General features: G+C 36.0%; 1 long non-coding RNA gene across 1 annotated transcript; it reads left to right on the forward strand.

Moving 5' to 3' along the window:
- The first annotated feature begins 39287 nt into the window (after window positions 1-39287).
- LOC134484579 (uncharacterized) lies at window positions 39288-56382 on the forward strand. Its single transcript, XR_010062054.1, has 5 exons — window positions 39288-39420; window positions 50184-50310; window positions 53350-53451; window positions 55786-55959; window positions 56134-56382. It is a non-coding gene; the product is annotated as an uncharacterized LOC134484579 (long non-coding RNA).
- Window positions 56383-72089: the final 15707 nt, after the last annotated feature.

Genomic DNA, 72089 nt, shown 5'->3' on the forward strand with positions numbered 1-72089 from the left:
AGTCTTTCTTATCTTACTCGGTATATTTTCTATTTACATCAATTTTCCTGAAATCATCATAGTTTAGTTTTCCTAGGGCTGAATGAAATACCATTGTGTATATTTTCACATTCTTATGTATCTACGTATCAATAAACATTCCTTACTCTTCTCAATAAAAAAGCAATAGATTTCTTTGTGAATAATGATGTGAAAGCTCAGATAGGGCTTGGGGATTTAGCTCAGCAGTAGGCCCTGGGTTCTATCCCCAGTTCAAAAAAAAAAAAAAAAGCTCAGATAAAAAAGCCAAAATTAATTACTGACAAATTTTCAAAGAGAAAAATAACTAACATATTTTTGGTTCTATGAACTAGAGCAGTGTATGTTAAAGTTAAAAAGGATGTGGTATTCATACTATTTTTATACTAATTAAAAATGTAGAATATTCAATACTTTAGAGAATGCTTATAAAATTGGACATCACTAAGTGATATTTCCACTAAAAATTTAATCTTTTTATAAAATATTTTAGTTACATATATATATATATATATATATATATATATATATATATATATATATTTTACCTTCAAAATAAAGAACATTAAGAAGTTACTGTCATAAAATTCAATAACAACACCAATGACTGGTTATATGAATAAACAACAGACTAGGAGTTATTGAAAACATCTCCAGTTAAATAAAGAGACTTATAAAAGAGATAGAATTTTAACAGAAATGCACATGTCAATCAAAATACAATAAAATCCTGAAACTCTACTAAGATGATTACTATGCATTCCTATGTCCTAAGTTTCATCAACTAGCATGGTACAGGAAGAGAAGTTATATGTCTGAAAAATGAATTCATATTTAACATAGTAACTTTCTTCATAAAAGCCAAGCAGACACTTCTCTATTTTGTTGCTTAAAAAGTATGTACAAAGCACGGACTTTGAATATAACACTAATATTTCAAAACTATGATTAAATATGCAAAGATCTTAACACAAAACCCAGGGTTTTCAGAGCAACCATACAAACTTAAGAAGGAAAAGAAAACATTTTTAAGTACATAGATATGCGTAACGAAGTCCCCAGCTAACCAGTAACAGACGGGTCAAATTTATCGTTCTATATATTGCATAGAATACTCTCTCCCAGTTCTTTATTCCTTAGCATATGTTATTGCGTATGTTTCTCTGTTTCTTATGTTCTGAGAGCAAGTGGTATTTCTCAAAAAATTAGTTCAAATCATCTGATCTTCACTCCAACAAAAAGAAGCTGTTTACATTAGAGAAAAACAATTAAAGGTTCTCGTTCTTTATTGTGCAAAATTTATATTTGATTTTGTATGCTTAATATGCTTCTACACCTTAGTGATGACCATTCAAGATTGGCCTGAAATCCACCATTTTTAAATCACAATGTAATAGCCCTCTAGCTAATCACAGAAAAGCCTTCAAAGTGTATTTACATAGGTTTATTTAATACAAATTCAGCTTATAGTTTAAGGGGAATAGTGATGGAAAACAACTTTTCATACATTTTCGGTACCTTCACATTATTTTATAGCTAACACACTGCAATAGAATCAAGATCAAATTATTAACATCTTACTAAGTTAAAATGAGAATTTTTTCTTTGTATAGTACAGAACGTATCATTGAACATTTTTGAGACAGTATTTCTTTTATATCCCTGGAGGTACCAGAAACTCTCTCTCCCTCCTCTCTCTCTCTCTCTCTCTCTCTCTCTCTCTCTCTCTCTCTCTCTCTCTCTCTCTCTCTCTCTCTCTGTAGACAAAGCTTGCCTCGAACTTAGAGTTCTGCCTGCTTCTGCTCTCCAGTGCTAAGTTTAAAGGCCTGTGCCACCACACCCCGTGATTTTCTACATCTTTAACAAGCTCTTGTCTGATTTTATTCCAAATCTTATGAAGTTAGTTCCCTAAAGAACCTAGGAGAAATCCAATAACAAAAATGTATTTTACAAATATAAGTCCCTCTTCCCGAGTTCCTGATTGATCTAGTAACCTAGCAAGCTCTCTGAGGGAACTGAAAACAACAAAATTTACTTTCATTAGAGGAATAAAGAAAAGGCCTTCTGACTGCACAATCTCATGATATCACAGAACAATTCTTCCAATACTACAAAGTGAAATCTTATAATGACTCCTCTACCTGAAGCCAAAGTTTCTTACCTTCTATTTGTTTGTGCACACTGTGACCACCATTTCATTTTAACCAGGTTTAACACAAAGGTATTCTCTGCCCCAAGAATCCATTTCTACTATATTGACATATTCGGCCATGTTCAGTTAAATTTAAGCAACAACCACACCAAAGTCAGGATTTATAAAATATCCAAAAGATACATGGGAATAAATGCTACAAAAATAAATTTATACCAAATAAATAAACAAAATGTCTTTTACTTTTGTAACACAACATCTATCCATTTTCATTTTATTGATTGGTTCTGTGTATATTCATAAGCCAAGAAAATTGTATTTAAGCCAGGAAACAACTTGTGAGATTTAATTCTCTCTATTATATAGACTATGAAGACTGAACTTAGATATCAATGCTTAATGGAAAGCAATTTTACATGTTGTGTCATTTCACTGTTTCTCAGATTTTTTTTGTATACTTGAAAAAGTATAGCTAAATCTTGTTATTTAATATTTTTCCCATGCCTTTTTATTTTCTACTTAAATTATGAGTGATAAGTCCAAATGGGATCTGATTATATATATTGACCCCATACGTATTGTTGTAAAAATTATAAGGCAAAGTTTTATATGCTAGATAGTATACATTTGGGAGAACATTATACTTGAAATTAGGTCATTCATTTTCATTAGTTTTCTCTGAATGACTATTATTTACTAATTTGTATTAAATTTTTAGAAATATCGTGTGTTTGTTTGTGTGTGTGTGTGTGTGAGTGTGCCTGTGTGTGTATACATACATATATATATATATATGTATATTTGATAATTCAAATCTAATAAGACCAGAGAAAGATGCTTGAGTGGTATTGATAATTTATGGATGCAGTGAATTTTTGTATATGCTGTATAAATAACCTTGAAAATATATTCTGTGTATTTTTTAAAAGCAATTTTTATATATGTATACTAGATCAAACCTGCTAATTGCAGTTTTAGCTTTTTCCACACTAATATTATCTCATTAGATGTCTAGAAAGAAATTCATGGATGCATGAATCATATCTTAACACCAACTGTAGGTAGACTCAATGATATATCATTCTTTTGCTCAGCTTTAATTTATAAATTATATATTTAATTTGGTCTATTTATATTAAAAACGTGTGCCACATTTTATATATATATATATATGCATAAATATATATGTATATATATGTATATGTATTCATTGATAACTTCTGTCAACAAACATTAAGAATTAATGATTTATATACATTATTACAAAATCTAAGAACATTCAGTTTCTTCCATAAACAACTACCATAATGCATAAATAATAGAACCATTTCCTGATTGACACGATTAACAAAAATCATTTGATGTACCATTCCTATAAACATATTTTGATATTATCCATCAGTTTCTTCAAGGAGTTTTTTAACTTTTAGTAAAGGGAAATATAGTAAAATTGAATCAAAAATGAAGTCAGTATTTTTTCAATTCATATTCCTTCAAATAGTAAAATATAGTTTTGTTTAAATAGGTCATAATAAAAAGGGACATATTGGCCCTAGACAGCAAAAGAGACCAAAGGAAATTAATGCCAAACTCTAATATTTGTGCCAATATCAGAAATGGGAAATGATATTTTACTATTAATTTAATGAGACAAAATGTCATTTTTATTTAATAATTTTTCGTGAGTATTTTTTGTATTTTCAGTTCAAATGTTATCCCCTTTTCTCCCTCTCCCATAAATCCCCCTCCAGTTTCTTTGAGGATGTTCCCATTCCCACCAACCCACTTCAACCTCATTGCCCTAGCATTAAACTAAACTGGGGAAACAAGTCTTCTCAGGATTAAGGGCTTTTCCTTCCAATCATGCTGGACAGTGCATTTCACACATGTGGCTGGTATCATGGGTTCCTCAATCTGTACTCACTAGTGGGTTGTTTAATCCCCCGAATTTCTGGTGGGATCTTGTTGGTTGATATTTTTGTTCTTCCTGGGGTTTTGCAAATCCCTTCAGCTGATTAAGTATATTCTCTAAAACCTCCATTGAAACCCCCTTGTTTAATCCAATGTTTAGCTGCAACCATCCCCTTTTATATCAGTAGGGATCTGTCAGAGCCTCTCAGGAGACATTCACATCTGACTTCTATCAGCAAGGGTTTGTGGGGATCAGCAATAAAGTCTGGATTGGGTGGCTGCATATTGGATGGATCCCCACGTGGGGCAGTCTCTGGCTGACCCTTTCTTCAATCCATGCTTAACTCTTTATCATTGTATTTCCTCCCATGAATATTTTGTTCTCCCTTCTTAGAAACAATGTAGCATCCACATTTTGGACTTCTTTCTGCTTGGGCTTCATATGACCTGTGACTTCTTTCTTATGCATTCCACACTTTTGGGTTGATACACACTTCCAATTAATTTATACTATTTGGGTTTTTACATCACACAAAATAATAATTTCAAGTTCCATCCTAAGAATTTTCTGCAAACATTGATTTTGATAGCTTAGAAGTACAGGTGTGTAAATGTACCACATTTCCTTTATCCATTATTCTGTTGAGGGACATCTGGGTTCTTTTCAGCTTCTGGAATATATATATGTATATATGTATATATATATATATGTGTATATATTATGTGTATATATATAATATGTATATATATTATATGTATATATATTATATGTATATATATTATATATATATGTATATATGTGTGTGTGTATATTATGTGCATATATATTATATGTATATATATGTGTGTGTTTATATATATATATATATATATATATATATATATATATATATATATATATTGTTGTTATCAACATATAGCATCATGTGTCCTTGTTATATGTTGGAGCATCTTTTGGGTATATACCCAAGAAGTGGTATTGCAGGAACCCCATGTAGTACTAATTTTGTGAGAAAATTCCAGACTGATTTCCAGAGTGGTTACACCAGCCTGCAATCCCTCCCACATTGAAGTAATGTTCCTCTTTCTCCACATCCTTTTAGGCATCGTTTTGTCAACTGAATTTTCTATTTTTTATCTTAGCCATTCTGATTTGTATGCTGTGGCAGCTCAGGACTTTTCTTGATTTCCATTTACCTGATGGCTAAGGATGTTGATACTACTCAGTTAAGAATGCATTGTTTAGCTCTATACACCATTTTGAAAGGACTATTTGATTCCCTCTAACATAATTCTTTGAGTCTTTGTATATATTGAATTTAGCCCTCTATCATATATAGGATTGGTAAAGATCTTTTCTTAATGTGTTCGTTGCTCCTTTTTCCTAATGACAGTGCCCTTTGCCTTACAAAATCTTTACAATTTTATGAAATTCCATTTGTCAAATCTTGATCTTAGAGCATAAGCCATTGGTTTTATGTTCAGGAAATTTCCCCATTGCCCAAGTGTTCGATATTCTTTCGCATTTTTCTTTTATTAGTGTTAGGTTATTTGGTTTTATGTGGAGATCCTTGATACACTTTGACTTGAGCTTTGTACAGGGTGAAAAGTGTTGATTGATTTCCCTTCTTCTACATGCTAATCTCCAGTCTAAACAGCACTGTTTGTTTAAAATGCTATCTTTTTTCCATTGGATGGTTTTGGCTCCTTTGTCAAATATCAAGTGCCTGGTGTGTGCCTTCATTTCTGGGTCTTCAAATCTATTCCATTGATCTGGGTATCTGCCTCTGTTCCATAACCATTAAATTGTTATCATTACTTTTCTTTTTCTTTTTTTTTTTTTTTTTTTTTTTTTTTTTTTTTTTTGGAGCTGGGGACCGAACCCAGGGCCTTGAAATTGCAAGGCAAGCGCTCTAACACTGAGCTAAATCCCCGACCCCACTATATTTCTGTCATACATTTTGAAGTAAGGGATAGTGATTCCCAAAGCGTTCTTTTATTGTTGAGGATAGTTTTCCCTATCATGGGGTTTTTGTTTTTCCAAATGAGTTTTCAAATTTCTCTTTCTACCTCTATGAAGAATTGAGTTGGAATTTTGATGGCGATTGCCTTGAATATGTTGATTGCTTTTGGCAAGTTTGCCATTTTTGCAATATTAACGCTACCAACCCTTGAGCATGTCAAATCTTTCCATCGGAGATTTTCTTCATTTTTTTTTTCTTCACAGACTTGAAGTTCTTGTCATACAGACCTTTTACTTGCTTGGTTAGAGTGGCACTGTAGTATTTTTTATTATTTGTGACTAATGTGAAGTTGTCATATCCCTAATTTCTTCTCAACCTGTTTATGCTTGAAGTAGAGGAAGGGTATTGATTTGTTTGAGTTAATTTTATATCCAGCCACTTTACTGAAGTTTTTTATTGGGTGAATGAATTCTCTGGTTGAATTTTTGGGGTCACTAATATATACTATCATATCATGTACAAACCATGATATTTTGACCTCTTGCATTCTCTTTGATCTCCTTTTGTTTTCTACTTTCTGTGAATAAGATTTCCAGTACTATATTAAAGAAGTAAGTGGAGATTGGGCCACCTTTTCTATTCACTGATTTTTGTTGTATTTCTTCAAGGTTCCCTCCATTTAAGTGGATGTTGGCTACTGATTTTTTGTAATATTGCTTTTACTATGTTTATGTATGGACATTGAATTTATGATTTGTACAAAATCTTTAACATGAAAAGGTATTGATTGTTTTCATTTTTTGTCAGCATCTAACAAGATGATCACTTGTTCCCCTACCCTGTGAGTTTGTTTATACAATTGATTTTTTTATATGCTGACCTCCAGTTGAACCATCACAATTTCTTGAAAGTTCTGTCATTTTTCCATTAAATGATTTTAGCACCTTTATCAAAGATAAAGTGACCATAGGTGTTTGCATTCATTTCTGGTTCTCCAGGCTATAATATCTGGTAAAACTTCATGGATGGAGAAAACAAGATATTCCATGACAAAGCCAAATTTACAAAACATCTTTCGACAAATCCATCCCCACATATGATAGTAGATGGAAACTTGCAACACAAGGAAGGAAACTACACCCTAGGAAAGAGTAGGGAATTAATCTTTCAACAAACCCAAAAGATGATAGCCACAAACGTAATTTCATTTCTAACAATAAAAATAACAGGAAAAAACAATACATTTTATTTATTATCTCTTACCATCAATGGACTTAATTCTCCAATAAAAAGATATAAAATAAGGGATTGGATACATAACGAGGACCGCATATTTTGCTGCATACAGGAAAAACACCTTAGTTATACAGACAGTCACTATCTCAACGTAAAAGGCTGGAGAGAAATTCCAGGCAAATGGTCCCAAGAAACAAAGTGGAATAGCCTTTCTAACATTGAATAAAATTGACTTTCAACCAAAGATATCAAAAATGATAAGGAAGGACAAAATAATTGTAAAAAAAATAATACTAAGATGAACTATCAATTCCAAACAACTATGTTTCAAATGCTAGGGCACATAAATTCACAAAAGAAACATCACTAAAGCTCAAAGCTTATATTGTCTCGGACACAATAATAGTGGGAGACTTCAATACTCCACGTAGATCAATGGATCATTTTTGGAAACTGAAACTAAACTGATACAGTAAAAATAACAGAAATTATTATCCAAATGGATTTATCAGATATTGAAAGAACATTTCATCCTAAAACAATAGAACATACCTTTTTCTCTGCACCTCAAAGTAACTTCTCCAAACTTTCCCATATACTCAATAACTAAACAGGTCTCAATAGATAACAGAATATTCAAATAATCCCATGCACCTTATCAGATTATCATGGACTAGGGCTTGTCTTCAATACTTTCTTATTTTTATATTTGTTTTTATTATCGATATTTTCTTTATGTGGTATTTTTCAAACATCATCTCTCTTGATAGTTTGGCACTACGCATTCCAGGTTGGGTTTAGCCTAGCAGTAATCGTTCCATTTTTGCCTCTATTGTAGCAAGAGTGAGAGCTAAATTCCATTCTTGGTTATATACTACATTTTGAATGAACTCTTTGGGCACACAGTGCATTTAATGTTTTCCTCTTTACTTAAATATATATTATTACTATCTCATCTTACAAATTTGTAGTTTGATAATGACATTTTTAATATCATGATTTCTGAATGAATCTTTTGATTTTATTTTGTTTATATTTTATCTCCATTTAAATGGATTTTTCTTTGTGAATACTTTCTGTCTTTAAGTGTGTTTGTGTCTTTAAGTGATTTTATTATTGTTTATCAATGACAAAATGCAATTTATTTACACCAGCAGCCATACAGGAAGGGGAACACAAGAGTTAGTTGGCTAATTGTATAGTATGGGTTACTTATTCAAACATAAAAATCTCTGAAACAAGGACAGTGATGAATTTCACACTATCCTCCCCCAAAGATCCCAGCATAAAATATTTCCCAGTAATGGCCTGAGGTCATGTGCTGTTGGGTAGTAGTTTATGGAAGAATAAACCCACTAACCACAGAAAATTTAAAAAGCACTTTCTTCCATACACACAGATACATAATAGGATTAGAGAGTGGAAAATAAAGTCAATTGAAGAAGATGTAAAGAAGTATGTTGTTACATGAAAGTGAGGACAAGGGAAGAATTTGAAACCACTTTCAACTATACAATGGTGAACATTTGTTCCCAAAAAGTAGTTTGTGTGCCAGAACAATAATAGCTGGACTGAACCACCTTTTATCTACACAGAGAGGGGAGCTAAGGCTCTAATGGGAACAATGAAGAGAGAAAACCAAAACAATAGCAAAAGGGGTATTAATATAAGCAATCCGTTAATGCAAACTACAACAGACATCTTTATGTTCTAACCAGAAATCGCAGGAAAACTGAAGTCATATTTCAGCGCCCTATCTGATAACAAGAGTGAGCAAGCCATGGTCTTTCTCGCTTTCATGTTTTTCAAGTACTTTACAGAAGTAAGAATCTCAGACTCCCTTTTCCATGATTTACTAAAGGGTTTTATATGCCTCAATTTATTAAGTAATTATTTAAAAGCATATGTAGGTCCTGACAAGGTTTTATTAAAGTTCTCAAACTTCTTGGACTAAGATTCCAAAGTGTAAGTAGGTCCAACCCTGAGCTGTAAAACTATGACAAGGCAATAATAACAGGTATTTTCAAGGCCCAAGCACTATAGCACTGTACTATTGAGTACAGTGATCCAAATTAATTCAAACAAGAGAGAAGGAAGAAAAAGGGTTAGAAATGTTGTGAAGTATCAACACCTTCCTTGTGTATGTCAGCATTCAAGGTTCTGCAATAAGTCTTAAGACGCAGTATCCAAGTAGCAATGGGAGGAAAGAACTCAGGAGAAGACAGGGAGATAAACTAGCATGGCAGGTGTATGTAAGAGAAAATGTAGACATGAACATGTCCCGTAATTTTGAAAAAAAGATTTTTTCATTATTTTCTCATTCCAATCAAAACAGACATCCCTGAATGATTCTCTTGTAAGACTTCCATAAAAGAGTTAAAACAAAAACCAACATAAAAATTGAAAGTTTGAAAAGAAAAAAAAAACAAACAAACTTGTGTATGTTTCAGAGCAGGATCACAGGGAAATGAGCTGAATCTTGTCAATATGAAACCTAGAGTGGCAAGCAGGACCTAGATTAAGAGCTGCAAGAGAAAGGCAGGGGAGCAGTGACAGGAACATGGCCAGGTCTGAGAGATAAGGCTGGTCCTTTACAGGGGCACAGAATGAGGTAAGAAAACACTTCAAGTAAAGCAGCACCTTTCATTTCTGCTCACCTCAGTAATACCATCTTCCAATAACCCCCATTTAGGGAATAATACAGAAGAGTTATGGTATGTATGTCATTCACTTCCCATTTACTTTTAACCCTGCACCAAAGTCAGGAAATTACAAACTTTCTAACTTCCAAGAAAAAAAATACAGCCGCAGGTATAAGGAGGTCCTGAGGACCAAGTGACAAACTGCAATATGTGAGAGTAGAGAATGTGGAGACATCTCATTCAACATAGCAGAAGTGTGACGGCCCAAGCCAAAAAGGGAAAAGGCAACCATATCAGGTAAACCAGGTCTGCTTCTCATAACATTAAACTCATTTGTATTATTCTTTCCTGTATAAAAGAAATAATTTATTTGGACTTACATTCCAGAATATAAGAATCAGTGATGGATGATATCAGAGCAAAGATACACAGGCAGAGGTTGCTGAAAGATTACATCTCAGAACACAAGCGGAAGGTGGAGAAAACTGGATTGAAATAGCTTCAGTCCTTTAAACCTCAAAGCCTACCCCTAACTACATACCTCCTGCAACAAGGACATACCACCTAGTAAAATTGCAATTTTTGGCATTTTCATATTCTTAACTATACTTAGTTCAAATCACTTTCCAGCTCAATCTTCATTTTGAATGAAGCTGATTTATCCTGCAATGTGGCTGTACCAACTTCACTTCCTAATATTGGCTTTCATCATGTGGATAATAGATGGTTCTGGATGCATAGGGGATGTTTTTATTCCTATATATTACTCCCTTTATGTACTATATGAGTAGTGACATTTCAATGAGTTTCATTTGGAGAAGGTATAAATGGTAGAGCTTACATATACGGTTTAAACCTCTATTGACATTTTTTAGAAAATATCAGGTATCCATTCTTTGTTAATAATTTCTTCTTTATATGATAAACAAACAATAAAATTTTAGTCAAATCAAAATAATTCTCTATATTTTAATATCCAAAGATACAGAAGAACATTAAGATAATGTGTAATATTAAATCAGCTGAACTGCATGTTCATTTAATTAAGAATAACCAGAATCATTGATAGGTTTATGGAACATATTATACGATCAAATACCAAAGCATTGAATATATAGTGGCAGAAGAAGAGGGTCATTTTATAGAATGTACCTTAACTTCAGATCCAGTATTTTCTTTCATGTAGCAAGAATTCAATTTAAATACTCTTCCTCAGTATTTTTCATCCTCTCATTGATTCTACTTTCAAAGCTCTATCCTATAACTCGCACGATTGTTAAATTTAAAACCAAGAACAGTACATGTGTCAATCATTTTCTGCCTTTCCTGATTTGTGTTTTATTCGGTTCAAAATGGTCATGATGTTTTGAAGTCATGAAGAATTTCTGGCTCATTTGATGAAAATTTTCTGAAAGCATATGTTATTCATACTTTTAAAATACTGTTGATATGCTAAATAGTAGTGGATATTATAGTTAAAAATCATCTGGATAAGGAATTTTTGCATGTATATCATATCACACTAAAATACTAAAGATAAAAAGTATAAGAGCTAGAATTTATTACTATTTTTAGTCTTCTCGGGTTTGCAAATTTACAAAATCTAAGCAAATGACTATTTTCGGTGAAATTCACATTCATGAGCTAATAAATTCTAATCAAACTGCTGTGTCAGCTCCCATAAACTTGGATTAAATTCTAATTGCAATCCAAAATGCTTGTAATAAGTAAATGGGCAAATACTTTGTCTGAATACACTAAATAAGCATGTAGTATAATCATAGGTTTCCTCTTAATTAAATATGAGGATATAACTTGAAAAAATACAGATATTATAGTAAGTTTTTGTTATATAACAGCTAGTTATGGTCTGAGTAATGACTTAAATCACCAAACCATGAACAGTAAATAGGAATGTCTAGTGAGTTAGAGGTTCTTTCAAGCATCTTCAAGTAAATCGATCTAAAATAAATTCATTGAAAATTCTCCTAAACCCACTTATCATGAAATATTTCACATCTTAGAAAATAACACCAACATCTTTTCATTTGCTCAAAAAAAAGACATTGGCTTTCTTTTCTTCCTGCCCACCCCAGCCTCATTCTACTACAAAACACATCAATTTCCAACATAGCTCTCTGATATGACTCTTTTTCATTATCATTGACACTACTTCCATATAGACTTCAAAAACTTCCTTCAAATCATTCTCTGTAACATTTCATAATACATAAGTAACCAGAGTCCCTTACTATATACATACAGAGTTAAACAAACTTATTTAAACCTACTCAATGATTTCTAATACATTTTCTGTAAATAAAAATTATATTTCTAATATTGTTTCTATATTCCCATATGTGACATTGCCTAAGCATCAGCTTTATTTGGACTGCTCTTCTATCTCTTAATCAATACAAACTTCTCTCATATGTACTTTTGGATATGTCAAGGTCTTCATCCTTTTATCGAACTTATATTTACTGTGATTTTGCCCAAAATATAGTTCAATTATGTTTCATTTTATTTAACTTAAATGTCACTTCCCTAAGAAAATCTCCATGTCCTTTTTTCTAAAATAGATTCTTCAATTACTTGCATGATATTGACTCCAACATACTGATTTATGCATTCATTTCTTTCTTTTTCCTTGTGTATAAAGCAGTATTAATAAAAGAAAGTTCATAATACTTTTTATTCATTCCTAAACTATACCACTATTATGGAGCCTGGTACATTAATGGAGATTTATTTATTTATTTATTGATTGATTGATTGATTGCACGATTTAGTAAGTTGTAAAAAATAAACTTTATACTATTCTTCGTTTTAATGAATATGCATTCCATGCATTGGTTAAACCACCATGAAGTAATAATGTGAGTTCATAAATATATTACAATTCAATGAATTAAATGACATTGCCTAAACATTTTTATTTGTCAGCGATAGTCTATTTCATATTCAACAGCAATGCTTTGTTGACTGAGCAATTATCTCAGCTAGGAATACATTTGACATGAAAGAATAAGATACCTAATTTTAATTCATAGCACCCATTTAAAAATGCCAGGTGCAATTCATTTGTGGTCCCATCTCTGAAGATACAAAGAAATGATCATTCCTAGGGGCTGACTGGTCATGGAGTCAAATTTTATTTGTGAGCTGTTTCAGTGGAAGATTAAAAACCAAGAGGACATACAGCTGTGTTTCCAGAGCTGAACCTGTACCTCATCTCTCTGTGGCCAGACACCACCAGAAAATGGCTGGACTTCCAGGAGTGATGACACACTAAAGAGCACAAGAGAGATTAACACTCTTCAGAGGGAACTTCCTGGAGCCCTCAGAACCCAGGAACAGAGGTGCAGTCTGTTACAATATACTTTTGGTTTATATCTATTCCTTGTAGCTGATCCTGATCCACAGCTCTTGGTAGACAAGATCCTTCCAGAGAGATTTAGTGTCCCTCGAGTGCTGACCCACAAGCTTACAGGAGGTTCAATCCATTGTCAGAGACAGTAAAAACAGCTAACCCCAGAGATAATGAGATGGCGAGAGGGAAGTATAAAAGCCTAAACAACATAAACCAAGGCTACATGACATCATCAGAACCCAGTTTTCACACCAACGCAAGGTTAGGATATCCTCAACACAACAGAAAAGAAAAAGAAATGTTTGTACTTCAAATCACTTAACATGATGAGGTTAAAGGATTTTAAGAAGGACATAAGTAACTCCATCAAAGAAAAACAGGACAACAGATGTAAAGAGATAGAAGCCCTTATAGAGGAAATGCAGAACTCCCTTAAAGAATTACAGGAGACAATAACCAAACTGGTGGAGGAAGTGAACAATCCATCAGGAAAAAAATATTTAAACAGAAAGAGCAATAACAACAACAACAACAACAATATTAACAACAACAACAAAAAACACACAAAGAGAGACACTCTGGATATGGAAAACCTGGGAAAGAGATTAGGAGTCAAGAATGCAAGCATCAAACAACAGAATATAAAAGATAGAAAAGATTATCACGGTCAGAAGGTACCAAAGAAAACATTGACACAACTGTCAAAAATGCAAAACACAAAAAACTCCTAACCCAAAACATCCCAGAAATCCCAGAGAAAATGAGAAGACAAAACCTAAGGTTTATAGGTATAGAAAAGAATGAAGACTCCCACCTTGAAGGGCCAGTAAATATCTTCAACAAAATTATACTAGAAATCTTCCCTAACCTAAAGATAGAGACAACCTTAACCATATGAAAAGAATAAAGTACTCCAAAAAAATTGGACAAGAAAAGAAATTTCTACCATCACATAATAGTCAAAATATAAAGTGCACAAATCAAAGAAAAAATATTAAAAGCAGTAAGGGAAAAAGTTCAAGTAACATAAAAAGGCAAACCTATCAGAATCACACCAGTCTTCATAAAAGACACTTGAAAGTTAGCAGATCTTGGGCATACATCACACAAATCCTAAAAGAACAAAAATGGCACCCCAGGCTACTATAAAATCTCTCAACTACATAGATGGAGATACCAAGAGATGCCATGTAAATAGCAAATTTGCAAAATATATTTCCATTAATCCAGTCCTTCAAAAGATAGTAGATCCAAAATTCCAGCACAAGTTGGGAAACTACACCCCACACAAAGCACGAAAATAATCTACTTTTAAAAAACACAAAAGAAGTTAAATAAGATAGCCACAGAAACATAATTTGACATCTAACAAAAAAAATAGAAAAAAGCAACAATTGTTCCCAAATACACTAAATATCAAAGGACTCAATTCTACATAAAAAGACAAACACTAACTGAATATATATATATATATGTGTGTGTATGTATGTATGTATGTGTATATATATATATATATATATATCATTTTGATGCATGAACTGAACACAATTCAATGACAAAGACAAATGCTTCCTCAGAGTGAAAGGCAGTAAAACAATTTTTCAGCAAATGTTCCCAAGAAAGAACCTGACGTAACCATTCTAGTATCAAATGAAAAAGACTTTCAAGCAAAAGTTATTAAAAAAGGTAATAAAGGACATTTCATACTCACCAAACGAAAAATATACCAAGAAAAACTCAATACTGAATAACTATGCTACAAATTGAAGGGCATACACACTTGTCAAAGAAACTTTACTAAAGCTCAAAACATATATTATATCATATACAATAATAGTTGGACATTTCAATACACCACTCTCATAAATAGACAGATCATGGAAAGAGAAACTAAGCAAAGACACAAAGAAACTAACAAGGTATGAACCAAATGTATTTAACAAATATCAATACAACATTTCATCTTAAAAAATAATATACCTCCTCATGGGCCAGCCCTAAGATTGATCTTCTTTCTCCTGTTGGTTCTTCTTGAGGCAGCTGAGGATGAAGGGTGTTAGCTGAGTGTAAGACTTTGTCTTACGATATATGTGGTAAGTTTTTGTCTTACAAGATATTTCTGGTTGCTGTATAATAATAAGTTTACTTATCTAAGTCTAAGTTTCTATGTTACTGTACCTGATTTACTTATCTATGTCTCAGTCACTATGCTTTGCTACTGTAACTGGTCTGCCGTCTGAGACCAGAAACTGCAGTCTCTGGCACTTACCACCTCATTCTAAAACAGCAGGAGATAAAGTAGAGGATTACTTGCTGGAGCCTTTTCCCTTTTGTCCTTATGCTTCTTGCTTGTCAGGCTAGGGAGAAGCTTGGAGCAATAAACTTCTACTAAACCATGAGAAGTGCATAGCAATTACAGAAGTAAAACTTTTACATAGTCAAATATGCATAAACATAATTTCACACCTGGATTCAATAAACGTGCATTGATACATTTCCTCTCAAATTCAGCTGGGCCCAACTTACATGCAATCTCACAATTACATTCTTACACACAAAAACTCATAATTACATACTTACACAGACATCCATACTTACATATGCATATTGAGCAAAAGACCAAGGACCAGTGCAGAAAGATGGACTCCAATCTTTATTTCAGAGAGAAAGAAATCGCTTCTACCCTTTTAATGCTAAGTTTATTCATCCCAAGTTTGTAAGAGAAAAGACTTCTTCCTTTTAACAAGACTAAGCCTGCATTAGTACTAAGAAATGACCTTTTCTGTCCCATGGTAAGGACAAACCTGCCTGCACCTTCTTTTCTTTCCAGCTTCTTCTTTTTTCCTCTTTTCCTCTGCATTCTGCTGATTGCTCTCTTATGTTACATAAGTTATTCCTCTCTACATTTCTTCTCAGCCCAGATCTTTTTGTATCAGCTCTACTTAGCTCAGTTCTCCTTATCTCAAACCGGACTTTTCAGCTCAGCCACTATCGAGCCCAGTCCATCTGTCTCTGTCCTTCCAGTTCAGACCTTCTGTCTCAGTCCTTCTGTGTGTCTTCTCTTTGTCCTCAGCACCTAAACATCTTTCAGAATACATGATCACGTGTTACAATGATTATCACTATTTCATATGAAAGATCAAAGCATAAATTGATATACAATTTTACAACTGAGAATGTTTACATGAATATCCATCAGGAGTAATTATCTGGCTAAACCTTCATCACCAGTGTCAGCTCTACAGGTTCACTGAATATCCAAAACCATAGTTGATAGAGAAGTTATTTACAGATAAACCCAGTCAATATCTTATCCTCTGTCCTTGCACCTGTAACAAATCGTTTGTTCTCTTGTTATGTCTCTTGATAACTGTTTTGCAACCTCTTGGAATGTGTCCTAAGTAGGGGAAAGACTGTTTACTATCTCAGAACAATTAACTGGTGATACCTGGGAGACTGGCAGAGTTGTCACTGCAATTTTGACTATTAGAAAGAGACTTATAGAAGTCCCATTATAAAAAGCTAAATGACCATTGATATAATATTAGGAATTATTGTAGGATCATTATTAAGACTAAAGATTCATCTATTTGTCTGTATAGCATCACTGCGGGACAGTACAACTTTGTGGCCTGCAGAGATCTGCTCCAAATATGTGTGATCTTACTCAAGGATTGTTATATATATATATCTAATAATAACAACAGGAATAGCACTTCAATAGCAGGAAACTTTCCCAAAATGAATCCCTTACAGCCTTGCTTAATAAGGGCAAACCAGTTGTGGATTATAAAATAATCCGAGGCTGTCCATCTGAGGATGATCACCTGCTAGTTTTTAGCTTGTCCTGTTATGGCTCCTGACACTTTATTCTCAGTCCTACATGGTACCTTCTCCAAAACTGAAATTATGATCCATCATAAAACCGGCATAAGCAGATGCAAGAAGATTGAATTAATCCCATTCATCCTATGAGATCACTACAGACTAAGAATGGTCTTCAATAACAACAAGAACAACCAAAGACCCACATATACATGGTACCTGAAGAATGATTTACTCGATGAGAACTAGTTCAAGGAAGAAATAAAGAAAAAAAAGTAAAGACTTTTTAGAATTTAATGACAATGAAGGCATAACTTGGGAACACACACACACACAAAAAAAAAAAAACAATGCTAAGAGGAAAACTCATAGCTATGAGAGATTCCACAAAGAAACAGGAGCTCTGGTACACTAGCAGTTTGACAGAACACCTGAAATCTCAGAACCAATAAAAACCAAATGTAACAAAAGGACTAGAGAGCAGGAAATAATCAAACTCCGTACTGAAATCAACCAAGTAGAAACAAAAGGAATTATGGCATTTTTTTTTTTTTTGCATATGGGGTCTTGAGCCTCTTCAGCTCTTTCAAGCCATTCTCTGATTCCTTCAGCCGGAATCCCTTTCTCAGTTCAGTGGTTTGCTGCTGGCATTTGCCTAAGTATTTGCCATACTCTGGCTTTTTCTCTCAGTAGACAAAGTTTCTGTTTCTGTTGGCCTGCACTTCTTTGCTGCTTCATCCATTTTATCTAGATTGGTTGCTGTATATGTATGGGCCACATGTGGGGCACGCTCTGAATGGGTGTTCCTTCAGCCTCTGTAAACTTTGCCTCCATATTCTCTGACAAGGGTATTCTTGTTACCGTTTTAAAGAAGGTGGGAAGGATTCACATTTTGGTCATCCTTCTTGAGATTCATTAGTTCTGTGCATCTAGGGTAATTCAAGCATTTGCGCTAATAGCCTCTTATCAATGAGGGTATGCCATGTGTGTTTTACTGTGATCGGTTTACCTCACTCAGGATGATATTTTCTGGTTCCATCCATTTACCTATGAATTTCAGAAAGGCATTGCTTTTGATAGCCGAGTAATATTCCATTTTGAAGATGTACTATATTTTCTGTATCCATTCCTCTATTGAAGGAATCTGGGTTCTTTCCAGCTTCTGGCTATTATAAATAATGCTGCTATGAACATAGTGAATCATGTGTCTTTTTTATATGTTGGAGCATCTTTTCGGTATATGCCCAAGAAAGATATAGCTGGTTCTTCAGTTATTTCAATGTCCAATTTTCTGAGGAACCTCCAGACTGATTTCCAGAATGGTTTTACCAGTCTGCAGCCCCACCAACAATGGAGGAGTGTTCCTCTTTCTCCACATCCTCGCCAGCATCTGCTGTCACCTGAGTTTTCATCTTATCCATCCTGACTGGTATGAGGTAGAATCTCAGGGTTGTTTTGTTTTGCATTTCCCTTTTGACTAAAGATGTTGAACATTTATTTAGGTGTTTCTCTGCCATTCTAAATTCTTCAGCTGTTAATTCTTTGTTTTGCTCTGAACTCCATTTTTCAATAGGGTTATTTGTTTCCCTTTAGTCTGACTTCATGAGTTCTTTGTATATTTTTGATATTAGCCCTCTATCTGCTGTAGGATTGTAAAGATCTTTTTCCAATCTGTTGGTTGCTATTTTGTCCTAACAACAGTGTCCTCTGCCATACAGAAGCTTTGTAGTTTTATGAGATCACATTTGTCGATTCTTGATCTTAGAGCATGAGCCATTGGTGTTTTGTTAAGGAAATTTTCTTCAGTGCCCATGTGTTCGAGATGATTCCCCAATGTTCTTCTATTAGTTTGAGTGTATCTGGTTTGATGTGGAGGTACTTGATGCAGTTGGAGTTATGCTTTCTACAGGGCAGTAAGAATGGATTAATTTGCATTTTTCTACATGCTGACCTCCTGTTGAACCAGCACCATTTTCTGAAAATGCTATCTTTTTTCCCATTGGATGGTTTTGGCACCTTTCTTAAAAATTAAGTGATCATGGGTGTGTGGTTTCATTTCTGGGTCTTCAGTTCTATTCCACTGGTCTATTTGGCTGCCTCTGTCTCAATGCCATACAGGTTTTATCACTATTGCTCTGTAATACTGCTTGAGTTCATGGATAATGATTCCCAAGGAAGTCCATTATTGTTGAAGGCAGTTTTAGCTATTCTGTGTGTTTTGTTATTCCAGATGAATTTATGAACTTTTCTGTCTAACTCTATGAAAAATTGGATTGGAATTTTGATGGGGATTGGAATGAATCTGTAGGTTGCTTTTGGTACAATGGCCATTTTTACTCTATTAATCCTGTCAGGACATGTACATTGGAGATCTTTCCATCTTCTGAAATCTCCTTCAATTTCTTCAGAGACTTGAGGTTCTGCTCATATGCTCATATCTTTTATTTGCTTGGATAAAGTCACCCCAAGATATTTTATATTATTTGAGGCTATTGTGAAGAGTGTCATATCCCTAGTTTCTTTCTCTGCTTGTTTAGCTTTTGTGCAGAGTTATTTTTATACACAGCCACTTTGCTGAAATAGTTTATCAGGCTTAGTAATTCTCTTGTGGAACTTTTGGGGTCACTAAGTATACTATCATATCAACTACAAACAGTGCTATTTTGACTTCTTCCTTTCCAATCTATATCCCTTTGACCTCCTTCAGTGTGTGCATGCTCTGGCTAAGATGACTAGAACTATATTGAATAAGTTGTGAGAGAGTGGGTAGCCTTGTCTAGTCCCTGATTTCAGTGTGATTGTTTTAAGTTTCTCTCCACTTAGTTTAATGTTAACTACACATTTGCTATATATGTTTAGGTATGGGCTTTAAATTCCTGTACTTTCAAGGACTTTTATCATGAAGTGATTTTGAAGTTTGTCAAAATCTTTCTCAGCATCTAATGAAGGATCATGTGGTTTTTATCTTTAAGTTTGTTATATAGTGTTTACGTTGTTTGTTTTCTGTATATTAAAGCATCCCAGCAAGCCTGGGATGAATCCTACTTAATCATAGTGGATGATTGTTTAATGTGTTGTAAGATTAGGTTTGTAAGAATTTCATTGAGTATTTTTGTGTCGATATTGATAAGAAAATTCGTCTGACGATCTCTTTCTTTTTTGGGTCTTTCTGTGTTTTAGTGATTAGAGTATTTGTGGCTTCATGAAAGCAATTTGGTAGTACTCCATCTGTTTCAATTTTATTAAAGAGTTTGAACAGTATTGTTATGTTATTTTCAATGAATTTTGGATGGATTTCTGCACTAAATCAATCTGATCATGGACTCTTTGGTTGGGAGAGTTTTGGTGATTGCTTGTATTCCTTTGGGAGTTATGGGTTATTTAAATGGTTTACTTTTCCTGATTTAGCTTTGGCCCCTTGTATTTGTCTAGAAAGTAGTCCTTTTTCTCCAGATTTTCAAGTTTCATTGAACATAGCCTTTTGTAGTACAATGATTTTTTTTTTTTAATTTCCTCTGATTCTGCTGTAATGTCTCCCTTTTTAATATTTGATTTTGTTAATTTGGACACACTCTCTGTTTCCTCCTGTTAGTCTGGTTTCCGGTTAATGTATCCTGTTGATTTTTCTTAGAGAATCAGGTATTGGTTCTGTTGATTCCTTGTATTGTCACTGTTCTTTTTTCTACTTGGTTGATTTCAGCACTGAGTTTGATTATTTCCTGCCTTCTACCACTCCTGCATGTATTTGCTTCTTTTTGTTCTAGAGGTTTTAGGTGTGCTGTCAAGCTACTGATGGATAGTCTCTCCTGTTTCTTTCTCCAGGCACTCAGAGCTATGAGTTTTCCTCTTACCACAGCTTTCATTGTATTCCAAGAGTTTGGTATATTGTACCTTCTTTTTCATTGAATTATACGAAGTCTTTAATTTCTTACTTTAATTTTTCCTTGACCAAGTTATAATTGAGTAGAGCATTATTCAACTTCCATGTATATGTGGGTGTTCTTTCCCGATTTTTATTGAAGGACAGCCTAAGCCCATGGTAGTCTGGTAGAGTGCATGGAATTATTTCTATATTTCCATATCATTTGTGGCCTGCTTTTTGACTGATTACATGATCAATGTTGGAGAAAGTGCCATGAAAGGCTGAGTAGAAGTTAAATCCTTTCGTTTTGGATAGAATATTCTCTAAATATCTCTTAAGTCCGTTTGGTTTATTCATTCTGTTAGTCTGTCTATGTCTCTGTTTAATTTCTCTTTCTGTGATCTGTCTAGTGGTGAGAATGGGGTTTTGAAATCTCTACTCTTATTATTCGTGCTGCTATATGTTCTTTTAACTTTAGTAAGTTTTCTTTCATGTATGCAGGTACCCTTTTATTTTGAGCATAGATATTTATGATTTCAAGTTCATCTTGGTGGATTTTTCCTTTGATGAATATAAAGTGTCCTTCCTTATGCTTTTTGATGACTTTTGGTTGAAAGTTAATTTTATATGATATTATAATGGCTACTCCAGCTTGCTTCTTCAGATCATTTGCTTGGAAAGATATTTTCCAGCCTTTTACTCTGAGGTAGTGTCTGTCTTTGTCTCTGAAATGTGTTTCCTCTAGTGCAAAATGCTCTGTCCTCATTACATATCCAGTGTGTCAATCTGTGTATTTTTAGTGGGGAATTGAGTCCATTGATGTTGAGAGATATTAAGGAATAGCGATGATCACTTTCTCTTATTTTCATAATTGGAGGATAGTTAATGTTTGTGTGCTTCCCTTCTCTTTATTTTGTTGTGAAAAGATTAATTCTTGCTTTATGATTTTACTTGCCCCCTTGTTTTGGGATTTGCCAGTTAGTGTCCTTTGTATTACTGGATATTTAGAAAGATATTGTGTAAGTTTGGGTTTGTCATGGAATATCTTGGTTTCTCCATCTATGTTAATTGATAATTTTGCTGGATAAAGTAGCCTAGGAAGGCGTTTCTGTTCTCTTAGGGTCTGTATGATATCTGTCCAGGATCTTCCGGCTTTCATAGTCTCTAGTGAAAATTCTGGTGTAATTCTGATAGGTTTGCCTTTATATGTTATTTATACATATACTTACTGCTTTTAATATTTTTATTTGTTTTGTGTATTTGGTGTTTTAACTATTATGTGATGGGAGGGTCTCCTTTTCTGGTCCAATCTATTTGTAGTTCTGTAGGCTTTGTGTATGTTTATGGGCATCTCTTTCTTCGGATTAGGGAAGTTTTATTCTATAATTTTGTGGAAGATATTACTGTCCCTTGATGTTAGCAGTCTTCACCCTCTTCTATACCTGTTATCCTTAGGTTTGATCTTCTTGTGTCCTTGATTTCCTGTGTTTTGGGCTAGGAGTTTTTTGTTTTTTATCTTTGACAGTTGTGTCAATGTTTTCTAAGGAATCTTCTGCTCCTTAGATTATGTCTTTCATCTCTTTTATCCTGTTGGTGACGCTCACATCTATGACTCCTGGTCTCTTTTCTAGGTCTTCCATCTCCAGGGTTGTCTTCCTTTGTGCTTTCTTTATAGTTTCTTTTTCCATTTTTAACTCCTGGATTTTTTTGTTCATTTTCCTTTCCTGTTTTTTTTTTTTTGTTTTGTTTTTTTGTTTTTTGTTTTTCCATTAGTTCTTTAAGGTACTTTTGTGTTCCCTCTTTCTGGGATTCTATTTGTTTACTTCTTCTTCCATTTTTACTAAATTGGGTATTTATTTGCATTTCAATTGTTTTTATCTTTCCTGTCCACACGCCTAAATTCTTCCCCTCACCTTTTATAGTGGTTGTCCCCTCCATATTGATATCCCCTTCCTTACTGTCCCAGACAACCAAATATCAAAACTTTTATAATTGGTTAGAGAGCCAAACCAAGAATTCTCAACTGAGGTATCTCAATAGCTGAGAAAGACATCAAGAAATGTTCAGCACCCATAGTTATCAAAAAAAGGCAAATCAAAATGAGCCAGAGATTCTATATTACACCAATCAGAATGACTAAGATAAAAAAACTGATGCAGTAGAAGAGTAGGCTAGGATGTAGACAAAGTGGAACACTACTCCACTTTGGATATAAATGTGGAGGTTCAGAGAAAATTGTAAATAGCTTTACCTGAAGACCCAGCTTTACCACTCACTTCAACACATATACACAAACTTGATCCACATACAACAAGGACATGTGGTTGAACAGGTTCACAGCAGCCTTACTTACAATAGTCGAATGCTGGAAACAAGTGTGATTTAACTCAACTGCACTGAGGAATAAATAGAGAAAACAAATGTGCTTTATTTAAACAAAGGAACACTACTCAGGTATTAAAAATGAGGACACCAAGAACTTTGTAGGCAAAGGGATGTAGCTGGAAATTAGTGAAGTAACAGAGATCAAAAAGGAAATAACATGGGATGAACTTAGTGACAAGCCGATTTTACCCCATATCTCAGAATGCCCACTATACAGAGCATTTATCACATGAAGGGTAACATGTTAGAAGGTCAAATTGTGGATGCTTGCTACCAACTTAGAAGGGAGAACAAAATAATCATGAAAGGCAGAGGGATGGGGACTTATTTATAGGTAGAGAATGATGGACAAAGTGAGGTTAGTTGCAACAATGAAAAGAGAAACGAGAGGATTCCAGAGGAAAAGTGGAATAAATGACAATAAGTATATCAGTGGTGGGTGGTGAACTTGGATATCCCCAGGAAAGACCCAGGTGCCAGAGATGCAAGAGGTTCCCATAAACCTAATGGGATTATGGTAGTTGAAATACCAAGCAGCAAAGAGGTAGAACCACTAGAGACTGCCTCCTATAGCTAGACATGCCCACCTGTGAAGGAATGGTGCTGCACACACAGTTCAAAATCTTTATCCTATAAATATCCAAGGCCTACAAGAATGCAAATACAAAAACAGAGCAAAGACTGAAGGGAAGGCCCTTAGGAGACCTCCCCACCATAAGAAGCATTTCATCCACAGACTCTAAATCCTGGCCTTTTACTGATTTCAAGATGTGCTTGCAGATAATACCCTAATATGTCTGTCCTCTGAGGGGCTCCACCATCACCTGACCGTGACAGATGTAGATACAGCTAACATTTGGAAAGAACCTGACAGCCAGAAATGAATAGTTAGGGGAATGCATGAAGGATCTGAAGGGGATTGAGCCTAAAATGAATAACAACAGGATCATTAAGTTTACACTTTCGAGGCTCAGGAAATTTATTACCAAATAGAATATACTTGGGTCAGTCAAAGGGTTCTGCTACATAGGTCGTAGAGCATATGGAGAAGACAACTGCCTCATTTGCCGTATCTGGGAAGGGAGTCAATTGGTCCTGTGGAGACATCATATCCCAGAGAAGGGGGATGTTGGAGGGCTAAAGTGAAGTGGCAAGGAGATGGGGGAGCACCATATTAGAAACGCAAAGGATCAGAATGGGGATTCAAGAAAAATACCAGTTTGAGCAATGACATTCAAAATATAAAAAAACGAAGAGATTATATTACACACATACTGTTATAATATAAGATATTTATGTTTACAATAGAGATGTTCACATCTGTTCTCCTTAAGGATTATATATTCATTATCTGTACTGTTTCAGGTTTACTGAAAGTTGAAATCCATAATTTTTATAAATTACTTAGTATTGAAATTTAACAAAGATAAACAAAATTAAAGTTTTATCTTTTGTCCTTATAGCTATAAATCTTTAGTTACCTCGATGTTAAATTAAAAAAAAACATATTTTGTATTTCTATCCCATTAGGTTTCCATTCCATGCCTCAAATGTCTCTCAGTCTTTGCTGTACTTCTCTATATTCCCTCCATTGTCGCCCTCTGTTTCTTCACATTTGACATTCCTGTTCCTGAATGTGTCCCTCAGCAATCCATAAGTTCATTTGTACTTCCCAAAATGGAGACAGTCTGGACCATGTCCCTTGACACTTACACTAAACTGGTCATACACATACACAGTTTGGAGAATTAACATTCAGATTATAGCGAATTTGTATCCCATTTTTTCTTTTTGATCTGGATTACCTCATCTATGATGACTTTCACAAGATCCATTCCTATCCTGAAAATTCCATGCTTTCCTTATTCCGATCTGTAAAAGCATCCATTCTCTTTATGTCTTCATTTGTTAAGGAAGAACTTGAATATTTCCACATTATGAAGGGTCTATATACTAGGATGAATCAACATTTGGATTTATACCCTCGAGTTATATCACTAGGCGTATCCATTTCCATATTCCTGAAGAAACATCATATTGATTTCAAAAGTTGTTATAGAATTTTGCCTTCCCACCAGTAGAATAGGAATGCTCCCCTCTCTCCATTATACAGTAAAGATAAGTTGGCTCATGTGTTATTAACCTAGGTTTTCTGAAATGATGAAAAAATCTCAGAATAATTTTGTTTTGCATTTCCATAATGTATATGGATGATACATATTTGCCATTAGATTCTTATTGATTTGAGTTCTTCAAATGTGAATTTTTTGTTTAGATATGTAGCCCAATTTAATTATTTATCCTTGATATATAGTTCTTTAGTTTTTTATTTTGGTTTATAGAAGCTTATTGCTCAACGTGTACATGTAAACAATGCTTAGTATTTTTGAAAATAGCCACTTTAATTTAAATTTGCTAAGGTCAAATCATATAATGTGCTCCCATTAAACTCACAGAATTGGCAGATCTGTTGTAGCTAAGAAAATTCATTAAGGTCACTTTATGAAACATCCCTATATCAGAAAACATACTCTATGTACATAAAATTGTAGAATATACTTTAATTGTTTAATTTTCTGAGAATTTCCACCAAAGTATTTTGAGGACAATTTACCCATTTATTTTGTCAACATCACTCTATTTCTTTTAATCCTACTTTTCTGTAACTTCTACAGTAAAATACTGTTTAATAATCTCATGATAATCCCTTACAAAAAATTTTTCAATCCTCCAACAAAAGACACTAACTGTCCACAGTGTGTCAGTTAGGAGGAACAGCTTTCAGGCATTTATACTGCATTTCGGACAGTGACTGTCTTGAAGCTGTGCAGGAAACCACAGCTGCAATGTCACATGAGAGTATCACTTCTTGTATCCAGACGACGCTCTTTATGTCTGATCCCACCCACAATTTGGGCACCTACAGTCTCTTAGCACCTTGCTTCAGGATGGCTTTTTAGCCTTGGGGTATAACATGCATATCCAACTCGTTATGGCTGAAATCAATAAAATGTAGACAACTATATAATGAATGAAAGGAAGAGGTCACTCCTGGAAAGTATTAACAAGATTGTCATAACCTCTGGCCATGTTAGGTAATGAAAGGTTTGAATTAATAAAATGAAAGACAATATAGGAAACATGGAGAAAACACAGATTATTTAGATTTACAGTCCAAAATCTAGAATATATTTTAAAGCATTCGTGATTTTTGTGGGGAGCGGGTGTAGTGGCAATCCCAAGATGGAGCCGGGACTGCTGCCGAGTTTCAAGATTAGCACCTGAAATTAAGCCACGCCCAATCGTGAGAGCTGCGCAGGCGCACGATGAGGATAGATCAGGCCATGTGACGTGGACCTATGAATGGAGGTCACGCAGACTGGACGGTTGAGGTGGTTGAGGGAGGATACAAGGGACTGGGCTCGGGGGCTGGATGGAGGCATTGTTCATGCTTGCAGACAAAAGGGTTCCTGAATAAACTGCTTTGAGAAGAATGTGGGGTGTCACTCCTTTCCTGCTGGTCGGGGTTGGAAGTGACAATAAATACTAGATGTATTCCATTTATCAATATTAAATCAGCTCATTTTTTTATAATTTAAACAGCTCTATACTAAACAATTACAAAGAATCGGTATTTAATTTCTCCCACCTCAAATATCATAGGACCACATGTATTCAGTTGAAAAGAAATGAATATACATTTAAATAGCATTTAAAGTGTCTAAGACTATTTCATAAAGTAGAGAAAAGGATTGAATACATTAAAATTATATTTTGGAATCTGTTTTTATCTAACAATGACAGAGAAAATAAGGAGAGAGAATGAGACAGGGGGACAATGAGGCAAAAGGGAAGGTAATGAGAGAGGGAGAAAAAGTTACAGACGACTGACACAAAGAGAGGAAGAGAGAGTATTACACGCTAATTTACACCTATACACACATATTCTCAATAAAATACTTGTGAACAGATTCAAGTCAACATTAAAAATAATCTTCAACCAGATAAGCTTTCTTCAAATCCCAGACATACAAGTTTGATTAGTCCTGGGGAAGCTGTAGGTATGGAGGATATAGTTCAACATAATAAAGGCAAGGTACAAGAAGCCAACCAAAATCATCTTGCTAAAGAGAGAAAAATCAAATGCAGTTCCACTACAAGCAGGAGAAGACAAGCATATACACTGGTTTCATACCTATGTATTATAGTATTTGTAATTTTAGTTAGAACAATATGACAACTGAAGAAGATCCAGGGAATACAAATGAAAAACGAAGAAATCAAAATGTTCTCATTTGCAGATGTTGTGATACCATTTTAAAAACTCTAAAAATGTATCAGTCTCTTAAGACTGAAAAATAGGGTCATAAAAGCAGAACATCATATGAACACACAAAATTCCTTAGCTTTACTTTTTGCCAATACAAACCATACTGTGAGAAAATATGGGTAAAATTCCCCTCACAACAATCTGAAAATATAAAATTAAATATTGTGGATAAAAATATTTAAAATGCAAAGACCACTATGAATTAGATAGAAGTGATCCTGAATAGAGACAATTGTTCTCTAAAAGATTAAGTTTCTTAAAGTTGAAAATACATTCATAAATAGTAGAATTCAAAGTGATTACTCAGAACACATTATCTTTCCTGTTTTCCAATTTCAAGCAATGGGAGAAAAATCAGGGAAATATTCCACTTGAAACACTCTTAAAATACATAACAAAATACCCTGGATTAGCAAAGTTATAAAGCATACTATTAGTTAGAAGACATATGAAGTAATGATGATCCATCCAGAATATATAAGGAAATGTTCCAGCTGATGTTCTGAAGGACCTTAAAGACTTGAATAAATCAAAGCTTTTATAGTTTTAAGTATAAGTAGATAATATAATAATGTCAATTGTTAATTAATTAATAAAGCTAATGCAATAAATATTGATTAGAAAATTTTACTACAATAAATCACCCACTTATATGAAACTCAAGAATTTGACTATAATTATTCTACTATGGGACAGAGGAGAACTTTAAAGTGCTAAGTGCTAGCATGTTTAGGGAGATAATTTTAAAGAGAAACAAAGAGGGAGGAAAAATATCATGAGATTAAAAAATGTTAGCATGTTTAGGGAGATAATTTTAAAGAGAAAAAAGAGGGAGGAAAAATATCATGAGATTAAAAAATGTAAGGGTTACATACACAGTGTGATGTTATTGGCAGAGTGAATATTTCAAAGGATTGGAGCGTCCAGGATTAATTTATTGATTTAAAAGGTGAGGTTACATACCAACAGGAGGCTAGACTATCAGATCAGATCTCCAGAAAATGCCAAATGTTCCTGTTAGTACTACTATATTATAGTAATCATAAAAGTGCCAAGGTGGGAAATTGAAGGTTTTTTTCACCTCACAAGTTACAGTTCATGATGGAATACAAGAAAAGGACACACGGAAGCAGCATGTAAATTAAGAGGAACTCTGCTTACTAATCTGCTCAGCTACCTTTTCTCTATAACCTCCTCAGCTTACTAGTGTTGGTATCATCCACAGTGGGCAATGTATCCATACATCATCTAGCCATCAAGAAAATGCAAAATACTGATACCTACAAGCCAATCTGATGGAGTCAGTTGCTCAATAATGCATATTTTAGACAGCCACAATAAGCAATCACAGCAAGCCATAAAAGGAAAATAGAAAACTTAGCCAACAAAAGATAAGAGTACCCCTTCATGAATGGAATTTGAGATCAAAAGTGAAGTTCTATATGAGGAAAAATTAGACGGATTATGCCAGAAATCACACTTTATTTAAAATAAAAAATGACAACAAAACAAAGCCACAAATAAAATATTGTGAAGTTTGACATTTTGAAACCTCTTCTGGAGATTGCAGGGTAGACTCAGGACATGGTTTTTGGTTGGCAAAAACATTGACGATCCAGTGTTTTGGTGGAGGATTTTCCATCAGATGCCTTAGCTTTACTACAAATGCTAGGTCCAAATTACAAATCATAGTCAGTCAAGTTTTTGCCACATCTTGTGCTCCAAAGAAAAGGAGCAGTTCATTTAGTGATGATTTTGTGATGACTCTAACTCATATCAGAGTCATAGATATTGCCAGCATATAGAAAACCACAAGACCCGTTGTCAAACACATATTCTCCGCATTGACCACAGTCACCATAGTAATATGAGTGGTGAGCTGTACAGTATGATTTGTTTCTGTTTTCTGTTTTTGCATCGTATAAACCTTGTTTCTTTGACCGACAGAGAAGTTTCAAATAAAATAATGAATAATTTTTGCATTGAAAGCTATTGGTGGCTTGTAGTTGTAGTTGAAAATGAGAACCTTAAACAATCTTCACTCGATCCTCTTTTTTTAGAAATGGGGTTGATTTGCTTTTGCTTTTGCTTATTGTTACATTTTGTTGATTTTTTTATTTTATTTTGTTTTCTTTTTCTTTTTATTCTTTTCTACATGCAGAGATCAATAATTGGTCGGAAGAATTTCAAGTACAAATTCAGATGGCCGGAAAAAGCCCAACCTTTCTGACAGGTCCACATTCTTGGCTGTAGTATTTTTTTTTGTTTTTGTTTTTGTTTTTCTTTTGCCTTTAATGTTACCCATTTACACTTTCTTGGATCCTTTTTTCCTGGCATAACTAATGCTACATATATATTATAATTATTTGAATTTCAACTCTGAAATTCTAACTGCTCTATCTCCCTTCCAAAACCGGAGACATGTATTGAGTATTGTATGGTCTCGTTTTGATTCTTAGATCAGGAATCATCCTGCGAACACTGAAGGTCCTGTTTCCAAATTGTTTCTGTATAGTTCAATAAAGATGCTCTTGGCCAACCAGTTGTGTGGATATCTAGTATTCCTGCAGGCAGGTTAGAAGACACAAGGGTGGAGAAAGTATTTAGTACTTCAGATGGAGTAAGAGCTACCAGTCATGTGAGACCTAGTATGGAGTGGCAATTGGTGTAGCAGGCAGGATGTTAGAAACACAGTAAGATGAGAGCATACTTGGGGTGGTGAGCAATGACTAATGTCAACTGAGCAACTGAGCTAGGACAGATTTAGAGGTGTTGAGTAGGGAGTAAAAATGGTAGCCTGCTGTTTGGTAGAGGCTTAAAAAAAAACTGAAAATAGAGCTAAAGCACATCAAAAGTTCCTCAGCGTATTTGGCTTTCAAGTGCATTCTAAGGGAACTTGATCAGCTCTGGTGGCTTGGTCTTCCTGGAGCTTAAAGTGAGGCAGTAGGAACAACCTTCTGCAGAGTCTTATGAGAGCAATCCATGACCATAATGAGTGTGTCCAAAGTCACCTAGACCATGAGAGTTAGAGCTGAACCACATGTATCTTTTGATTATAACCATTTCTTCTTTGTGATCTTTTAGTGTTCCATTTGCTCAAAACTATTAGTGAAGAGGGTAAAATGATTCTAAAGGCTATTCTTGGTTGTCAACTATTCATCTGAGATTAATTAAACTTCAACGACAAAGGGAATATGTGTCGAATTTCTGCATAAGGGCAAGGTCAAATGTACTTCTTATATGGATCTTTGGAGTAGGATGTTGCATCTTTAACCTAGAACTTTATCAAGACCTAATTGTTATATTTATTTTTTCAGGCATCTGCAGATACATTCATTTGAGGAATGAATCCTTCTCACTGGAGACCATAGAGGGGACCTGCATATCAATAATAAACGTCACTTCAAGACATCAAAGCAAAATATCAAAGTGAGAATGTAATAAATTTATTAGGACAGTGTTTTGCAAACAACTTCTTTCACAAACAATCTTGGAAGGAGTGTTCTGAAATTTTGCATTTCATATTTGACCTTGCTGGTACTCTGATAGAATCAACTCACAACTGTTTGGGACCTTATGGGCAATTAAACACTACAAACAGAGCTGAATGCATCATATGCTCTGCCGTCTGTGTTAATATGGGTACAGTGAAGAACAACTATAATAAATCTATTAATCTGTTTTTCAAACAGCATCCTCATACAATTGTGGACTTCTGTGGGTTGTAGGATGGATAGGTTGAGAACACTGGCTGAAAGCTGCAAATGCAGAAGTGGGATGGTACATGCTTTGGGTGTGAAAGGCCTGTGTGTAGATCATAAACAACTTCACAATATTCATTTCTTTAATAATTACTAGGAGGTGGACTTCTGTAGAATGACTTCAGCAGATCAGCATGGTAGAGAAACAGTAACTGATTCTCTGTAGATTTAAATGCATTGGATTGTGGAACATAGACTTAGAGGTAGAGACATGTCAGCACAAGAAGACTGAATAATCAAACTTCTGTTGCCCCTTAAATTTCCCTACCACAATTTTTGAGGCAAACAGCAACCGATTTTTGCACTGAGTAATAGAATAAAAGCCAATTTGTTGAAAATGTCAATCATAAGAAAATGCTGACATCTTCTGTGACGCACATCAACTCTCTGCCTGGCTTCAGGATGGCTGAATGTCTCCTGTTAGCATGGGCTTTTACTGCCACCCCTTTTATAAGTGCAGAGCTCCAATCTGCTTCAGGCACATCATCAGCTCCCCATTCTGTTGCAGGTAGATAAGATCACTGTGTCTGCCTATGCATTCTTTGTCTACATATAAAGACCCAAGGAACTATTCTCACTCCAGTGAGCTGTTGTAAGTAATCCTGAACCCATTGGTGTTGTTAGTAGATGTAATGTCTTCAAATCTCAGAAGACCATGATTGCAAAGGAGTTGATTGAGGAAGTCTTGGATATTTCTGTAATAGGGGCAATTGGGATTGATGAACAGGACTGCCTTCCCACACAAGATATTGCAGTTCACATACACATGTGCCATGCTGACAGGGTGCATCTTCCCAGAAAATAATGTTTAGTTGAAGATACATGTCTGTTTGAGAATGGCAATCCCAATGTATTCTTAACCATGCATTCTATTTGAATCCCCATAGAAAACATGGAAGAAAGAAGCTTTCACCTTTTCCTGCTTGCAGTCACATTGCTACCAAACCCTCACAGACATGAGAACCTACATACTGAAGATTTATCAATATACCAATGACCAGATGAGACATCTAGCCTATTGGACTAATAAACTAATAAAACATTCTAGGACTTTGCAAATAGTCAGCCATTGTTAAATTATGTGGTCCATAGTCTGTGATCATTGTGACTAGTCTGATTCCTCTGTAGAGAGATATTCTTCCTTTAGTATTTGTTGGGGAACAACAACTACTACACCAGGTATCTATAGAAGACCTTCTACAGCAGTTTGTCTCTAGTAAGAGTTTCAGCTCAGTTACAAATATCCAATGGCCACATTCCCTTAATCTGATTTTCATATGATGCTTTGATACAGTCATTCTTATTTTCTATAGTTCTTGGCAAGAGAATTAAAATAGCAATAATAACCTATCAGTGAAATCCACAGTAATTTATTTGCATGAGTGCATCAGATAGAAGGATTATAGGATAAACAAGAATTGGAAAACAAGATGTCTTTCCTTCTGAGGACCAAGCCCATGAAACTTGAACTAAATACAAATCTGAGACACATTGTCTGAAGTATGGTCTTTCCTTCAATCATGGATCTCCTAGTGAAGGAGCTCAGGTCTCAAGAGTTGGCAAAAATTACCTTTATTGCTGAGTCAGGTCAACTGCTGAATACCTCATTCATGGACCTGAATAAACTCTGTGTCCATCCTGTTATAATGTGTGTATATCTATGTATCATTCATAGAATGGACACTTTACTGTTGGTTTGAAAGCAACAGTTTGTCCCTGGAGAGACACAGATTTCTTCTTTAACACATTATTTCACAGGCTAATGGTGGGTCTCATAAGTTCATTCCGGGATTGCTTTACAATAATCATTCATTTATCTGGAAGAAACACTTTTTAATGTTGTGAGATCTACTAGAACAATATCAACCATAATTTCCCCTTCCCAGTTTAGTACTGAATCATACTCCACTAAAGGTCTGTGGTCTCTGATGAAGGCAGCATCTCCCCAGACTAGTCTGAAAATTACTCTTGGCACTGCATTTATGATACATCAATATGATTTCCTTACCACTTTCATCATCAGGAGAGTTTTTCTAATTCTTCATTTCATCTAATGGGTCTAATCTACATCGTCACCCAGGATGAGATTTGAGAGTTTTGCTAAAAAAAAAATTAAAAAATTAAAGAAATAAAAGAAAGGAAAACTGCAAGCTTATCTCACCAATTGACTGAGAAATCTAAAATGTTAGTGTAAATAGTAGTGGAAAGACTGAGATGTTGAAATCTCAACTAGAAGCACTTCTTTCTCCCAGACATTAGTATAAGTAACAAACTGCACTATTGGCATCCGAAGCATAGAGAAGTTTACACTGACCAGAGGACACAATACTTGTCTTTCCCTTCTTACTTAGGACTTGTTTATAATTGACAGAAAGAATGAATGCCATGAGCTCTCAAGAAATCATCTCTTACTTTCCAAACACTTGGCTTTTGGAATAAAGAAATGAATGATATAAAATCTCTGACTTCCAGAAGCCATAAGAACTGAGAAGTCTAGATGCTCCTGAGAGGCTCGCAGCTCTTGATGTGGAAGACTCAGGTCAAGGATATCTCTTCCGCATTCCCATTCATTCTATACCAAGGTCTCACTGAGTTTTCCCATGGACCATGTATTTTTTCCTTTTTTTTTAGACCAAGACAGAACTTCCTTCTCCCCTTCTCTGATCTTTTCATGTTCTTTGTTCTCCCTCTCAAATGGCTGTTTACTCTGAATTACAGGCCAATTTGTAAACCCTAGAGGTCCTGAAGGAATATCTGAAAGGGAGTTTCAGTTACAACAACACTTCAGACATCACAGAAAAAGCTAGGGATCTCCAGGTTACAATAGACTTTTATAGGAGGGCGTAATGATGATGTCACTGACACCAGTCATCGCCTATATGCTGAACAGCTTTTCTTACATGAACCAGATACAAGGGTGACATTTCCTGGTATGTCTCCTGTGACACAGTGGAAACCTTTATGAACTCCATCTCTCTAAAGCTGCAAACTGTTCTTTGCTTCATTATTGGTTACATGCTCTGAATGGTGAAATTTGGTCAGGGACTTGGCATGGATAGAAAAGATTTAGGAACATGGGATGTTAGAGATTCTCCTAGATAATATTTTGTTCCCAGGTTCATTACTATGAAATACAGTTCAATTTCTAGGATTTCTCTGTTCTTCAAAGGCCAGTATTTTCTCTACAGACCCTTAGTTGAATGAATATTGTATTTCACTTCTTATTGTATATTCCTTGATAGGTGATTTTATAAATGTTCCTGAATGTGTACTCAAAAATTCGGATTTCCACTTTAATTTTTTGCAATGATTTCTCAACAAAGGTGCACAGCTACAGACTATTACAGTTTAAATATGGTGTACCGACATGAAATGATAAACTTTGAAATCCTATTTTATCCAAAATTTCCAGATATCAGTAAAGCAAAGGACCACATGGAGCATAGAATTCTCTTCTTTATTCGCTTTTGATATCATCTGCAATATCTACATTCCAGTGTCTCACGGTCATATTTAAGGGTTTAGGATGTTTTACCATGAATCTTTCTTAAGACCAAACATAAGATAGAGGACAATGGGCAGAAAGAAGAATGGCTTCTGGAGCAGTGAAACCTCAACTTCAATAGGTTCATAAGAACAGGAGAGAGTCTATTTTGCAATGCATTTGTGGATTCTACCTTCTTCACCTAGTTGCGCATAATCCATGTTAAAATTCCACCTAACTTCATACTGTAGGAGTCACCAAAAATACATATATATATATATATATATATATATATATATATATATATATATATATATATAATGTCATCAAACTAGTCAAGATTGATGAAGCTAAGAAGTGCATTCTACCAGAAACCGGATGTAGATACATCCTGAGAGACACAGCTAGAGCATGTCAAATACAGAAGTGAATGCTAGTTGCAAACCAGTGAACTGAAAACCGCCCTCTTGTTGGTAGATTTTGAGAAAGGATTGCAAGAGTTGAAGGTGCATTCAACACCATAAGAACAACTTTGCCAATGAACCAGAGCTTTCTGGTACTAGAACAATATTCAAAGACTTTACATGGACAGACCAATTGCCCTAAATGAATATGTAACAGAGAATGGCATTAATGGGCATCAATGGAAGGAGAAGCCCTTGATCCAACCTAGGATTTTCTTCTAGTTCAAGGGATTGTCAAGGGACAGAAAGTGTGGTTAAAGAAGGGATAGTGAATATGTAGGGATCTTATGGGAAGGAAAATGAGAAAGAAAATATTATTTTACATGTAAATATCAAAATATCCAGTTTAAGAAACCACTAAAATTTGCAAAAAAGTAAATAAAAGAATGATATAAATGATAAGAAAACTGTCACCTAATCATGCCTATTGACTCAGAAATCTAAAGTGTTATTCAGAGTAATACTAGTGGAAAGACAGAGATGATGAAGTCTCAACTAGAAGCACTTCTCTCTCCCAAATATCAGAGTCAGATAGATACTGCACTTTTGGAATCCAAAGCATGGAGGAGTTTACTCTGAGCTGAGGACACAATACTTGCCTTTACATTCTTCTGTGGGACCTTTTTCATTTGGACAAAAAAGAATGAAAGCCATGAGCTCTCAGGGAAAAACTGTGCCATTCCCAACACTTTCCCTTTGAAATAAAGAAATGAATTATATAAACTCTATGCCTTTCAGGAACCATAAGAACAGAGATATCCAGATGCTTCTGAGAGGACCCCAACTCCTGAATCCCACATGTGGAAGGCTAAGATCAATGTTTTCTGTTCAGCAATAGCACTCAACCCTTACCAAGGAGTCACTGAGCTTTCCCAAGCACACATCTTTCTTCCTTTTATTAGACAAAGACAGAAAGGCATCTTCCTTCTCCCCATTTCTGATCTCTTCATCCTCTTTGTTTTCACTCCCTAATAGCTGTTTACTCTGAATTAGATGACAATTACTAAACCTTAGAGGTTCTTAAAGAATACCTGAGAGGCAGATGCAAACATGACGAAACTTGTGACATCACAGAAGAAGATAAAGCTCTCCAGCTTGCAAGAGATTTTTCAGGCAGATCCTCATCATGATGTCACTGAGAACTGCCAGGCCCTACTGGCTAAACAGCTTTCCTTACATTGACTAGATTTGAGGGTGCCCTTTCCTGGTATGTCTCCCGTGATTCAGTGGAAACCTTTATGTTCTCCATCTCTCTAAGGAATATGTTATTCAAGGGCTTGGAAAGGATAGAAAAGATCTTGTAACATGGAGTAGAGGAGATTCTTCTGAATAATAATTTTATTCCCAGGTACTTTTCATGAAATACAGTTCAATTTTGTAGGTTTTCTCTGTTTCCCAATGGCAAGTTTTTCCCAACAGACCTTCAACTGAATGAATACTGTATTTTACTTTCTTATTGTACATTCCTTGGTATGGGACTTTATAAATATTCCTGAATGTGTACTCAAAATTTCTTTTTTCCAATTCCATTTTCTGCAATGATTTTGGCAACAAATGTTGTCCAGCTATAGAATGAATATAACAGTCCAAATATTATGTACCTACTTGAAATGATAAACACGTAAATCCCTATTTAATCCCAAAATTACCAGACATCAGTAAAGCAGAGGACAACATGAACTATAGAATACAGTTCTCTAACTATTTGATATCAGTTCTGCTTTATCTACCATACGGTGTTCCCGTGGCCAGACTTGAATGTTGTGGATCTTATACTATGATTCATTCTTCAGGAATAACAAGATCCTAGACGAAGACAGGGAGAGGTATGGCTTGAGCTCCAGGGAAACCTCAACATCAATATGTTCACAAGAACAGGAGGGAGTCTATTTGTTATTGTCCTTTGTGGATTCTACACTCTTGACTTAGTTGTGCAGAATCCATGTGAAAATCCACGTAGCGGTAGGATCCACCCAAAGGGTATATATATCACAAAAATTAGGTAAGTTTGATGAAGCTAAGAAGTGCATTCTGCCAGGAACCAGATATTGATATTTCCTGAGAGACACAGCTAGAGCATATTACATACAGAAGTGAATGTGTTCTTGTAAAATATAAAAATAAAAAATAAATTTTCTTTTACCCTGCTAACTCTGGCACCAAAGTGTCTCAGATTCTCTGCTAGATATCTTGGCAGAAACACCTCACTCCTTGGCTGCGCAATGTTTCATGCCACCGCACATTTTCCAATACTCAAACCCTCACATAAAAAAACACACAACACAATACTCTTTGATCCAGTTGATTCGATATAATTGTCCACTTAAACATACAAACCAGGTACCATCCATTCCTTAGGAACATTAATAATGACCTGTAATTACACAGAGCACAATCTTAAATTCTCCTAACATTGCTTCTCACTCTGTCATCTTCCTTTCACTCTTTTTTTTCCTCTAGTCTCCTCCTCTCCCTTCAAACTTCTCTCTCGCTCATTCTGCCTTCTCCTCCCATGATAACCCTCCTTCTATCTTGTTCCTGACACTCACATACACTTTACAAATTCAATGGACTCGTGGTTCTGCTGAAGTAACCTTAGTTCTGAGTACAGGACTATGCAGCTGACCTGGGGCAGTGGAATTAGCATCAAATACAGATAACTTCAAGGCAAACCACAACATGAACAATAGTGTCAAACCAGTGAACTGAAAACAGACTTATTTTGGTAGATGTTGAGAAAGGATTAGAAGAGTTGAAGGTGCTTTTAACCCTGTAAGAACAACAATGCCAATGAAACAGAGCTTTCTGGTAGTAGACCAATATTCAAAGAATGTACATGAACAGACCTATGTCTCCAACTGCATATGTTGTAGAGGATGGCCTTGTTGGGTAACAATGGAAATAGAACCCTTGGTCCTGCCTAGTTTTGACTCCCAGTTCAAGTGAATGTCCAGTGGCAGAAAGAGGGGTTATAATGAAAAGGTTAAGGGGACTGGTAAGAGATATTATAGTCAGGAAACTGGGAAAGGAATTAATATTTTAAATGTAAATTTAGAAATATCCATTAAAAAAGCAATAAAATTTGTTAAAAATAAAAAAAAATATGAAAGAAATAAAAGAAAAGAAATCTTCCGGTTAATCACAACTATTGACTCAGAATTTTAAGGGGTTACTGTCAGGTAATGGTATTCAGAGTAATACTAGTGGAAAGACTGATATTATGAAGTCTCATCTAGAATCACTTGTTCCTCCCAGATATTAGTGACAGACACAAACTACATTATTAGAATTCAATGCATGGAGGTGTTTTCTCTGTGCTGAGGACACAATACTTGACTTATCTTTCTTCCTTAGGACGTTTTCCTTCAAGGTAAAATGGTAAAAGCTATGAGCTCTCAGGAAAAATTATAGTGCCCTTCCCAACACCTGGCTTTTGGGATAAAGAAATGAATTATATAAAGTATCTGACTTCCAAGCAAAATAACAAGTTATTTTTCAGATCTTCTGAGAAGCATCTCAGATGCTTCTGAGAGACTCCGAGCTCCTGATTCCATATGTGGAAATCTCAGATCAAGGCTATATCTTCAGTGAACCTACTCGACCTCTACCCAAGACTCAAGGACCTTTCCCACTGACCACGTATTTCTTCCATTTTTATACCAAGACAGAAGGCCAGCTTCATATTCCCCATGTCTGATCACTTCATCCTCTGTTTCTCCCTCCCAAATTGCTGTATACAATGCATTAAAGTACAATTAATAAACCCTAGATGTACTGAAGGGATATCTAAGAGGAAGTTGCAGTCAGGACAACACTTGTGACATCACAGAAGAAGCTCGGGCTTCCAGAATACAAGAGATTTTTCAAGGAGGGCCTAATGATGATGTCACTGAGAACTGCCGTAGACTACCTGCTGTACAGATTTCCTTACATTGACCAGATTTGAGGGTGACACTTTCAGAAGAGTCTCCTGTTTAAGAGTGGAAACCTTTACATACTAAATCTCTCTAAAGGTAGAGACTTCTCTTTGTTTCATTAGGGTTTACATGCTCTCAATGGACAAAGTTAGTTAGGGGTTTAGCATGGCTAGAAAAGATTTAGCAACATAGAGAGAAGAAGATTCTTATAGATAATATTTTATTCCCAGGTTCATTCCTGTGACATAGAGTTCAATATCCCAGGTTTCCTCTATTTCCAAAGGCCAGTATTTTGCCTACAGACCTTAATTGAATGAATATTGTATTTCACTTTCTCATTGTCCATTCCATGATAAGAGATTTTATTAATATTCCTGTATGTGTACTCAAAAATTCTGTTTCCAGTTTTATTTTCAGCAAAGCAAATGACATAATGACTATAGAATTCAGTTCTCTAGTCCTATTTGATATCAGTACTATACTATCTTCTTTCCTGTGCTCCCATTGCTAGACTTGAGGGTTGGATGTTTTACAATGATTCTCACTGAAAGCCAAACATAAGATATCGGAGGATGGGCAGAAAGAAGGATGGCTTGAGGACCAGTGAAACCTCAATTTCAATAGGTTCATAATAACTTGAGGGAGTCTATTTGGCAATGTCATTTCTGAACTCTACATTCTTGAACTACTTGCTCAGAATCCATGTCACAATTCCACCTAACCACATAGCTGTAGGAGCCACAAAAGTATATATATATACATCAGCCACCAAAACTAGATAATATTGATGTAGCTAAAAAGTGCCTTCTGCCAGCAACCTGATAAAGATATTTCCTGAGAGACACAGGTAGATCATGTCAACTACAGAAATTCATGCTAGTGGCAAATCATTGAACTGAAACAGACCTCTTGTTAGCAGATTTTGAGAAAGGAATTCAAGAGGTGAAGGAGCTTTCAATCCCATAAGAACAACAATGTCAATGACCCAGAGCTTTCTGGTACTAGAACAATATTCAATGAATGTAGATGGACAGAGCTATGGCTCAAACTGCATGTGGCAGAGGATGACCTTGTTCATCACGAATGGAGGCAGAAGCTATTGGCCCACTCTAGGTTTGTCTCCCAGTTCAAGGGAATGTGAATGCACAGTCAGAGGGGTTAAAGAAGAAGGGGAAGGATATGGGTAGGAATCTTATGGGCAGTTAAATGGGAAACAAAATAACATTAAATGTTAATATAGAAACATCAAGTTAAAAAAAGCAATACAAATAAAGCTAAAACATAAAAAAATGAAAGGAATAAACGAAGAGAAAACTGACAGCTAATCATACCTAGTGACTCAGAGAAGTAAAGTGGTAATCAGTGGAAATATTAGTGGAAAGACTGAGATGATGAAATCTCAACTAATAGCACTGCTGCTTCCCAGACTGCACTATAGATATCCAAAACATGGAGGAATTTACTCTGAGCTAGGGACACAATACCTGTCTCTCCCTTTTACCTTAGGACATGTTTCTTCTTATCAAAAAGAGTAAAGGTCATGAGCTCTCAGGAAAACAACTGTGCCCTTCCCAACACTTGACTTTTGGAATAAAGAAATTAATGATATAAACTCTCTGATTTCCAGGAACCATAAAAACAGGGAAGTCCAGATTCTTCTGAGAGGATCCCATCTCCTGATTCCCATAGGTGGGAGGCTCAGATAAAGGCTATCTCTTTAGCATTCCCACTAAATCACTACCAAGTACTCACTGAGCTATACCGAGGACCATGTATTCCTTCCTTTTTTGTACCAAGACAGATGGCCAGCTTTCTTCGTTCTCCCCATATCTGATCTTTTCATCCTTTTTATTCTCCCTCCCAAATGGCTGTTTACTCTGAATTAGAGGCCAATTAGTAAGTACTAGAGGTACTGAAGGAATATATGAGAGGCAATTGCAGTCACGACAACACTTGTGACAACACAGAAGAAGATAGGGATCTCCAGGTTGCAAGATATTTTTCAGGCAGGGCCTAATGATGATGTCTCTGAGAACTGCCATGGCCTACCTGCTGAACAGATTTCCTTACATTGACCAGATTTGAGAGTGCCTTTTCCAGGTATCTCTCCTGTAACACAGGGGAAACCTTTATGTATTCCATCTCCAAACCTAGTGAGTTTTTTTTCCTTCATTAATGGTTTCATGCTCTGAATGGAGAAAGTTAATCAGGCATTTGGCATGGGTAGAAAAAGTCTAGGAACATGGAGTGGAGGAGATTATTCTGGATAATAATTCTATTCCAAGGTCCATTCCTGTGACATACACTTCAATTTCCTAGGTTTTCTTTGTTTCCCAAAGGCCAGTATTTTCCCTCCAGACCTTTAATTGATTGAGTATTGTATTTCATTTTCGTATTGTACTTTCCTTATAGGAGACTTTATATATATATATATATATATTCCAGATTGTGTACACAAAAATTCTGTTTTGCAATTCCATTTTTGCAATTAATAAGCAACAAAGCATGCCAATATATAGAGTGAATATAACAGTGTAAATATTGTATACCTACTTGAAATGATGAAGTCCAAATCCTTATTTTATCCAAAAATTAGGAGACAGCATTAAAGCAAAAGGACATCATAGATTATAGAATGTGGATGTCTAGTCCCATTAGATGTCAGTTCTATAATATCTACCTTCCTGTTCCCAGGGCCAAACTTAAGGGTTTTGGAGGTTTTACCATGATTCTTTATTCAGGCCAAACACAAGACTCAGCAGGATGGGCAGGAAGAAGAATGTCGTGATGTCCAGAGATACCTCAACTTCAATAGGTTCAAAAATAACAGGAGGGAGTCTGATTGGCATTGGCCTTTGCTAATTCTACATTTTTGAACTAGTTGCACAGAATCTATCCTAAAATTCCAACTAACCATATAGTTGTAGGAGCCACCAAATATATACATAAATACATATATATATATATATATATATATGTGTTTGTGTGTGTATGTATATATGTATAAGTATGTATATGTATATATATATATATATGATAGAGATAGATAGATAAATAGATAGATAGATAGATAGATAGATAGATAGATAGATAGATAGATAGATCTGCCACAAACTACATAAGATTGATGATGCTAAGAAGTGCATGCTGCCAGGAAACAGATATAGATCTTTCCTGAGAGACACAGGTAGAGCATGCCGATTATAGAAATGAAGGTTTTTGGCAGACCAGTGGAATGTAAACGAATCTCTTGTTAGTAAATTTGGAGAAAGGATTACCAGAAGTGAATGGGCTTTCAATCCCATAAAAACAACAATACCAATGACCCATAGCTTTTTGGTACTAAAACAATATTCAAAGACTGTACATGGACAGAACTATGTCTGCAGCTGCATATGTAGCCTTGTTGGACATCAATGGGGGGAGAAGCTCTTAACCTACCAAAGCTAGTACCCCAGTGTAGGGGAATGTCAGGGTGTGCTGGGAAAGGGAGTGGTTGGTGAGGGGGAACACCTTTATAGAAGAACTGGTGGGGGAAGTGATAGGACTCTTATGACCGGAAAACTGGGAAAGTGAATAATATTTGAAATGTAAACAAAAATATCTAATATTTATAAAAGAAATAATAAAAGTTTAAAAAGTTGAACAGCCAAAGTGAGGAGTCTCAATCCCCCTAGAGAGGGTGAAGAAATGAACCTCAGGAGGGAAGAGTGAGGGACCTGGGTGAGAAAGGAGACAGTAAGGGAAAGAGGGGAACATGGTCAGTTATTGGCGGGGAGTAAGACTGAAACCCTGAGTTTCAGCAGAATTAATGGAAACAGGCAATCTCAGGAGCTAACATGTTGGAGGTAGTTGGTGGCTCTAGAATATTCCAGAGACCTGAGAGGTATGTGACTATCAGGACTCAGTAAAATGCCGGGAGTGTGTAGAGGGACCTTGTAGAGACTACCTCCATGTGGAAGAGAGAGCATGGGTCTTCTTAGTGGGGAATTGAGTCCATTGAAGTTGAGAGATATTAAGGATTAGTGATGGTCACTTTCTCTTATTTTCATAATTGGAGGTTAGTTTATGCTTGTGTGCTTCTGTTTCTTTTGTTGTAAAGATTAATTTCTTGCTTTATCTATGATTTTACTTGCCTCCTTGTGTTGGGGCTTGCCAGTTAGTGTCCTTTTTATTAATGGATATGCAGAAAATTATTTTATATCAGAAAAATTCCATGTCTTCTAAAACATCTAAAAATCAGTCTGACTCTCAAACTCTTCCTGGGAAACATTTACCATCAGTCATGCAATCCCCAGGACCATCGAAATCTAAAAAGGGGTATCTAGAAACTTAACCATCGGCCCAAAGGTCTTTAGGATGTTCAGCAATTTCTCCAAGAGCTTGGTGCACCTAGAGAACAAAAGAACTAAAGCCATCTTCCCAGGGTGTTTTCCCAAGAACCACATATTTCTTCTTTCCTTTTATACCAAGACAGAATGTCAGCTTCCTTTTCCACATCTCTGATCTCTTCATCCTATTTGATCTCCCTCCAAAATGGCTGTTTACTCTGAATTATAGGCCAATTAGCAAACCCTAGATATAAGGAAGGAATATCTGTGAGGCATTTGCTGTCAAGACGACACTTGTGACATCACAGAAGAAACTAGGGCTCTCCAGGATACAAGAGATTTTTCAGGCATGGCCTAATGATGATGTCACTCAGAACTGACATGGCTACCTGCTGAACAGCTTTCCTTATATTGACCAGATTCAAGGGTGTCCTTTCCGGGCGTGTCTCCTGTGACACAGTAGAAACTTTTATTTGCTACATCTCTTTAAAGTTACAGACTTCTCTCTGCTTCACTAGTGGTTACATGATCTGAATGGAGAAAGCTAGTCAAGGGCTTAGAAAGATCTAGGAACTCAGAGAGAAGGAGATTCTTCTGAAGATTAATTTTATTCCCAGGTCCAATCCCGTGACATAAAGTTCAATTCCCAAGGTGTTCTCTGTTTCCCAGGTGCCAGTATTTTCCCTACAGACCTTTAATTGAGTGAAAATTGTGCTACATTTTTTGATTTTACATTCATTGATAGGGGACATTACATATGTTCCTGCATGTGTACTCAAAATTTTCATTTTTCCAATTCAATTTTTTGCAATAAAAATTTTTGGCTACAAATTGGGCCGAGTTATAGAGTGAATATAACAGTGTAAATATTGTGTACCTTTTTCAAATGTTGAACTTCCAAATACTTATTTTGTCCATAAATTACCAGACATCAGTTAAGCAAAGGACAACATGGACTATAGAATGCGGTTTTGTAGTTCTTTTAGATCAATTCTCTAATATCGACCTGCCTGTGGTCCCAGGGCAAGACTTGAGGGTTTTGGTTGTATTAACACGATTCTTTCTTCAGGCCAAACATCAATTTCTGGGTGATGGTCAGCAAGAAGATTGGCTTGAGGTCCAGTGAAACCTCAACTTCCATAGGTTATAAGAACAGGAGGGAGTCTATTTGGCATTGTCATTTGTGAATCCTATATTCTTGACCTAGTTACACAGAATCTAAGTATATCTTCCATCAACATTCTTAGTAGTAGAAGCCACCAAAAGTATATATATATATCTGGCACCAAAACTAGATGGATTTTTGAAGCTAAGAAGAGAATGCTGCCAGCAACTGGACATAGATTTTTATTGAGAGACACAGCTAGAGCACGTCAAATACAGAAGTGAGTGCTAGTGGAAAACCAGAGAACTGAAAATGGACCTCATGTTTGTAGATGTTTAGAAAAGATTACAAGAACTGAATGGACTTTCAACCCCATAAGAACAACAATTCAACTAAGCAGAGCTTTCTGGTACTAAACCAATATTCAAAGACTGTGTACGGACAGACCTATGGCTCCAACTGCATAGGTAGCAGAGAATGGCCTTGTTGGGCTGCAATGGAAGGAGAAGCCCTTCCTGCTCCTTAGGTTTGACTACAAGTTCAAGGGAATGTCAACGTGCAGTAACGGGGGTTATAGAAGTAGGTTAGTGGCACTGCTTAGGAATCTCATGGACAGGAACCTGGGAAATAATATTTGAAATGTAAATATAAAAATATACAATTAGAAAAAGTAATAAATATTGCTAAAAAATAAAAAAGAGAGAGAAAAAGAAAAGTTAACTGCAATCAAATCACACCTATTGACTCAGAAATCTAAAGGGTAACTTTCAGGGAATGGTAGTCAGAGTAATACTAGTGGAAAGACTGAGATGATCAAGTCTCAAATAGAAGCACTTCTCTCTCCCAGTTATCAGTGTCAGACCCAAACTTCACTATAGGAATCCAAAGCAAGGAGGAGTGTACTCTGAGCTGAGGACACAATACTTGTCTTTCCCTCCTTCCTTAGGATCTTTCTCTTCTCGGAAAAGTTATAAAAGCCATGAGCTCTCAGGAAACAACTGGGCCCTTTCCAATACCTGGCTTTTGGAATAAAGAAATTAATGATACAAACTCTCTGATTTCAAGGAGCAGGGAAGTCCAGATTTTTCTGGGAGACTCTCATTTCTTAAGTCCTATACGTTGAAGGCTGAGATAGAGGATATCTCTTCAGCAAACCCACTCAACCCCTAACCAGGAAACACTGAGCTTTCCAATGGACCAAGTGTTTCTTCCTTTTTTAGACAAATACAGAAGGCCAACTTCTTTCTCCCCATCACTGTTCTTTTTACCCTCTTTCTTCTCACTCCCAAATGGCTATTGACTCTGAATTAGAGACCAATTAGTAAACCCTAGAGGTACTGAAGGAATATCTGAGAGGCAGTTGCAGACACAACAACACTTGTGACATCACAGAAGAAGATAGGGATCTCCAGGATAGAAGAGATTTTTCAGGCATGGCCTAATGGTGATGTCACTGAGAGCTGCATGGACTACCTGCTAAACAGCTTTCCTTACATTGAACAGATTCGAAAGTGGCTTTTCAAGGAGTTTCTCCTGAGACACAGTGGAAAACTTTACATACTACATCTCTCTAAAGCTAGATACTTCTCTTTGCTTCGTTAGTGGTTACGTTGTCTGAATGGAGAAAGTTAGTCAGGGACTTTGAATGGGAGAAAAGGTCTAGGAACATGGAGAAGAGGAGATTCTTTGAATAATAATTTTATTCCCAGGTCCATTCCTGTGACATACACTTCAATTTCCCAGGTTTTCTCTGTTTCTCTAAGGCAAATATTTTCCCTACAGACCTTCAATTGATGAAATATTGTATTAATATTTTTTCTACATTCCTTGAGAGGGGAAATACATATTCCTGAATGTGTACTCAAAAATTGTTTTCCAATTCAATTTTTTGCAATGGTTTTTGCAAAAAAAAGGAGCATAGGTACAGAGTGAGTAAAACAGTGTAAATCTTGTGTACCTACTTCAAATAGTAAACCCCCAAATCCTTATTTATTTCAAAAATTTTTCAGACATCAGTAAATCAAAGGACCACATGGAGTAACAAATTTGTTTCTCTAGACCTTTTTGATATCAGTACTACAGTATCAACCTTCCAGTGTCCCAGTGACAGATTTGAGGGTTTTGGATGCTTTTCCATGATTCATTCTTCAGGCCAAACAGAAGATTCAGGAGGATGGGCAGGGAGAAGAATGACTGAAGTCCAGGGAACACTGTACTTCAGTAGTTTCATAAGAAAAGGAGGGACTCTATTTGCCATTTTCATTTGTGTTTTCTACATTCTTTTTTTTCTTCTTTCAGAGCTGGGGACCGAACACAGGTCCTTGGGCTTACTAGACAAGCGCTCTTCCACTGAGCCAAATCTCCTACCCGGCTTCTACATTCTTGACCTAGTTGAGCAGAATCCATGTTAAAATTCGTCCTTACTTCCTCACTGCAGGAGCCATCGAACTGTATATATATATATATATATATATATATATATATATATATATATATATGAATGCCACAAAAACTTGATAATATTGATGAAGCTAAGAAGTGCATTCTGTCAGTAACCAGATATAGATCTTTCCTTAGAAAAAATTCATAAATGAGTGCTAGTGGCAAACCAGTGAACTTAAAATGGACCTCTTGTTGGTAGATTTTGGGGAAGTATTACAAGAGGTGAAGGGGCTTTAACCTCATATGAACAACAATGCAAATGAATCAGTGCTCTCTGGTACTAAACCAATATTCAATGTAGGTACACAGACACAACTATGGCTGGTTAAGTCCTCCTTAAGCATCAATGGAAGGACAACCCATTTGTTCTCCCTGGGTTAGACTCACAGTTCATTGGAACGTAAAGGGGCAGTTTGGGGCATAATGGAACAAGAGCAGGAGCATGGTTAGGGATCTTATGGGCAGAAAACTGGGAAACGAAATAACATTTCAATATAAATATAGAAATATCCAATTAATAATAAGGAATAAAATATGGTAAAAAATAAAAAAATGAAAGAAATTAAAGAAAAGAGTACAATCAACTAATAACACCTATTGACTCAGAAATCTAAAAAGTCATTGACAGGGAATGGTAGGCAGAGAAATACTAGTGAAAAGACGGGGACAATGAAGTGGCGAATAGGATCACTTCTCTCTCCCAGATAACAGGGTCAGACACAAACTGCACTAAATGAATCCACATCATGGAGTAATTTACTGTGAGCTGAGGACACAATACCTGCAGTTCCCTTTTCCTTAGAAACTTTTTCATCTGTGACAAAAAGAATAAGTGTCATGAGCACTCAGGTAAACAACTATTCCCTTCCTAACTCTTGAATTTTGTAAGAAATTAATGGTATAAACTCTCTGATGTCCAGGAACCATAACAAGCAGGGAAGTCCAGATGCTTCTGAGAGGCTCCCAACTACTAATACCCATATGTGGAAGGCTCAGGTCAAGGATATCTCTTCAGCGAATCCACTAAACACCTGCGCAGGACTCACCGAGCTTCCCTATAGACCACATATTTCTTCCATTTTTTATACAAAGACAGAAGGGCAGCTTCCTCCTCCCCATCTCTGATATCATCTTCCTCTTTGTTCTCCCTTGCAAATGGCTCTTTACTCTGAATTTGGAGCGAATTAGTAAACCCTAGAGGTACTGAAGGAATATCATCAATTCAATTGCAGTCAGGACAACACTCGTGACATCACAAAAGAAGCTAGGCCTCTAAAGGATAAAAGAGCTTTTTCAGGGAAGGCCTAATGATGATATCAGTGAGAATTGCAATAGCCTACCTGCTGAACACTTTTCCTTACATTGACCAGATTCGAGTTTGCACTTTCCTGGTATGTCTCCTGTTACACAATAAAAACCTATACATAACCCATCTCTCTAAAGCTAGAGACTTCTCTCTGCTTCACTAGTGGTTACATGCTTTCAATGGAGAAAATTAGACAGGGACTTGGCATGGGTAGAAAAGATTTAGGAACATGGAGTGTAGGAGATAATTCTAGGTAATATTTTTATTCCCAGTTTCATTCCTGTGATATACAGTTCAATTTTCTCTGTTTTCTCTGTCTGCCAAAGGCCAGTATTTTCCCTACAGACCTTTAATTGAATGAATATTGTATTTCAATTCCTTATGGTTAATTCCTTGACAGGGGATATTGTAAATATTCCTCAATGTGTACTCGATAATTCTGTTTTCCAATTCCATTTTCTGCAATGATTTTGGTCACAAAGGGTGCCCAGCTATAGAGTGAGCATAACAGTTTAAATACTGTGTACATCCTTCAAATGATAAACTCCCAAATCCTTATTTTAACAAAAAATTACCAGACATCAGGAAAGCAAAGGACATCATGTGTTATTGGATTTGGTTATCTAGTCCCATTTGATATCAGTACTACACGATCTGTCTTCCAGTGTTCCCATGGTCAGACTTGAGGGTTTAGGATGTTTTACCATGATTCTTTATTAAAACCAAAAGTAAGATACCAGATGATGGGCAGGAAGAAGAATGGCTTGAGGACCAGTTATACGACCACTTCAATAGGTTCATAAAAACAGGGCGGAGTCTATTTGCATTGGCATTTTTTATTCTACATTCTTGACATAGTTGGGCAAAATCCATGTGAACATTCCACTGGACGAAAGAGGTGTAAGACGCACCAAATCTATATTTGTACTCATCAGACAACCAAACTAGATAGGAATGATGAAGGTAAGAAGTGCATTCTGCCAGGAGCCAGATATAAATATTTACTGAGAGACACAGATACAGCATGTCAAATACAGAAGTGAATGCTGGGACCAAACCAGAGATCTGAAAATAGACCTCTTGTTGGTACATTTTGAAAAGATTCGAAAAGCTGAAGGTGCTTTCAACACTAGAAGAACAACAATGCCAGTGAACCAGCGCTTTCTCATAATAGACCAATATAAAAAGAAAGTACATGGACTAACCTATGCCTTCAAATGCATATGTGGCAGAAGATGGCCATTTTGGGCAACATTGGAAAGAGAAGCCCTTGTACTCCCTACTTTGTCTCCCAGTTCAAGGGAATGCATTGCGGCAGAAAGGCTGATTTGAAAGAAGGAAATGGAATGCGTAGTAACCTTATGGGCAGGAAACTGGGAAAAGAAATAATATTTTAAAAGTAAGTATAGAAACATTCAGTTAAAAAATCAAATTTTGGTAAAAAATAAAAAAAGAATGATATAAAAGAAAGAGAGTTGCCAAGTAAGACATATTCATGCAGAAATCTGAAGTGTTATTCAGAATAATACAAGTGGAAAGACTGAGATGATGAAGTCTCAACTACAAGTACTTCCCTTTCCCATATATCAGTGTCAGACACAAACTGCATTATAGGTATCCAAAGCGTGGAGGAGTTTACTCAGAGCTAGATACTTCTTTTTCACTTCTTCCTTAGGACCTTTTATACTTGACAAAAAGAGTGAAGGTCATGATGCCTAATGATGATGTCACTGAAAACTCTCATGGACTACCTGATGAACAACTTTCCTTACATTGACAAGATTCAAGTTTGCACTTTAAAGGTATGTCTCCTGTGACACAGTGGAAACCATTATATATTCCTTCTCTCTAATTCACTAGTGGTTCTCGCTGATTCACTAATGGTTACATGCTGTGGCGCTTGACATGGTTGAAAAAGATTTAGGAACATGGAGAGTAGGAGATTCTCCTAGATAATACTTTTATTCCTAGGTTCATTCTTGTGACATACAGTTGAATTTTCTAGGTTTTCTCTGTTTCCCAATGACCAGTATTTTCCCTACAGACGTAAAATTGAATGAATATTGTATTTCAATTTCTTTTTTTTTTATTAACTTGAGTATTTCTTGTATAAATTTCCAGTGTTATTCCCTTTTCCGGTTTCCGGGCAAACATCCCCCTCCCCCCTATCCTTCTTAATGGGTGCTCCCCTTCCCATCCTCATCCCATTGCCGCCATCCCCCCAACAATCTAGTTCACTGGGGGTTCAATCTTAGCAGGACCCAGGGCTTCCCCTTCCACTGGTGCTCTTACCAGCTCTGGAAATAAAAAGAACTTAAATATCCTGTATTTCAATTTCTTATTGTAAATTCCTTGTTAGGGGACTTTGTAAATATTTCTCAATACACACAAAAATTCTGTTTTCAATACCATTTTCTGCAATGATATGGTCACAGATGGGGCCCAGCTATAGAGTAACTATAATAGTGTACATTCTGTGTACTTACTTCAAATGCTAATCTCCCAAATTCTTATTTTATCGAAAAATTACGAGACATCAGGAAAGCAAAGGACAACATGGACTATTGAATTCTGTTTCTTGTCCCATTTGATATCTGTACTACCCTATCTAGCTTCCAATGTTCCCATGGCCAGACATGAGGGTTTAGGATGATTTAAATGATTCTTTCTTCAGGCCAAACGTAACATACCATGTGATATGCAGGGAAAAGGATGGCTTGAGGACCAGTTATACGTCTGCTTCAGGGTTGGGGATTTAGCTCAGTGGTAGAGCGCTTGCCTAGCAATACAAGGCCCTGGGTTCAGTTCCCAGCTCCGAAAAAAGGAGAAAAAATAAAGTCTACTTCAGTAGGTTCATAAAAACAGGGGGAGTCTCTTTGAAATTGTCATTTTTGAATTCTATATTCTTGACATAGTTGTTCAGAATCGATGTTAACTTTCCAATTAACTTCATAGGTTTAAGAGGAACCAAAGTACATATGTATACATCAGACAAAAAAACTAGATAAGATTGATGAAGGTAGGAAATACATTCTGCAAGGGACTGGGTACAGATATTTACTGAGAGACACAGATACAGCATGTCAAATACAGAAGTGAATGCTAGTAGCAAACCAGTGATCTGAAAACGGACCTCTTGTTGGTAAATGTTGCAAAAGGATTAGAAGAGCTGAAGGTGTTTTCAACCCCATAAGAACAACGATGCCAGTGAACCAGAGCTTTTTAATACTAGACCAATGTACATAGAAAGTACATGGACTGACTTATGGATACAAATGCATATGTTGCATAGGATGGCCTTTTTCGGCAACATTGGAAAGAGAAGCTCTTGTCATCCCTAGTTTATCTCCCAGTTAAAGGCAATATCATGAGGCAGAAAGGTTGGTTAGAGTAGAAGGAAATGGAAAAGTTAGGAATCTTATGTGCAGGAAACTGGGAAGGGAAATAATATTCAAAATGTATATATAGAAACATCTCGGAAATCTGAAGTGGTAGTCGGAGTAATAGTAGTGGAACGACTGAGTTATTGAAGTCTCCACTAGAATCACTTCTCTCTCTCAAATATCAGTGTCAGACCCAAACTTCACTATAGGTATCCAAAGCATGGAGGAGTTTACCGTGAGTTAGGGACACAATACTTGTTTTTCCCTTCTTCCTTAGGACCTTTTCTTCATGAAAAAAAGAGAGGAAGCCCCAGGTCCTGCTTAGATTGATCCCCCAGTGAACTAGATTGTTGGGGAGAGGGCTGCAATGGAGGAAGGATGGGCAGGGGAACACCCAAAAAGAAGGGGAGGGGGAGGGGTTAGGGGGATGTTTGCCAGAAACCGGAAAAGGGAATAACAATCGAAATGTATATAAGAAATAGTCAAGTTAAAAAAAAAGAAAGAAAAAAGAAAAAAGAAAAGAAAAAAAAAAAAGAAAAGAAGAGTAAAGGTCATGACCTCTCAGGAAAACAACCGTGCCCTTCACAACACTTGGGTTTGGAATAAAGGAATGAAGGATATAAACTCTCTAGTTCCAGGAACCTTAAGAACAGGGAAGTTCATTTGCTTCTGAGAGCCTCACAGTTCCTTAGTCCCTTATGTAGAATGCTCAGATCAAGGCTATCTCTTCAGCGATACCACTCAACCCTTACCAAGGACTAACTGAGCTTTCCAAAGGACCATGTATTTCTTCCCTGTTTTTTATACCAAGATAGAAGGCCAGCTTCCTCCCCATTTTGAATCTCTTCATCCTCTTCATTCTTCCTCCGACACTAAGATTTATGGAACCAAAGAGGATAAACAAGGAGAAAGGGCAAAGAAAAATGCTTGAATTTCACTCAGAAGGAGGAATAAACTAATTAGAGGAGGCAGATGGAAGGAAAGGATTGGGTGCCTAAGGGGATGGGAAGGGAAATGTGGTTTGAGAATCATTTCTTGGGAGAGACGAGCAAGAGGGACAGAGGGCCAAGAGAATAAAGAGAAATCAGTGACAGTCCAGGGTGGGCGCTATCTCTGATTTACCAGCAATCTGGGATGGGTGAGGCTACACTGGTGTCTATGAGGGTGACTTTAGCTGAGACTTGTAACAGTGGGGATACAGATACTGAAATGGTCACTTTCTGTAGCCACAGAGGACCCAAGGTGGAAGGATAAGGACCCAAACGCACCCCCAAAATTTTGACCCAGAAATTGCCCTCTGTGTAAGAAACACAGGGACTGAGATGGAAGAGGAAATGAGGGAATGGCCAAAGGATAAGTGGCCGGATGTGAGACTTATCCTATGAGCAAACGACAAACACTGACATTATTAATGGTCCTTTCTTATGTTTGCATTTTATGTTTATTTTCCTCTGCGAGGCTCCACCAAGGGACGACTGACACTGAAGCAGACGCGCACGGTCAAATATCAGATGGAGCTCAGTGAGTCTCACTGAAGAACTGAAGGAAGGACTGAGAGAGGTAGAGAAGCACAATGGTCACCACGTGGGTTCACTAAACCCGTTGCCTGTCTGTGGATCCTGTTCTCCTACCCGGGCTGCGTTTTCAGGACCTGCTGGGAGACAATGAATCTAGTCTTGCACAGACTTGATGTGCCCGAGGAGGGGATGTACCCAGAGTGGTCCTCTGCTCATTCAGTGTAGAATGGGAGAGGATAGGAAGAGGTACTATAAATGGTGGGTGCCTGGAGGAGTGTGGTTGACAGGGCAGCATTAAGAATGTTACCTGGTGAATATGTACAAACACTTTAGCAAGGGGCAAAGGCATGACATCATGGGGACGGGGGCATGGCATCATGGGGGTTTGGCATGACATCATAGGTTTGGGCATGATATCATAGGGGTGGGTGAATGACATCATTGTGGTCGAGGCATGATATCATGAAGCTTAAGAGAAAATAGATGAAACTAGAAAAAAAAATCAGCCCAAGAGGGAACTGAGACCTAGAGACACTAACATGGAAGGCCTTTACCTATGCATAGTATCAGCTGTGCGATTAATCATATTATATCTACAATCCACAAATGCAGAGAGAACAAAGGAAAGGAGAAGGCCCGTGAGGGGAAAAGCATAGACCTATCTGAAAGGAAAACTGGAACAGATTATGTGAGTGAGTGAGGGCGACTGAGGACAGAAGCGGAGGGTCAGCGGGGAAGATGGAGGGATAGCGCGGTGCAGAGAGAAACAGCCAGAAATAGAGAACATACGAGTTAATGTGGAAACTCGATGAAAACACTGATTAATTCATGGTGTCTAGAGGGCCACGTTCCTGAGGATTTAATCTGACAGAGAATGCAGAGTACGAACCTGCAATCCTTTGAAATCCAGCAAGTAGGACTTCAGGGTCGGGGATGGGGCACATTCAGTGGAGTCAATTTCTGAGGAGGTAAAATGGAGATCCCTGAACAACAGACTGATGCTGGGAAAGAGATTATAAAGATATAGCAAATGAGGGATTCCTGGTACTTTAAACCTGCAACTGATGTAAATGCACAGGAAAACCCTTGCTGCACTCTAAGGTTTGGTTAGCCGTTGTTCACCCTGATAAATTATACACACAATGATAGTGTGTCCCTGAATACCTTCTAACAGAGCTGTGACACTGAAATCCTTGGAAGAAACCATAATTCACTTTCACGCAGACCAATCTTCTGCTGGCTGACTGTTTCCTGGGTCCACTCCATCCTTTCACACCTGTTGTGCACCTGGACACTCTAGGAAGGAGACAAGAGATGAGTGTATGTCTGTGTGTGTGTTTGTTTGTATGTGTGTTTGTGTGTGTGTGTGTGTATCTGTATATTGGTTATCGTCTGTGTGTCTGTATTTGTGTATATGTGTGTGTATGTGTGTGTGTCTCTGTGTGTGTCTGTATGTGTTTTTGTGTCTCTCTATGTGTGTATATGAGTATGTGTCTGTGTGTTTGTGTATGTGTGTGTGTGTCTGTGTCTGTGTGTTTGTCTGTGTCTGTCTGTGTCTGTGTGTATGTCAGTTTGTCTGTCTATGTCTTTTACTGTGTTTCTCTGTGTATCTGTGTGCGTTACATGTGTGTGTGTGTGTGTTTGTGTGTGTGTGTGTGTGTGTGTGTGTGTGTCCGTCATGCATAAGCTAACCATCCTCACACAGACTGTCTGGATTGCTTTTATATTAAGGAGGTTGGCGAATCTTTCTCTTGTCCTAAAAGACCACTCTGGTTCTCAACTCTCTCTGTGAAGCCATGACAGGTTGAGTAATTTTCATGTGTGAGGAGTCTGTCCTATTGAAAATTGCTTTCTTGGATACAATATCACTTGAAAAACACATCTCAACATTTACTATCCTTATTCCGTGATCCCTTGAGGGGATTATTCCATTATTATTATTATTATTATTATTATTATTATTATTATTATTATTACAGGATTATTCCATCATATTGCTATCTGCATTGTTACCAGTGTGCTAAAGTTCATTGACGTTAGGAAGAAAGATTTTGTTTCAAATGGGTCACATTGGATGGCCATGTCTTTGTTCTTGGAACTGAAAGATTTATTTGCATGCTCCCAGGATCAAATATATTAAAGTACAGAAAGTTCCTTGGTCCTCTACATGAGAGTGACACCAAATTATGGAGGAGTAAGACAGTTTTCACAATGTTTCAGGCTTTGGGGATTGGTAGACGTTACATAGCCATCTTTTTATTCAAAGCAAGAATAGTCAAAATTATTAATAGAAGGCAGAAAATTTTAACAACATATTTTTGCTGGCTAATTTAAATTCCTGTATTGTATCTCTAAAGCATTATACATTCTCTCTCAGGTTCTTCTTGAAATTGTTTGAAGAAGTGAAAACTGGTATGTGTTTATTTGTTCACATTCATAAAGCATGGCCATTGCTCTAGTGATGGACAGATGGCACAACTTTTAAGAGGCAAACTGACTTTCTTCCCAAAGAAATAAATCTTCAACTTCATGGAGGCAGTTTCATTCTTAGGTACAAATGTTTAAAATCCCCTGAGAATGCTTCCTACAGCTATCATTTCCTGTATATTGTAATATCCTCGGAAATGGGTTTTCTCTTTGCATTTTGTTTCAAGTATTAAGATCTACAAGAAAGTTTTGATTGCGTGTATCATTTGGAGATGTTGTCTTTTTTTCTTTCCTATAGATGGATTCTGGGTTGTAGACTCTCAGGCATTTTATGATCCATCTCTCACAATAGGGGCTGCAAATGACATGACTCTTCATCAGGAATAAAGGAAAGAAGACAGGTAAAGTAATAGAGAACTCCCTGATGTATTTATCGCCTCTGAGTATGACTGTTGTCATCAACCTGTATATATAAACTTTAACTTTGAAACAAAGTACACTCCCATGAGTTTAAGCCTTTGTACTTTTCATTGTGTAAACATTTGCAATAAAGGGAACATTAAAAGTAATAAAGTTGTGTGATGTGTATAACTCTTTTAACAGTTTCCCTTGTATAACTTAATAGAATATATAAATGGTTTTCCTTCATGGTAAATGTAATGAAGACAATGTCTCTTCTAACAATATATGTAGTAATTTTGACCTCTATAAAATTTAATATGTGCATAACTTGCCTACACATCCACCGCAAATACTTATGGGATACTTCCTATACTTACTCAGTGTTTTTTCCTAAATATTGTGTTAAAACGCATTTAGCAGAATAGATATTGTGGTGGATGTAGGGAGGAAGGAAACTGAATGGGAGGGGAAGTAGAGAAAGTAATGGGTAGGAGGAAATAGGTATAGTGGTTTTGCAGGAATCAGGTATAGTGGGTTTGGAGGGATTACGTAGAGTGAATCCAGGGAAAAGGGAATGGAAAACACAAGTGTTGGGTGGGCATCTCTAGGAAGTGCCAGAGAATTGGGAAAGGCAAATCCCCAGGGTGTCTATTGATGTGACTCTAGCACTGGGGATACAGATCCTTAATATGCCACTTCTGTAGACAGGCATGACTCCCAGTGGTGTGACAAGGAAAAAAAACACCCACAGAACCTTCAATCCACCATGAACACAGCCTACAACATCTTCAGAGACAAAGATAGATACAGCAGACATGGAAGGAACATTCAACCAATGATTAGCACAGATTGAGACCTACCCCGTGGGCAAGCACTGATCCCTGACACATTAAAGGTACTCTATCATGCTTACAGACAGATTCCTAGCATAACTGTCCTCTGAGTGACTCCACCCAACAGCTGAGAGAAAGAAGTGTAAAGATTCACCACCAAACATTAGCTGGAGCTTGGGGAGTCTTTAAAAAAAATAAAAAACAGGTGAAGAATTGATGCCCAGTTGATATGAGCGACTCAACAGAAAGACCAATAGAGTCAACTCACCGGGACTCTTGGGGATTGCCAAAGACTGAACCACCAACCAGAGAGTGAACATGGTCTGACATTGAGCCCCCAGGACATAGGTAGGAAATGTGTAGCTTTGTCTTTTCACGGGTTTTCCCGACAATGCGTGTTGGCGTACCTGGAAGATGGAGCACCGATATTGGGATGTAAAGTGAGTAAATAAATAAATGAATTTTAAAGGCGCAGATATCCCATCTACAGACAACTTGTTTTGGGAAAGCCCAATTCTAGTTGTTCGGTACCCACATGAAGACAAAGCCTATGGAGTGCCTATATCCTTAGAGGCCATAATCCTTTTCATTCTCTTCTTCCATCAGAGTCCCCGAGCTCCACCTGTGGTTTTGCTAGTGGATGTCTGCTTCTGTCTGAGTCAGCAGCTTAGTGGAGTCTCTCAGAGGGAAGCCATGATAGTCTCCTTTCTCCAAGCATAACAGAGTGTCTTTAATAGTGTCACGAATTGGTGCTCATCCATGGGGTGGGCCTTAATCTGCACTAACCATTGGATTATCATTCCTCACTCTGTGCTCTATGCACGGCCCTTTCATTTCTTGTGGTCAGAATAAATTTTGGGCCAAAAGTTGGTGTCTCTATCACTCCATTTTGTTTGCTCTCTGGCTACAGGAGATGACTTCTGCAGGTCCATATCACTGAGGCGTTGAGTCTCAGCTAAGGAAACACCCATTGATTCATGGGCATCTCTTAACCCAGCTCTCTGCCTCTTTCTGGATATGACCTCTACCTCCCCACCCCTATCCATCTAGGCTGCTGTGTCTGGCCTCAGAGTCAGATGATGTGATTACAGAGACTAGATATGCAAGGTGAGGAGATACCAGAGGGTTCCCCTCCTGCTCAGAGGAGAAAGTGCTGGGGAAAGAATTGTGAGAGGGGTGAATGGGGGGGGCAGTGTGCAACATGTAAAGTGAATAAATAAACAAATTAAAGTGAAAATCACTAAATCTACTTGAAGATTAGAAGCAGGTGTGTGTGTGTGTGTGTGTGTGTGTGTGTGTGTAAGAAAGTAAGTAAGTATGTAAGTAAACTTGAAGGTAAGAGCAGTAGTGCATGTGTCTCTGTGTGTGACTGTGTGTGTGATTCTGTGTGTATGTGTGTTTGTGTGAATATATATATATATACATATATATGCATATATATACATATATATACATATATATACATATATATATATGAAGGTAAGAAGCAAGTGGATGTGTGTTTAACATTAAATTATCACATTTGAGAAAACAGTTGCCTATACAGAAGACAGGACACCTTAGGCACTATATTTACAAAGAAATGGTGTTTGCTGAAAATTAAGAAACGATTCGGTGATTAATAGTACTATCTGTTCTTCCAGAGAATCCAGGACCGAACCCTAGCTCCCGAGTGAGAGTTCACAAGTGGCTGTAATTTCAGCATCACAGAATCTCACAACCTCTTCAACCTCCTGGACATTAGGCATGGATGTGTTGCACACGGGAAAAAGCAGGTAAACCTCTTACATTTGTACAACAAAAAATAGAAAACAGAAGAGCAGTTCCTGGTTCACATAATTTGATTTTGTTGAATATTCATAGTGATAATCACAGTCAAAAAAACACTTTATTGATCAGTAATGCATTAAAAGTCACTAAAGTTAATGATCACATGAGTAGCCTAAAATCTATTTATTTAAAAATTTGCAATAAAAATTTGCAGTCATTAAATTAATATTTTGTTAATATACAAATTAATAAACATTAATATTCTCATATAGAGCTGAAAATAATACTTCCACATATTTGTTTGGCCTTTATAAATATTGCAGCTTCTAGTTAGTTTGTTGTTGGTTTTCGTAGGATTTCATTTCCAGGTGTTAGCACATAAACTCTATAAACTCATACAGAATATACTACAGGAACTTATGCCCTCTTGTGTTGAATCCAGGAAGGTTGCTATCTGTTTTCTTTTTGTCTGATCAATTTTCTCTACGTACATTACAAGGATATTTTTGTTCTTGGATTCTTCCAGTTTTGTCAAGCCGATAGCTGATAACTTGGGAATATTTAATTTTTGAATATCATTTATGATGCTATTTCCTGATGTCTGCATTATCACTGTTGTAGATTTTCAAATGGATGGCCACATGAACAGGTATTCAGAACATGCCTTATAACTACTGTTTTTTGACTTTTTGAAAGAAGAAATCAGAAAGGCATGGTGTTTTGGGTAAGGTACTCTGTGGGGGAAAACAGGAAGGAGGACAGAATTTGAGACATAAATAAATTAATAAAATAAATAAATACAAAAATAAAGCAGAATTCAAACTATACAGGAAAATCGGATTTAATTGACAGGAAACAGTGTGGTTTTATATAGAAACCTAATTACTAAATTTTATATACTTTAATCAATCTAATGACTAATTCTCAAAAAATTAGAAAATTGAAAAAAATGTTAAAAGTAACTTTGTAGGTTTACCAAATCATAGCAATAATGTTTCTAGAACTGTACACTTTCTATGCAATTATCCAAACCAGAAATCCAGTTGACATTTAGTTATTACATATCTTATGTCATTCTATTCTGTGATAATTCATTACTTTTTTTATCTTCTGTGGCCACACCTTTGAAGATAAATAAAAACTTTGCTAGAATATCTCTAAATTTGGATATGCCTAGTGGTTTTTCTCTTTTAGGTTGAGATTATACGTACTTGACACAGATACCAAAAAGTGTTTCTTGCTTTGTTTAACGCAGTTAAACCTTAGGAGGATGCCTGTCATCTTATCAACACCCAATTATCGAGCAATGAAATTATTTTAAATTATTTTCCTTTCATAGTTAAAATGTTTTAATATATTTTTCTTTTGTATTTCCTTTTAAAGTAATAGAAGTTAAAAGAGAATAACTTAATGCCTATGGAAATACTGTGTCTCTCTTCAATACTTTATGCATTGCTTTTAACTTCTCGTCATTTTTTTACCAACATTTTGACCTGAGTGGTCCTTACTGCATGTAAGTTGACTCAGAATAATGAGTCCGAGGAGAATATAATTATTGTCTTTCTGTTTGGGTGATTCATGCCTAAAACAATACTGTAGTTTTAGTGTCATGGTAATTTTTTAAAGACTTCCATATTTTCAGCACACTTAAATGGAATTATATTTTTCTTTAATTATATTCATAAGACTCAATATTATAACTTTATACTATTTTATTTTCTTCTTAAATAGCTACCGGAATCTAATTATCTAACACTGGCTAACTTTTATATTTGCATTCTGTCACTTGTAAACCCACAGAATGCTATATTTACATTTGAATTTGTGCAATAAAAATGATTCATGAGAAATCCTGAGGTTTCACAAAAAAAAACCTTACTAAAGCTAAAAGCACACATTGCACCTGACATGATAATAGTAGGAGATTTCAACAACCCACCCTCGTTTTTGGAGAGATCTTGGAAACAGAAATTAAGCAGAGATGTAGAGGAAGTAATAGAAGTTATGAACCAAATGGATTTAACAGATATTTAAAGAACATTCCATCCTAAAATATAAGGATATACATTCTTTTCATAACCTCAGGGAAACTTCTTTAAAATTATACACATAATCGGCCCCTCAACAAACCTTAACAGATTCAGGAAGATAGAAATAATCCCATGCATTCTATCAGATCACCACACACAAAGACTGGTCTTCAACAATAACGATAATAACAGAAAGCTCACATATACATTGAAGTTTAAAAATGCTTTACTCCATGACAACTTGGTCAAGGAAGAAATAAAGAAAGAATTAAAGATTTCTTAGAAATTAATGAAAATGAAGATACAACATTCCCAAACATATGTGACATAATGAAAGCAGAGCTAAGAGGAAAACTTATAGACCTAAGTGCTAGTGAAAAGAAACTGGAGAGAGCATATGTCAGGAGCTTGATAGCACATGTAAAAGCTCTAGAAAAAAAAGAACTAATTAAAGCCAAGACGGGTAGAAATCAGGAAATTATCAAACTCAGATCTGAAATCAAGGAAGTAGAAATGAAAGGACGATACAAAGAATCAACAAAACCAGGAGCTGTTTCTTTGAGAAAAACAATAAGATAGATAAACACTTAGCCAAACTTATCAGAGTTCAAAGAGAATGTATCCAAATAAAAAAAAAAATAGAAATGAAAATGGAGACATAACAGAATGTGAAGAAATATAAAAAAATCAGATTCTACTATAAAAAATCAGATTCTACTATAAAAGCCTATATTCAACAAAAGTGTAAAATATAGAGGAAATGGACAATTTTGTAGACAGATACCAGGTAACAAAGTTAAATCAGGAAGAAATAAACTATCTAATTAACTCCATAACTCCTGAAGAAATAGAAGCAGATATTAAAATCTCCCAACCAAACAAAGCCCAGATCAAGATGGGTTTAGTCCAGAATTCTATCAGACCTTCTTAGAAGATCTCATACTAATATTGTCCAAATTATTCCACAAAATTGGAGAGACTGAGCACTATCACATTCCATATATGAATCCTCAATTACTTTTAAACCAAACCCCCACAAAAAATCATTACCGAAAGAGGACTTCTGACCAATTTCCTTTATGAATATTGATGAAATAATACTCAATAAAATTCTTGCAAACCAAATCTAAGAATACATAAAAAAATCATCCAACAGGATCAAGTAGACTTGAACCCAGGGATGGAGGGATGGTTTAATATAGGAAAATTCATAAATGTAATCCATCATGTAAACATACTCAAAGATAAGGAGCACATGATCATTTCATTAGATGGTGAGAAAGCATTTGAAAAAAATTCAACAAACCTTGTGGATAAAAGTTCTGGAAAAATCACGAATTGAAGGCTCATTTAAAACATAGTGTAAAAAATATACAGCAAACCTGTAGCTAACATCAAACTAAATGGAAAGAAACATAAACCAATCCCACTAAAATCAGGGACTAGACAATCCTGCCCAACTCTCTTCCTACTTATTCAATACTGGACTCCATGTCATAGTCAGAGAAACCAGACAACAAAAAGGAGTCAGACGGATACAAATTGGAAGGGAAGATATGAAAATATTACTATTTGCAGATGATAGGATAGTATGTACTTAAGTAACCCCAAAAGTTCCACCAGAGAACTTCTTAACCTGATAAATAACTTCAGCAAAGTGTCAGGATATAAAATTAACTCAAACATACCAGGAGCCTTACTCTCCTCAATGGATAAACAGGCTGAGAAAGAAAATAATGAAATCACATGCTCCACAAAAATTTCAAATAATATAAAATGTCTTGGTGTAAGTTTAACCAAGCAAGTAAATGATCTGTATGACAAGAAGTTCAAATGTCTGAAGAAAGAAACTGAGGAAGGTCTCAGAAGATAGATAGAGCTTCCATGCTCATGGATTGACAGGATTAATATAGTAAAGAAGACCATTTTGCCAAATGCAATGTACACATTCAATGCAATCTCCATCAAAATTCCTACTCACTTCTTTAATAGAGATAGAAAGAGCAATTTGCAAATTCATTCAGAATAAGAAAAAGCCAGGATAGCTAAAACTATCCTCAACAATAAAAGAACTCCTGGGGGAATCATCACCCCTGGACCCAAGCAGTATTACAGAGCAATAGTGGTAAAAACTACATGGTATTGGTACAGAGTCAGATGGATAGACCAGTGTAATAGAATTGAAGACCCAGAAATGAACCCACATACCTATCATTTGATATTTGACAAAGGAGATAAAACCATCCAAAGGAAAAACATAGCATTTTCCAAAAATAGTGCTGGTTCAACTAGAAGTCATCATGTAGAAGAATGCAAATTATCCCATTTTTATGACCATGTACAAAGCTTAAGTACAAGTGAATCGAGGACCTACACATCAAACCAGATACACTCAAACTAACAGAAGAATAGGTGGGGAAGAGTCTTGAACACATTGCCACTGGAGACAATTTGCTGAAAAATTACCATTAACTTATGCTCTAAGATCAAGAATTGACAAATAGGACCTCATAAACCAGCAAAATTTCTGTAAGCCAAAAGACACTGTGATTAGGACAAAACTGTAACCAAAATATTGGGAAAAAATTTTTACCAATCCTATATCTGAGAGTGTTAATATCCAAAATATAAAATGAACTTCAGAAGTTAGACACTAGAAAGCAAAAATATCCTATTAAAAATGGGGTACAGTGAGTTAGAAAACATTCTCAGCTGAATGTTATCGAATGGCCAAGAAACAACTAAATAAATATTCAACATACTTAGTCTTCAGGGAAATTCAAATCAAAACAAATCTGAGAATCCACCTTACATGAGTCAGAATGGCTAACATATAAATCTCAGGTGACAGCAGATGCTGGCAAGGATATGGAGGAAGAGTAAGACTCCTCCATTGTTGGTGGAATTGCAGACTGGTACAACCCTTTGGTAAATCAGTCTGAGGGTTCCTCAGAATATTTGACATTCCATGAACTTAGGACCCAGCTATACCTCTCTTGGGCATATACCCAAAAGATGGTCCAACGTACAACAGAGAAATATATTCAACTATGTTCATAGCAGTCTTATTTAAAATAGCCAGAATCTGGAAAGAACCCAGATGCCCTTCAACAGAGGAATGGATACAGAAATGTGGTGCAACTACACTACAGAATATTACTCAGCTGTCAAAACAATGACTTCATGAAATTCATAGGCAAATGGAATGAACTAGAAAATATCATCCTGAGTGAGATTCTTCAATCACGAAAAACACACTTGGATGCTTTCATTGATTAGTAGATATTATCCAAAAACCTTGAATTACCCATCATGTAATACGCAGACCACATGAAACTCAAGAAGGATGAGTAAAATGCAGATGCTTCACTCCTTCTTTAAAAGGGGAACCAAAATTCCCATGGGAGGGGATAAGGAGGGAAAGTTTATAACAGAAACTGAAGGACCTGCCATTCAGAGCCTGGCCCATATATAGCCCATACATATAGAGCACCAAATGTAGATAAGATGGATGAAGCTAAGAAGTGCAGGCTGACAATGACTGGATATTGATCCCTCCTGAGAGACACAGCCAGAATATGTCAAATACAGAGGCAATGCATCACCAAACCACTGAACCAAGAATCAGACCCCAGTTGGAGGAATTAGAGAAAGGATTGAAAGTCCTGAAGGGATTTGCAACCCCATAATAATGACAATGCTAACTAACCTGAGCTTCCAGGGACCAAACCACAACAGAAAGACTATACATGGACTGTCCAATGGTTCCAACTGCATGTAGCAAAGGATGGTCTTGCTGAAAAACAATTGAATGAGAAACACTTTTTTCTGACAAGGTTGGAATACTAGTGTAGGGGAAAGTGGGGAGGTGTGGGGAGGCCGTGGGTGGAGATGTGTACTCCCTTATAGAAGGGTAGGGGGAAAGGTTAAGGGGCTTATGGACTGGAAACCTGGAAAAGGGAATAATATTCGAAATGTAAACAGGAAATATCCAACAATGAGACAGAGAGAGAGAGAGAGAGAGAGAGAGAGAGAGAGAGAGAGAGAGAGGTGGAGGAGGAGGAGGAGGAAGAGGAGGAAGAAGAGGAGGAAGAGGAAGAGGAAGAAGAGGAGGAAGAGAAGGAAGCAGAAGAAGAAGGAGGAGGAGGGAGGAGGAGGAGGGGGAGGAGGAGGAAGAGGAGGAGGAAGAGGAAGAAGAGGAGGAAGAGAAGGAAGAGGAAGAAGAAGGAGGAGGAGGAGGAGGAGGGGGAGGAGGAGGAGGAGGAGGAATTGAAACAGAAAGAAAACTAAACTTCCATTCTTCCCCATTCCCTCTCTTCCTCAGCTGTTGTTTAGGCAGTCATGTTAGTGAGATGCTATAAGTTTAATTTCTGGTGTTACTTTGAGACACCATCTCATAGTAAACTTTAGTCTCTTACAATCTTCTTGCCCCCTCTTCTGTAATGTTCCTCAACCTTGAATCAAGTGACATTTTGTAGATAGAGCCATTGAGACTGGGCTTGAAATTTCTATCCTGCATTTTGAATGGCTGAGATTTTTACTGTGATCTTTGTTTCAGAGACTGTAATTAATTCTGTATATAAGGACACATGGCTTTGATTGTTGTTAGGTATGATACTGGTGTAAGTGGTAAGGGGCTGTATATTCTCCCCCATAACCACAGCTTCAATAGCCTTATATATGTGGGTAAATTACCAGTACCATCCATGTTCATTGATCAGGACTTAAACAAAATTAGATAGCTGTTGGCTATCATCAAGCTATTTTTGCCACTGCACTGCCCTTATGGTTATCCTGACATGTTGTTCATTTTGTTTTACAGGCATGATATTAACAATTACTTGAAAATGACAAGACTGGTGATTGTAATTACATGATATACTAGAAATTTGACCTGTGCCTGGCACATCTTCTTGTATATGAATGTTGACTTTCTGATAGGCAGGAGGATGTAAAAGTTAAACTTAGTCTTAACTAAAAAAAGGAAATTAAAATTTTCCTGCTATAGCACGTTTAATTAATTGAAGCAAAATAAAATCTATTTAGTTGATTTTGGGGAAATATCATTTAACAATATAATCCTAAATCCTTTTAAGTCATTAAATGTCACAGATAGTTATTAGCTGTCATACTACGTAAAATTGGCATCAGGATTCTGATGATGAAATATTCTCTGTTTTATGCAAATGCAGAGTAATAGTGAACAAAGTTATGTACCAAACTTCATGCTTCAGGTAACTAATTGCATGTATTAAATTGTATCTAAGATAATTTCATATTACCTAGGTATCAAGTGCATAATAATTATGAGTAAATTATTAATTAAATATTAAAATAAGAATACTAGAGTTACCAAATGGACATGGAAAATAAAATATATTAGAATAATGAAATATATATATTAAAAGCCAAATGATGAAAACATTGTGTATGTAAAAGCAGCCTGGAGCTATATGTCACCTTAAAGTGTTATATTGTGTTCCAGTGAGGTGGTTTAGCAGATAAAATTTCATGCAATAAAGAACCAAGAAATTAATTTGATACCTACACGTAAATGTTTGGAAGAATCCTATATTTACTACATGACCAGAACACATAAAAGGTTACACATAATATTAATAATGAGACTAATGAGAACAATTATAATAGGAAAAAGAAAAAAACAAAACTCTAGGAACATTTTAAAGAATAATGTATTGACCTTAAAATAGAAAATTCAACACATTTTCTTAGTACATTAAGTATTCAAAGAAAAACTAAGAGGCTTTTACTTCATTGTATATGAAAGCAAAAACACAGCAGATGGATTGTGTAAAGAAAGAGAGAACTGCAAACTGTAAAATTAATATAGTCATTCCAGAGGAAAGAAACAGACACCAACCTAACGTTCTGTAAGTAAACATTTGAAGGATTTAGTGCATAATAATAACATATTTAATCGAACACATCTTACGATGATAAAGAAAGCTGCAAAAATAATGCCTGAATGTATTCATAATCACTTAAAATGTGGCAAGATGTCTCAAATTCAAAGATACCCTAAAATACATCACACAATTATAAATAATTTGATTTTACTATGGAATAAGTAATGTAGTATTTGCTTAGTGTTTAAGAGCACTTACTGCTTTTAAGAGCAAACACGTTCATTTTCCAACATCGATCAAGCCACTTCCAACCTGCTGTGAAAGCAGCTCCAGGTTATCTGACATCTTCTGGTCTCACCAGGTGCCTGTGGTCATGTGCACAAATCTATACATAGACATTCACACATAACATACTATTAAAATAAAAAGATTCATATATATATTTTCTGCACAAATTATGAATAGTAAGCCTCCTACATATGCAAACACAATTGTTGCAATGTAATAAGAAAGGAGAAAATTTGCAAATAGGATGAAGAGTAAATTTACCATTAATGCTTACACAGTTCAATAAGCAAAAACACTAAACATCACGATTGAAATGCAATGTAGATGTTAAAAAGAATCTAGCATTTGAATTTATGAGTGAAACTATTTATAATATATTATATATATATATATATATATATATATATATATATATATATATATATATATATATTCCTTCCATTGTACACTCTCCTGGTCCCCTCCCACCGTTCCTCATCCCATTCCACCCCTTCTTTCCCTGACTCCAAGAGGATGTTCCCCAGATCCTAATTGCCTTTCAGAGTTTAGCTAATTAATATAAAGTGATCATGTTCAGAGTTCAATTCCTGGCTGTCAGGACCAAAGCCCATGGATTTTAGATCTTGATGTCCTAGGATTTTAAATATTAATGACATAATTGATGGCAATGCACAACCCTAAAAGTCTTACCATATAAGTCACAAAGACACCATAATATATGCTGGGCATCAGGTTAGAACTTTTATGTTTAAATGTATTCAGAGTTTCAAAAAGTGAAATGGTTGAGATTAAGAAAGGCCATTTTTCGGTTTGCTTTTATATCTCCAGTGTGCAGTTTGATTTTGGTGGATCATTACACAGTGTTTCATTTTATTTTATTTGAACAGGTGATATAAGTTAACTGTACAGATTAATGAGCCTCAGTTTGATATATCCATAATGGAGATAGCATGCACTGACTAATGTAACTACATTCTTACACTGACTTTTTTGCAATTTACTACAAGTTAGGATACTCTATTCTACTTTTAGGGAAAAATGACTTACATAGGATATAAAAATCCATAATATATTTTCAGAACTGTTTTTTTATTTTGGAATTTTTATTTATTATTCACACATGTATATAATGTACCTTGATCACACCAATCATTAACTTGGTTCTTCTCTCTCTGGATAAATTCCCTTTCTAGCTTCATGTTCTTTATATTTTCCTGTTTTATTTTCTTTATAATCCATTGGTTCACTGAGTACTGCCTGCTGGGATCTTCCCTAATTCATTGTCTTAATTGTGTACAAGACATGTGTATTCTACTGTAGATGCAGTGAGTCCATAATTCCAATAACTGTGTCATAACTAGATGTCATGATTACATCCTCTCTCCTCAAGTTCTGTCTTATCCTTTTCTGCAATGTTTCCCCAGCCTTATGCTCAGCTTTCTTCTTCTCACGGTCTTAGCACTTATACCAGTTACACAGAACTACAGTAATTGCTGCCCAGTACACCTATACATTTCTCTGACCACAGGCCATAAAAGCAGTAATGTATGGACAAAAACAATGAGAATTGGAACGCAGTTTGACAACATGGCCATTTAGCAAAACAGGAGTAGTAGGATCCTCTCTATGACCATGTGAGCCATGTGAAAACTGTCAATGTTTATAACATGACATCTGACTTTCCTTCTATAGAAGAGGCTTCAAATTCAAACAAACAGCAGTTGCCCACTTTCATAAGATTTAGATAATTGTCTTCATACTTCTGAACTTTCAACTTGCAAAATGAAGTCTAGTTTCATCAATATCCAGGCCAATGATAAAATTTTGCTATTTGATGATTAAATAAAGGTCTAGTGCCTATGTAATTTATTTTTCCAATTTTGTAACATGGATATTTTGAACAGTGAGAAGGTAAAGACATTTATGGAGTTATAACTGAAATAGACAGATTCCATCAACGACATATTCTTTCGGTGGTACTATTGAATCACAAATAATTTCACTGTCATTTGTATTTGTACTTCACCAACGATTTGTGAGTTTAGTATTTAGTATTTTTCATGTAATTTTTGCTAATTACTGTGCCATTATTTTAAGCATTTATTCAAATATATAGCCTATTTAGTTCCATTACTTTATTTCTGATGAATAAGGTATTTTGTGTCTTATAGATATGATCCATGTCATATAAAGACCCAGTAAAGTTTTCTTTTCTCCATCGTTATTAACTTAGTATCTCTTAATGACACTAAATTGTGTAGATATGCCATATTTCCTGTATCCATTCCTCTGTTGAAAAGCTTCTAGGCTCTTTCCACCTTCTGGCTATAATAAATGAGGCTGCTATGAACATAGTGGAGCATGTGTCTTTGTTATATGTTGGGGCATCTTTTGGGTATATGCCCAAGCGAGGAGTAGCTGGGACTTCAGATAACTCTATGTCCAATTTTCTGAGGAACATCAAGACTGATTTTAAGAATGGTTGTACCAGTCTGCAATCCAACCAACAATGGAGGGGTGTTCCTTTTTCTCCACATCCTCACCAGCATGTGGCCTGATTTTTGCTGTCACATGAGTTTTTGATCTTAGCCTTTCTGATTGGTGTGAGGTGAAATCTCAAGGTTGTTTTGGTTTGCATTTCCCTTATGACTATAGATGTTGAACATTTCTTTAGGTGTTTCACTGCCATTCGATTGTGAATTCTTTGTTTGGCTCTGAACCATATTTTTCAATATGCTTATTTGTCTCCCTGTAGTCTAACTTCATGATTTCTTTGTATATTTTGGATATTGGCCCTCTATCTGTTTTAGGATTGGTAAAGATCTTTTCCCAATCTGTTGGTTGCCACTTTGTCCTAACAACAGTGTCCTCTGCCATACAGAAGCTCTGGAGTTTTGTGAGTTAGCATTTGTTGATTCTTGATCTTAGAGCATGAGCCATTCCTGTTTTGTTAAGGAAATTTTCTCCACTGGCCATGTGTTCTAGATGCTTTCCCACTTTTTCTTTTGTTAGTATGCGTTTACCTGGTTTGATGTGGAGGTCCTTGATCCAGTTGTACTTCAGCTTTCTACAGGGCAGTAAGAATGGATGCATTTGCCTTCTTCTACATGCTGACCTCCAGTTGAACCAGCACCATTTGCTGAAAATGCTCTTTTTTTCCCATTGTATGGTTTTGTCTCCTTTCTCAAAAATTAAGTGACCAAGGGTGTATGGGTTCATTTCTGGGTCTTCAGTTCTATTCCACTGGTTTATTTGCTGATTCTGTCTCAATATCATACAGTTTTTTTTTTTTTAATCACCGTTGCTCTGTAATACTTCTTAAGTACAGGAATTGTGATTCCTAGGAAAGTCCTTTTATTGTTGGGGACAGTTTTAGCTATTATGTGTTTTTTGTTATTCAAAATGAATTTATGAATTGTTCTGTCTAACTCTATGAAGAATTGGATTTGAATTTTGATGGGGTTGGAATGAATCTGTAGGTTGCTCTTGGTGCAATGGCCGTTTCTACTATATTAATCCTGGCAGTCCATGGAAATAGGAGATCTTTCCATCTTCTGAAATCTCCTTCAGTTTCTTCAGAGACTTGAGGTTCTACTCATATGCTCATATTTTTTACTTGCTTGGATAAAGTCACCCCGAGATATTTTATATTATTTGGGGCTATTGTGAAGGGTGTCATATCCCTAGTTTCTTTCTCCGCTTGTTTAGGTTTTGTGCACAGTTATTTTTATACCCAGCCACTTTGCTGAAATTGTATATCAAGCTTAGTACTACTCTTGTGAAACCTTTGGTGTCACTAAGTATACTATCATATCATCTACATACAGTGTTATTTTGACTTCTTCCTTTCCAAACTATATCCCTTTGACTTCCTTCAGTGTCTGATTGCTGTGGCTAAGATGTCTAGAACTATATTGAATAAGTTTTGTGAGAGTGGGTAGCCTTGTCCATTCCCTGATTACAGTGTGATTGCTTTAAGTTTCTTTACACTTAGTTTAATGTTAGCTACGTATTTGCTGTATATGTTTAGGTGTGGGCCTTAAATTCCTGTACTTTCCAGGACTTTTATTATGAAGTGATGTTGAATTTTGTCAAATTTTTTCCCAGCATCTAATGAAAGGATCATGTGGTTTTCATCTTTGAGTTTGTTAATATAGTGGATTACGTTGTTGGTTTTCTGTACATTAAAGCATCCCTGCAAGCCTGGGATGATTCCTACTTAATCATAATGGATGATTGTTTAATGTGTTGTAGGACTAGGTTTGCAAGAATTTCATTGAGTATTTTTGTGCTGATATTGATAAGGGATATTGGTCTGAAATTTTCTTTCTTTGTTGGCTCTTTCTGTGTTTTAGTTATAAGAGTAATTGTGGCTTCATTAAAGCAACTTGATAGTACTCCATCTGTTTCAATTTTATGGAATGGTTTGGACAGGATTGTTTTGAAATTTTCAATGAATTTGGATGGATATATGCACTAAGCCCATCTGTTCCTGGACTCTTTTTGGTTGGGAGAGTTTTGATGATTGCTTGTATAACTTTGGGAGTTATGGGTTGTTTAAATGGTTTAACATTTCCTGATTTAGTTTTTGTCTCTTGTATTTGTCTAGAAAATTGTACGCTTTCTCCAGATCTTCAAGTTTTGTTGAACATAGGTTTTTGTTATACAATGATTTCTTTTAATTTCCTCTGATTCTGCTGTTTTGTCTCCCTTTTTTTTTCCTTTTTTTCCGAAGCTGGGGAACGAACCCAGGGCCTTGCGCTTTCTAGGCAAGCGTTCTACCACTGAGCTAAATCCCCAACCCCCTTGTCTTACTTTTTAATATTTGATTTTGTTAATTTTACACACTCTCTGTATCCACTGGTGAGTCTGGCTATGGGTTAATGTATCTTGTTGATTTTCTCACAGAACCAGGTATTGGTTGTGTTGATTCTTTGTATAGTCCCTTTTTTCTACTTGGTAGAATTCAGCTCTGAGTTTGATTATTTCCTGCCTACTACTAGTCCTGCAGTTATTTGCTTCTTTTTGTTCTATATATTTTAGGTTTGCTCTCAAGCTGCTGAT

The sequence above is a fragment of the Rattus norvegicus genome, assembly GCF_036323735.1.
Source record: "Rattus norvegicus strain BN/NHsdMcwi chromosome Y unlocalized genomic scaffold, GRCr8 chrY_unlocalized_12, whole genome shotgun sequence".
In the NCBI taxonomy this organism is placed as follows: domain Eukaryota; kingdom Metazoa; phylum Chordata; class Mammalia; order Rodentia; family Muridae; genus Rattus; species Rattus norvegicus.